The sequence below is a fragment of the Panthera leo genome, chromosome A3 (genome assembly GCF_018350215.1).
Source record: "Panthera leo isolate Ple1 chromosome A3, P.leo_Ple1_pat1.1, whole genome shotgun sequence".
Classification (NCBI taxonomy): Eukaryota; Metazoa; Chordata; class Mammalia; order Carnivora; family Felidae; genus Panthera; species Panthera leo.
The window spans coordinates 28,109,237-28,178,484 of NC_056681.1; the positions used below are offsets into that span (position 1 = coordinate 28,109,237).

General features: G+C 46.8%; 1 protein-coding gene across 3 annotated transcripts; it reads left to right on the forward strand.

The window, feature by feature from the left end:
• Positions 1 to 11,905: 11,905 nt before the first annotated feature.
• Positions 11,906 to 58,543, forward strand: PSMF1 (proteasome inhibitor subunit 1). Of its 3 annotated transcripts, none has more exons than XR_006200506.1 (8): positions 11,906 to 12,078; positions 16,227 to 16,370; positions 22,712 to 22,864; positions 24,264 to 24,346; positions 35,561 to 35,746; positions 56,231 to 56,284; positions 56,824 to 56,923; positions 57,427 to 57,511. XR_006200506.1 is itself a non-coding variant. In XM_042931372.1 (8 exons), the coding sequence occupies exons 1-8, from the start codon at positions 11,974 to 11,976 to the stop codon at positions 58,165 to 58,167; spliced, it is 936 nt and encodes a 311-aa protein (XP_042787306.1). In that variant the 5' UTR covers positions 11,912 to 11,973; the 3' UTR covers positions 58,168 to 58,543. The 3 variants fall into 3 exon arrangements, 2 of the variants coding, with proteins under 2 accessions (XP_042787306.1, XP_042787307.1); XM_042931372.1 differs by lacking the exon at positions 56,824 to 56,923 and adding an exon at positions 58,116 to 58,543 and having other exon boundaries at positions 11,912 to 12,078; positions 57,427 to 57,585; XM_042931373.1 differs by lacking the exons at positions 11,906 to 12,078; positions 56,824 to 56,923 and adding exons at positions 16,029 to 16,119; positions 58,116 to 58,543 and having other exon boundaries at positions 57,427 to 57,585.
• Positions 58,544 to 69,248: the final 10,705 nt, after the last annotated feature.

Here is a 69,248-nt window from a genome sequence, read left to right on the forward strand (position 1 = left end):
GAGGCAGAGAGAGAGGGAGAGAGAATCCCAAGCAGGCTCTGTATTGCCAGCCCAGAGCCAGACACGGGGCTCGAACTCACGATACAGTGAGATCATGACCTGAGCCGAAACCACGAGTTGGACACTCAACCGACTAAGCCACCCAAGTGCCCCTAGAATTTTTTTTATTAAGAGATCATTCACATTAGAAGATATTCACATAATTCACGTAAAATTCACCGTTTTTAATGTACAGTTCAGGGGTTTGGGCAACTACTGAGAGACACCGATTCTGGAACATCTTTATCACCCTAAGGAAAACCCTTCACCAAGAGTGAACCTTCATGTAAGCTATGGCCTTCAGGTGATATTGTTGTGTCATGTAGGCATACATCCCACCCTGGTGTGGGGTACGATAGTGGAGCAGGCTGTGTTTATATGGGGGCCTGGGGTATATGGGAATGGGAAATCTCTGTAACCTTCTGCTTTGAACCTAAAAATGCTCTAAAAAATAAAGTCTATTTTATTACCATACCCATTAACAGTCACGACCTATTGCCCCTCTTCCCAGCCTCTGGAAACCACTGACCTACTTTCTGTTTCTAAGGAGTTGACTACTCTGTACATTTCATATAAATAGAATACAAATATATGACCTTTTCACTCTGGCTGTTTCAAGCAACATAATATTTTCAAGGTTCCTCCGTGTGATCTAACACATTAGTACTTCATTCTTTTTTTTTTTTTTAACTTTTCAACATTTTTATTCATATTTGAGAGACAGAGCAAAAGCAGAGGAAGGGCAGAGAGAGAGAGGGAGACCCAGAATCGGAAGCAGGCTCCAGGCGCTGAGCTGTCAGCACAGAGCCCGACGTGGGGCTCGAACCCACAAACCGTGAGATCATGACCTGAGCCGAAGTCAGATGCTTAACTGACAGAGCCACCCAGGCAACCCTATAGTTCATTCATTTTTGGTGGCTGAATAACATTCTCTTTATGGGTATAACACATTTTGTTTATCCATTTATCGGTAGATATTTGGGTTGTTTCCACTTCGGGGTTGTTATGAATAATACCGTTATGAATAATACTGTATATTCATATACAAGTTGTAGTGTGAATATGTCTTCAGTTCCTTTGAGTAAATACCTAGGATTGAAATTCATGGATTATATGGTATCTCTACATTTAACTTTCTGGAGAATTGCCAAATCATTCTTTAGAGGGGCGACATCCTTTTACATTTCTACCAGCACTGTATGAGAGTTTCAATTTCTCCACATTCTTGCCAACAATTGTTATTGTCTGCTTTTTTGTTTGACCCATCCTAGTGGGTGTGAAGTGCTCTCTCATTACGGTTTTGATTTGCACTGCCCTAATGACTAATGGATGTTGAGCATCTTTTCATGTGCTTATTGGCCATTTGTATATGTTCTGTGGAAAAATGTCTATGCCAAGTCTTTTGCCCATTTTTCTAAAGTTTATTTATTTATTTTGAGAGAGAGAGACAGAGAGAGAGAGAGAGAGAGAGAGAGAGAATGAGCAGGGGAGGGGCAGAGAGGTGGGGGGGTGGGACAGAGGATCCAAAGCAGGCTCTATACTGACAGTGGAGAGCCCAATGTGGGGCTCAAACTCATGAACTGTGAGATCATGACCTGAGTCAAAGTTGGATGCTTAACTGGCTGAGCCATCCAGGCACCCTGTCCTTTGCCCAGCCATCCAGGCACCCTGTCCTTTGCCCATTTTTATTTTATTTTATTTTATTTTATTTTAATTTTATTTATTTATTTATTTATTTATTTATTTATTTATTTATTTATTTTTAACGTTTATTTATTTTTGAGATAGAGAGAGAGACAGAGCATGAATGGGGGAGGAGCAGAGAGAGAGGGAGACACAGAATCGGAAGCAGGCTCCAGGCTCCGAGCCATCAGCCCAGAGCCGGACGCGGGGCTCGAACTCACGGACCGCGAGATCGCGAGATCGTGACCTGAGCTGAAGTCGGACGCTCAACCGACTGAGCCACCCAGGCGCCCCTTTGCCCATTTTTAAATGGAGATGTTTGAGTTTGTTTGTTTGTTTGTTTGTTGGGTTATAAAACTCCAGTATAGGTTCTGGATACTATAACCATATCAGATAAATGGTTTGTGAATATTGCCTCCCATTTTTGTGAGTGGTCTTTTCACTTTCTTGGTAGTGTTCTTTGAATTACAGAATTTTTTTGGTTTGGCTGCTTGTGCTTTTGGTGTCACATCTAAGAAATCAACTTACTCCTAAATATTTTTCTAAGACCTTTATAAGTGCTGGCTCTTAGAGTTAAGCCTTTGATTGGTTTTTAGTTAATTTCTGTATATGGATCAAGATAGTGACCCATCTCGGTTCTACGTGGATGCTCCCTTCCACGTGGATATCCTCTTGTCTGGGTACCATTTGTTGAAAAAACTATTTTTTCCCCTGTTGAGTTATCTTGGCATCTTTGTCAAAAATCAATTGCCCATAAATATATGAATTTATTTCTGGACTCTCAATTCTCCTGCAGTGATCTATGTGCCTATCTTCATACCAGTACCACACAGATTTTATTGCTGTAGCATTGTAATACATTTTGAAACAGGGAAGGGTGGATCCTCCAATATTGTCCTTTTCAAGATTATTTCCACTATTCTGGGTCCCTTGCATTTCCATATCATTTCAGGATCATTTTATCAATATCTTCAAAATCAACAGCTAAGGGGCACCTGGGTGGCTCAGTTGGTTAAGCCTCTGACTTCAGCTCAGGTCATGATCTCGTGGTTTATGGGTTTATGGGTTCGAGCCCCATGTCGGGCTCTGTGCTGATAGCTCAGAGCCTGGAGCCTGCTTTGGATTCTGTGTCTCCCTCTCTTTCTTCCCCTCCCCCCTCACGCTCTGTCTCTCCTTCAAAAATAAATAAACATCAAAAAAAATCAACAGCTAAGATTTTGATAAGGATTGCAATCAATCTGTAGATCAATTGGGGGAGTAGTGACAATATTATATTTTCTAATATATGAACATAGGATGTCTTTCCATTTAATTTCAATCTTTAATTTCTTTCAGTGATGTCTTTCATCTTCAGCATGCAAGTATTTCTTTTTTAAAAAAATTTTTTAACATTTACTTATTTTTTAGAGATAGAGCATGAGCAGGGGAGGGGCAAAGAGAGAGGGAGACACAGAATCCGAAGCAGGATCCAGGCTCCAAGGCATCAGCACAGAGCCTGATGCGGGGCTCAAACTCACGAACCACAAGAGCATGACCTGAGCTGAAGTCAGACACTTAACCGACTGAGCCACCCAGGTGCCCCTAAACGTGCAAGTATTTCTTAAAGCACAGTTTTGCTAGCAACAAAATACCTCGAGTTTTGTTTATCTTCTCTTTCAATTTTTTTAAATGGATTTCTTTCTGAATAAGGATATATGATTTAAAAAAATGTTTTTAATGTTTATTTATTTTTGAGAGAGAGAGAGCTCGTGCACTTGAGCACACATGCAGGGGAGGGGCAGAGAGAGAGGGAGACACAGAATCCAAAATGGCTCCAGGCTCTGAGCTGTCAGCACAGAGCCCGGTGGGGGGGGGGGGGACTTGAACTCACTAGTTATGAGATCAAGATCTGAGCTGAAGCCATACGCTTAACGGACTGAGCCACCCAGGCGCCCCTCTTCTCTTTCAATTTTTAAGGATAGTTTTGCTGGATGTCGAATGCTTGATTGACAGTCTTTTTCTTTTAGTGTTTTCAATATCTTGTCTTGAAAGGAACAGCTTTGAATCCAAGTGACAGCCCTGCCTTAGTTTAAAGCTACGTTCTCTTTTCTGCTTATTATGGATCTTTGATAAAAAATACAATTGCTGAGAAGTTTGTTTTGCTTGCTGTTTGCTATGAGCATTGTGAGACCTTTCCTGATTGTAACCTGCTGTGTAGTAGAATGGGCTGTAAAACTTCCTAAATGTAGTCTCATATGTAATGGAATAAGTAATTGTATACAAACTAACCGGCATTTCTCGCTTCTGTAAACCTGCTTGCTTAGCACATTCCTCACCTACCCCCTTCCCCCTTTCTTCCTCCCGCCACAAGTAAAAACCTCCCCTGTGCTATTTGTCTCTGTCTATAAAAATGCTATACCAACCCTGATCGTGGCCTCTTGCGTCACCGGCGACGAGTGCGCAGAGAACCAGGTTCGAACCTGCAATAAACGACCCTTGCCGCTTGGCTTTGACTTACGACTCTGGTGGTCTTTTGTGGGAGGTTTTAGAACTTCAGGCATTACAGTCTCACTGCCTTCTGACTTCAGTGGTTCCTAAGGAGAAATCAGCTGTGAGCTTGTTGAGTATCCCTTGTAGAGAATCACTGAAGAGAATCACTTCTCTCTAGCTGTTTTCAAGATTCTTGCTTTGTCTTTGACATTCAGCAGTCTGATGATGACGTGTCTAGGTGTGGATCTCTGAGTTGATCCTACTTAGACAGTTCCCACTGATTGTTTTTCTCCTGTGTAGGGACCATGGTTCCTTATTTTGTTATGCCCAGAATTCGTGATCCCCAAAGACCACCAGGGAGCCGAGTCCGATGCAAAAGCAAAGAGCCTTTATTTGAGCTAGCTCGAGCTCAATCCCCTACCTGCACCGACGCAGCGGTGAGATATGGGAGAGAAGAGCGAGTTTCAAAAGCACAAAGGTTTTATAGGGGTCTAGGGGCAGTTGGTGAGGTAATGGCTGTGGCCTCAGCCAATTGGCTGGGGAAGGGTCGGAGTCCTGTTATGCAGGCAGGTCGCCGGGCGTGTTTTGATCGGGAAGTTTGAATGGGTGAGTGGGAGGTTACTCAAGGGGTGGAGGCGTGGTTTGAGGTTTCTGCGATTTTTCCGGAAAGGGGCATGTTGGGGACAGAGTCACTCAAGGTGGAGGACACAGAACAAGATGGAGTCGGCTGGCGTGGGTCCGCCCTTTCAATTTCTTTTCACGTCTCATAATTTTTTGGTGAAAAATGGGACACTTTCCGTACTATCACGTGGTGACTCTGCAAGTCAGGTTCTCTCTATCCCCACAGTTTGTCGTTGTGACTATTTGTTGCTACTATTTGTTTTAGTGACTTTTCTGAATTAATTCTCTGAAGTCTGTATTCTTTTGCAGGCGGGACTGAAATAAATCTGTTCAGTTACCTTAGTGGTCATCAATGGTTAAGCAGAGATTTCCTTAAGTGCCTGGAATGGGTAAGTCTCCCAGTCTTTGTTAGGGGCAGTCTGTGCTTGTGGGGGCATGCTCCTAGCCCTCCGGCCAAGCCCTGAATAACTCTGCCTTGGCCTTCACTTCCTGCTTGTGCAGGGCCTGGAGGGTAGCCAGAGGTGAGAGTTTAGGACCTTCCCAGATATTGCCTATGCATCTGCACAGCCCTGGATGCACGCATCGTACACATACACACGGCCTTCCAGATTCCCAGGAATATGTCAGATTTTCACAGCCCTCTGTGGACAGTCCATTCTCCAGTTTGTCCTTTTGGTTAGCCCACTGAAGCCTATTGTTTTCTGTCAAATGTTATTTACCACCTCAGGCTGCCCCAAAGTTAAACAATTGCCTCTGAATGGTTTTGACAAATGGCCCCAGGGGAAAAACTTCTTGCACTGGGTGAGCTCCTGGTCAGGTCAAATAAAGATAGCCTTGCAAGTGAGGTTTTCCAGGGAACCACCCGACAGGCCAAATAATGACAGTTCCCTGGGAATGAGGCTTTGAAGGAGCTACAACCCTATTTGTCACCTCTGGTGGCAAATCCAGGCTGCTGGATTCTAAGTCTGCCATGGAATTGGTGAGGGGCTGGGGGGTGGGAAGGGGATAACTCAAGTTAAAATGCCACAAAGGTCACTATTCTGAACAAGGTTAAGCCCTGTTCCTTAAATAAATGCTCCCTCGATTGATGCAAGCTTTTGATTAATTCCAAGAATTCTGAAAACATTGATTCTGACCATTTTTGCCCATTTTGTCATTGCTTTTAGAGAAGAAAGAATTTTCCGGGTGCCTGAGTGGCTCAGTTGGTTAAGCATCCAACTTCAGCTCGGGTCATGACCTCACGGTTCATGGGTTCGAGCCCCACGTTGGGCTTTCTGCTGACAGCTCAGAGCCTGGAACCCACTTCCGATTCTGGGTCTTCCTCTCTCTCTGCCCCTCCCCAGCTCGCACTCTGTCTCTCTCCGTCCCTTAAAAATAAATAAGCATTAACAACAAAAAAATTTTTTTTAATGAAAACATTTTTTTCAAAAGAAAAGAATTTTCAGAAGTCTGACACTACCATTTTTACTTTTCTAAACCTTTTGCAGATATCACCTAATATATTTTTGGCCACAACTACAAGGCAGGTGTTGTTACTATCATTACTATTATCTTACAGATGAGGAATCTGAGGCACAGAGGGGTGACGTGACTTGCTCAAGGTCACAGAGCCAAAAAACTGGAGAAGCCAGGATTCTTACGTAGAGATGAACTCCAGGGCTGGCATGCCCTCTAGGCTCTTTGGTCTCCCCAGGCTTGAAAAAGGAGCACTGGAATCAGAGAGTCTGAATCCAAGTCCCAGCTTTGCTGTTATCCCATTGTGTGACCCTGGGTGCACCAGTGCCTTGCCCTCTGCCTCAGTTTCCCCATATATAAAATTAAGCAGTTGGCTGTTATCTCCTATTCCTGCTCAAGATTTTGAATTTGTTCAGAACCTGGAGTGCCCACCAGACACTCCCCCATGAAGTTGTGACCCTTGGATGGGGGCCAGGGGTCTGCCCCCCCCCCCCCCCCCCCCCCCCCGCTATAGAGACTGTTCCCTGCACCAGAGTTCATCCCTGGTGGGTCAGCTGTCACACACAGCTCTGGCCCAGCCCAGTTGCCTGGAGGCTTTAGGTGACTCCAGAGTAGGCTTTGTCTGCTGGGGCTGTCACTGATGATAGGACCCCTTATCAGCTGTATTGTGGAGCTAGGTCGCTAATTCTCCTTCTGGCTCCTAGGCTGAGCCTCCCAAGGCCAAGGAGGGCCAGGCTTGGAAGGGGTGGCCCTTGCCTCACCCCACTATTCCCCTTCTTCTCCTCCCACCTCAACCACCATCCCCACCAAAGCCTGCAGGAACCACACTCTGAGTTTCAGGCCACAGGATAAAGAGCTTTTTTTAAAAAGATTTTTTTTTTTTTGTCCAAGTCTTTTCCTAATATTTGGTTTCAGGTGACCCTTCTGACCTCAACTCTCACTTCTCCCTTCCCTTCCAAAGCTCTGGACACACACATGGTAGGCACACCCCTACCTCAGGGCCTTTGCACCCGCTGTTCCACCTGTCTGGGACTTCCACCTGGCTCTCGTCCTCACCTCCTTCAGGTCTTGGCTCAAATGGCCCTTGTCAGTGAGACCTTCCATATCCTCCCTAGGTAAAACATGCCTGCCTCACTCCTACCACCCCTTTCTCCTCCTCATTTCACTTGTTTCCTTAGGACAGACAATTTTGTTATATAAGCCAATAAATTGCTTTCTTTGCCCAAACCGGTTTGAGTTGGGTTTTCCTTCCTTTGCATACCAAGCATCCTAAGCATTGCATCCCCTAGGGAGACTTAACGGCAAAACCCTCTGAAGCCAGGGGCCCCTCCCTTAGCTCCCCCAAAGGACTTAACACAGAGCTGGGTGCATGGGAGGCCCTGACCCAAAGAAGGACAACCTGCCTTGAACTGCAGTGCCATAGGGATTCTCCAAGATGACGGCTGTGTGCAGGACGACAGCTAGGCCGTGGGCAAAGGGAAAATATTGATTCAGATGAGCTGGCCTGGGCCTCATCCTTCCCATTCTCGCCAACCTGGGTTTGACCCAGCAATTGGGAAACATCTTTTTTCCTTTTCTTTTTTTTTTTCCCTTTGTTCAAGTCCGGCCAGGGCCGGCCCTTTCTACCAGGCTTGTGAGCAAGGTTGAAACTATGGTGGTTCTGGACAGGCTGAGGTTTGCGTGCTGGAGGCTGGCCTTCAGCCCTGCCGCGTCCCTGGCAGTCAGTCTCCCCGACTGCCATACCCGCGACACCTGCTCACCAGGCCACTGACCACAGTTGTTCTGGCCTGGCCGGCTGGGCAGCCACGGAGCGCCCCACAGAGCAGAGGGACCAGGAGACGGCATTCAGAAGTCGGCTGACCCAACCCACCTGGGGAGATGGGCTGATGAGGCCAGAGAGGGGAGGAGACCTGCCTAAGGTCACACAGGCATTCGACAGAATCACTGGGCTTGTGAGACCAGACCGACCTGGGTCTTAACCCAGTTTAGGCTCCCTGGGCAAGCGCCACCACCTTTGTGAGCCTTGGTCTCTCATCGGAGGTTATAATGGTCTCTCCCTCTCCTGTATCGAGTTGTGGGGCGGATGACAGGAAGAGACACACAACATGGGGCCTGGTCCACACCGGGTGGGGGGCCCTCATCTACACACTTGACTCCACCAGCTTGTGTCGTCTTCGCAACAACCCTGGGAGGCCAGACAGTTAGTGACCCCATTTTGCAGATGAGGACACTGATCCCAGGAGAGCTGAGAAGCCCTGGACTTGCCAGGATGAGAATCTGGGCCTGGAATCTCTGGGCCAACATGGGCCGTAGAGAAAAGAACACCCTTCCGCTGTCTGATTCTGGCCCTGTTCATTGTCTTTGAGCTATTCTGTACCTCTTTGGTAAGTAACTGATAGGTGTGCAAACTCCATCTTTTACAATCCCCCCACCCCCACCCCACCACCCCCGCTTTTGTGGAGAAACTAGCTTTGTCTCCGTTTTTTCCAGGTGAATTTGTGCCTTTTTCTCTTTCTCTTCGAACCGGTCATAACATCTGTCAGATTCCCCCATTTAACAAGGCAAATAAAATCTTTAACACGTATTCGCGTCTAGCTTTGTAAGAGAATCATGATTTAACCTTTTTGTATGAGAATCATGATTTTGCCGTGCTCTGAAAAATGACCCCTTAACAGGGTCGTAGAAATCAATGCCAGATCCTTCTGGCAGCGGTCCTGTAACTCAGCCTCCCCATCGCCCCTTGCTTACCTCCAGTGCTCAGGACTCAGCAATTCTATGTGTATTTTCTAGATGATCTTCATACGGGATGCCACGTATCACCGTTCAGTTTACACACGAGGAAACGAGGGTTTAGAGGCTGAGCAACTTAGCCCAGGTGACACAGCTAAAGCCAGCACTCTCTTCCTCTGAAGCTGTGCGTGGATGTGTGTGTCCTGCCTCCTTGACTAGGTTGTGAATCCGGCTACAAGTGGAGTCCAAAGAATGCATTTGGAAATGGCTTAGTGGGGGAAGGGGGGTCCAGGTGGTGCTGTGGTTAACGAGCAGGTTCCAGAGGCCCCGGTAGGTTGCTCAACCTCAACGGAGTGAAGCTACATTGTTAACAGTTGGTGGTGTCTTTGACCCCTCCAAATCCTGAAGAATGATCCAGGCCTATGGAGTGGCCCGCCCATTTCCACCCCTTCTCATATCTACCCGCCGAGAAACGTGCCCAAAGTCAAACCACTTGTAAGTGATAGAAAAGCCTTGAACTTCAGAAGGCTCACGTTGCAACGCTGCAGTCTTCAACACCTGGACATAAACCCAAGTTTGTGCTTCTCAGCCGTGTGACCCTGGGCCAGTTATTTAACCCCTGTGAGCTCCTCAACCTCTCACGAAGTCGTTCAGAAAATGGAACCCGGAGAACGTAAGCCCAGTGCCAGACACATGGTAAATCCTCCGTAAATAGCAGCTGCTTTCCAAGGCCCCATTAGCTCGAATAAGGAGCCACTGCTTGGGAGCCCCTGCCATGTGCCAGGCGCTGTGGGAGGCACTTGAGCGACATCATCTCCAGGAATCTTCTTGACAACCCTGCCGGACACACCATTATAATCCTTATTTAACAATTTGATAAGTCACCTGCCCCAAGTTGCACAGACACTAAGCGCTGGACAGAGACGTAAACCCAGGTTGCCTGCCTCCAAGCCCTAGACGCTTTTCCACTCTAAGCATGTGTTCATTTTTGAAATGTTTATTCGTTTTTGAGAGAGAGCGCGACGCACGACTGAGTCCAAGCATGGGAGAGGCAGGGAGAGAGAGAGGGAGACCCCGAATCCAAAGCAGGCTCCAGGCTCTGAGCTGTCAGCATGGGGCCTGACGCGGGGCTCGAACTCACGGACCATGTGATCATGACCTGAGCTGAAGTCAGATGCTTAACTGACTGAGCCACCCAGGCGCCCCTTGTTCATTCATTCAATAATTCAACAAGTATTTATCGGGAACCTACAATATATACCAGGCACTGTTGTAGTAGCTAGAGGGGCAGCAATGAACCGAACAGACACAATCCCAGTGCTCACGAAGCTGATGTCCTAGTTAGGGGAGCAACGGGCAAAACTTCTGGCTTTTCAAGGTGAGGCTGGTCACCCATGCCACCTGCCAGGCCAGGTGGGGCAAGTGTCTGATGCAATTTTGGGGCCAGGGCTAGACTTGGCTGAGGTGGGGGGCAGGGGAAAGGATCAGGACTAAGTCATTGAAAAGATGGGTATACGAAGATGTCTGCTGAGGGAAGCGGAGGATTCTGGAAGGAGAATGGTCTCAGAAGGGGCAGAGCAGACCCTCTGGGACCACTGGGACTGGAGTTTCATGAGGACTGTCTCCCCTTGGGGTCAACAACACACAGAGTTACAAGCAGGTATTTCCATGGGTGATGATTCTGACTGCACTGAGGACACAGCCTGCTGTGGGGTCCCCAGTCTAGGGCTCCCCTGAACCTTCCAGTACAGGACAAGGGAGATATGCACCTCACCCTGCACGGCTGCCCTGGGTGGGCACTTGGGTGGGCCCGGGCGCCCTCTTGTGGCATCTCTTGTCTCTGCAGGGACCCCTTGCGTCCCTGCGTTTGGAGGGGCTTCCCATGCTTAGACCATTTCTCTGTCCCCAGCCTATACCTTTTTCCCTATTCCCAGCCTTACCAGCCTCCAGCCAAAGTCTGAAAAACTCAGTCATGGCTCTCTCACCTTTTCCTGCTTAGATATCAGAACCCAGAACTTGGGTGCCTGCAAGCCCCTTCGATCCTATCCTGGGACACAGCCACGTGGTGATGTATAGACATACCATCTGGTTCAAATCCTGACTGCATCACTTGGAAGCTGTTGTACAACCAGTGTGTGCCATAGCTTTCTCACTTTAAAAATGAGATTAATGGGGCGCCTGGGTGGCTCAGTCGGTTGGGCGTCCGACTTTGGCTCAGGGCATGATCTCGCGGTTCGTGAGTTCGAGCCCCGCATCGAGTTCTGCGCTGACAGCTTGGAGCCTGGAGCCTGCTTCGGATTCTGTGTCTCCCTCTCCCTCTGCCCCTTCCCCGCTCATGCTCTGTCTCTCAAAAATGAATAAACGTTAAAAATTTTTTTAAAATGAGATTAAATAAGACAATACTGGACAATTTGTCTGTTAAAGCCTCACTCCTATCCCCATCCTGCCTGCCATTTTTCAGAATGACTTGCCAGCAGGATTCTGGGTTAGATTCAGCCAATGGGAGGCAGCAGAAGCACCTTATTGCTTCTCCAGTAGCAGCGGATTCAGTTTCAATTCAGTTTTGCAGCCACCTTTGCAGATTTTTCTCTGAATACTGCCTCAGGACAAGAGGCAGCGGTGCTCTCCTGCACTTCCTGCAACTTCCAGACTCTCTGAAAGCTGGAGGCAACTTTCCCTAATCTTTACATTCCAACCCATCCAGCGGGTTCCAATACTGAATATTATTAATCTGGGAGGGCTTCTTGGAGGAGGTGAGGGTGTTGGAATGATGCTAGGCCACAAAAGCAGGCTTCCAGTGTTGAAAAATTTGGGCCCTGCCCTTCAGCTCACCTCTTCACAGTTTCCAGGGAGACAGTTTCCAGGGAGCTTGGAATCCTCATATTGATGTCACTTGGTAACCAGGAGCTGGTGGCTGCAGCCTTCTCTCAAGTTCTTTCCATCATCCTGGGCCCTCATCTCTGGCATGGGCTCTGCATGGCCCAGGTAGCGGGGGCCCAGCTGGGGAAGCACCTTCTCCCTGCTTCCCTTCTCAGCCAATCACAGGCCTCACAGGGACCACTGAGACTCTTGTTGATGGCAGTAAGTCCACAGAAAGTGCCAGATGGACCAGGGGCGGGGCACCCTCAACCTCCAGACCCAGAGGATCCTCCCGTTTGTTCTCATCCATGGAGTACCCTGGGGTTCAGCGTGGATGGAACATAGTCCTGGCCCGAAGGGCTCCCAGCCTAGTGCAAGAGACAGAGCGTACCTCATTGTTGCAACACGCAGATGTTAGCATCTGTTACATGCTGCCGGCTGGGCCGCAGACTAGCAAAGTCATGGCTCATCCTTGCGTGGGGAGGATAGCAGATGCCGTGGTATCCAACTCACTCCTTAGCAGTCACCTCTAAGCACCAAAGGCTACTTCCTCTAAACTCTGCAGTTCTCTACCTGAAGGCTTTTCATGCCCCCAGAAGCAGCCCTCAACCGCAGGGAGTGAGTGAAAAAAAATCAACTTAATTCTCTCACCCTCCGTTGGGACAAGTCTAGGATGTGTGTCTCCCAGAGTGGCTGGACGGGACGGAGCTCAGGTGCCCAGAGGTAAAGGGCTCCAACACCTAACACCTCCTGGCCACTTCCCAGTCTCTTGTCCCCACCCTTTTGCTGCTATTTCCTGGAAGCAGCTCCCAAATAAGCCATTCAAATCCCTGTCTCAGGTTGGCTTCTGAGGGAACCCAGACTGGCACAGGGAGGATGATTTATTACAGGGAAACAAAGTTCTGCAAAACTCGCGTTATACCTAATTGTATGCAAAGCAGTGGCCGACCCAAGGGATGGGTAGGGGAGCTGTCTGCCCGGGTACAAGCAATGAGGGGGGCTGTTGTCTGTAAAAAAGTTAAAAGAAGTAATTTAGCTGACCAAACGCCCATCTGCTTTTTATTATCACTATAAACCGGCCATTATAATAAGCTTCAATGATAAAATTCTCCTCCCCCGTGAGACTGATGGCTCTTGCTGTCCCATGTCCCCTCCTTGGCACCCCACTGATGCCAACTGCACTGAGGACAGAGAAATTGATTGTGGGCAGAGGAGATGGGGGAAGGCCTCATGCAGGAGGCAGCATCGATGCCCTAAACACACAGCACTACCTGCATTTCACACCTCCACGCTTTGCATATGCTATTCCCTTTTACTGGGACGCCTTTTGTGCCTCAGTTCTCTCCCAATCGTCCATTATGATGCAGTGCAGTTGGGTATCTCCTCCTCCAAGAAGCCCTCCCTGACCCCCAGCCTGAATTAGATTGCCTCCTCTGGGCTTGCACAGACCTCCAAGTGCCCCTATGTCATGGCAGTCTTCACACTGGGTTACCTTTGTGAGTTTCTTGTTTGTTTTTTTTTTTTAATCACCAGACCGTGGGCTCCAAAGTGTCAGGAACTACAGCCTGTTCATCTGGGGCCTGGCTCACAGTTGACACTTAGGAATGGGTCTGCCCCTGGGGCACCTCTGTTCAGTCCGCGGTCTGTACCCCCATCCATGGCAACACAGCCTATGGAGGTTTAGTGAACGAATGAATGGGTGCATGGGTGGAATTTTCAATAACCGGGGAAGACATTTATTTATTTTTTTTTTTATTTAAAAAAAATTTTTTTAACGTTTATTTATTTTTGAGACAGAGAGAGACACAGCATGAACGGGGGAGGGGCAGAGAGAGAGGGAGACACAGAATCGGAAGCAGGCTCCAGGCTCTGAGCCATCAGCCCAGAGCCCGACGCGGGGCTTGAACTCGCGGACCGCGAGATCGTGACCTGAGCTGAAGTCGGACGCTTAACCGACTGAGCCACCCAGGCGCCCCCCGGGGAAGACATTTAAAGCAGAAGAGACAGAGCAAGTAAAAGCAGGGAGGCTTGAAAAGTGCAGAGCTTCTCAGTGGAAGGGGTAAACGGTTTTAGGCCGCAGGCAGCATAGCTCAGGAGTCCATCAGCTTTAGCACCACCCACGGTGCGGTCAACATACCTGCAATCTACCTCAGACACTTAGCTGGAATCTCTGCCGATGGGGTTCGAGAATCTGGGTGTCCCTGAGAAATCCTGGGAACAAAAACATGTGGAGTGGCATGGGGCCAGCTAACAAAGTGAGGGGTGAACTGCAAAAAGGTGAGACCGGCCCGATTAAGTTGAGCCCACACCAGTAATTCATTCACGTAGCATTCATTCATGCATTCATTCATTCAATTCGTGTGTATTGAGCCAGGAAGGCACTCAGATATACCTGTGCACAAGACAGATATGATCTCTGCTCCCTTTTCACGGTCTAGTGGGAGCAGAGTCATGAAATTAACAAGCAAGCAAATAAATACCTGATATAAGGTCAGGTTATGATTAACGCTTTGCAGGAAAGAAAGCAGGGTAAGGAAGGGATTAAAGAACAGAAGACATGGGGTGCCTGGGTGGTTCAGTCTGTGAAGTGTCTGACTCTAGATTTTGGCTCAGGTCATGATCTCATGGTTCGTGGGATTGAGCCCTGCGTGGGGCCCGGCACGGACAATGCGCAGCCTGCTTGGGGTTCTCTGTCTCCCTCTCTCTCTGCCCCTCCCTCACTCGCACGCACACGTGCACCCTCCTGCTGTCTCTCTCAAAATAAATAAACAAACATAAAAAAAAAAATAGAAGAGGTTATCTTGGATGTAGTGTCAGGGAAGCCAGGGAAGTGAGAGAAAGAGTCACTTAAAATGAAGGAGCAAACCACGCAGATGTTTGAGGAAAGAACATTCCGGGCAGAGAGAGCAGCACATGCAAAGACCTGGAGAACAGAACGTGTGGGAGAGGAAACCTTGGTTAGGTAGCTACTGCAGTAGTCCAAGTATGGGATGCTAGATGATCAGATCGGGGTGGAGACCGTGGAGGCGGTAGGAAGTGGTCAGATTCAGAATACATTTTGAGGGTAAAGTTGACTAGCTTTGCATTTGAATCAGATGTGGGTGTGAGAGGATGGAAGTCAACGTTATTGCAGCCAAGGGTGCAGGGGATGAGAAGAGGGTTGGAGGGGATGATGTCAGAGAGAGGTAAGGGGTGTGGGGGGCGGGGCGCAGACCATATGCAGGTTTCCAGAGACCATAAGGAGGACATGACTCTCCCTGAGTGTGTTAGGAGCCCTGGGAGAGTTTTAAGCAGAGGAGGAATGTGACTTGGCGTGTGTCCTAACAGAATCTCCAGCTGCAGAGTGTAGAACAGACTTTGGGAGGCAAGAGATGAACTCGGGCAGTTCAGAGGTTGGTGCAGACATCCAAGTCAGAGGTGATGGTGGCTTGCTATAGGGTGCTGACTGGAATGGGAAAACTGAATTTACTTGAGCAAAAACAGTAAGCGGATTTCGAGAATCTTGTTGAAGAAATAGCAGGTGGCAAAAATCATAGAGGCGCAACTGCATCTTCTTGGAGGAAGCGGCTTCAATTCTCTGGGCTGGTTTTGTCATCTGCAAAACGGGGACGATAATGGAACACACCTCGCAGAGTTGTCGATAGGGTGATGTAGAGGTTTGGGCACAGGATCCAGCACACAATAAACATTTAATAAACTTTATCCTGGGAGCCAGACTGCTGGGTTCCGGTACCATCTCTGCCCCTCATTGTCTGGCTGAGTCATCTCGGGTCAAAATCACCCCTCTGTAAAACGGGGCTACCGTTAACGCTAACCGTATAGGGTTGGGTCGTGACGCTTAAATTAATGAATACACGTAAGGCATTTAGAATAATGGGGCACGGAGCAAGCATTGCATAAGTGCCAACTATTATTATTAATATATTTTAGTCATATTTCATAAACTCTTCCTCCACCAGCATATGCCCACCCTATTCTGAGGATGGGAAGTCTGTGGCTCAGAGCAAGGTAGCCTCTCCTCGAGGACCTAACCTAGGATCCCGCGTGTGTGGCGATCTCTCCAACTCCCTGGAAAAAGGAGATTCCTGTTTTAAAGGGCCCCGCCCCGCCCCGCCCCGCCCCGCCCCGCCTGCGAGCTGCGTGGCGGAACGTTTAAGCGCTGCGCTCGGGTTTCCAGTCGGCGCGCTGGCGCAACGGGTCAGGCGCTTGGAGCTACTTCCGGCGGCCGTGTTCGGCCTTCGGGCGTCTCCATTTTGGCCGCAGGTGGGGCTAGGCCTGGGCGGGCGGAGCAGCGGAGCGGAGCCCTCCGCGCTCTCAGGGCCGAGTCGGCTCACGGCACTCCCTCCCTTCCTTCCTCCCTCCGCCTGTAGAAACCCGGGGAGCGCATGGCGGGCTTGGAGGTACTGTTCGCGTCGGCGGCGCCGGCCATCACTTGCGCGCAGGACGCTCTCGTCTGTTTCCTGCACTGGGAGGTGGTGACGCACGGCTACTACGGCTTGGGAGTCGGCGACCAGGTACTCCAGAGAGGCAGCCTGGGGTCAGGGTGGTGGTGGTATGGTGGTGGATCCAAGGTCCGGAGTACTGGTCCAGAGCGCCTGGCCCTCCCCCCGCCGGAGTCCGGGCCTTGGGGCTCCTGGAACCTTCGGTATAGACAGCGGGTCGAGGAGGTCCTCTGCTATCCCACCCCAGCGCCCCTCAACACAGCTGGGACAACATGATTTTGGAACCCAAGGACCAGAAGCTCGCTTCAGCATAGCCTGGCAGTCTCCCAGGCCAGGATCGTGTGGACCTGACGCCGAGACAGGGGCGTAGCTCCCCTGAGCACTCCTCACCTGCCTGAACTCCGCCAAGCTCCTTCCCGCATAGCGGCGGGGGTGGGTGGGGGGGGGGTGCTGTTCCCAATATTGCACTCGAACCTCCACCAGATATCTGAGTCCGAGCACGTTTATGGGGGCCCAGAGAACATACACACCCTTATCGTTTTACTGAAGGGTCCCGTGCAGTCTGCTCACCGCTGTCATCCCCAGCTCAGGTTCTGGGAAACAGCCCCCCCACACAAGTACACACCTGCACCCTGCATGTGAGGGCCAGGTAAGGTTACCTCCTCAACAGCTGCCCTACAGGGTCAGCCCCTCCTGCTCGCAGGTCCTCTGACTGCCTCTCCGAGCTGGGGGCCTTGCCCTCACACCCAAAGAGCCCCGGGATTGCTGGGCCCAAGCTCCTGCATAATTCTTTGCTGGAGCCTTTGTTCATCTTCTCTGCCCCTGCTTTGTGGCTTTCACCCTCCACATCAGCTTCCTGGTGAGAACTGGGCTTGGCCCCCTTCCTGCCCCTTCAGTTCTCTTCTACTTCGGCAGAGAAAATATCCTCCCAGCCTCACTCCCCTCATACACGTAGGATTCCAAGCCTGCCCCTTCCTGTCACCATTCTTCTCACCCTCGGAACCTGCATCAGCTCTGGGGAGCGGGGCACCTCACCCTTTGCATCTCTTAGGGTGAGATTTTTAACCTTCTTCTCATTTTTCACTGCTTCAGTTCTCAAACTCCCTAATCCTGAGTGTCTCAGGTATACACTTAGCATCTCGGGTTTTCCTGTCCTGACACAGAGCTTCAGGGATCCCTCCTTAAATGCAGTTTGCACATCCTGAGCACCGAGAGGCAGGCACTCCCTTCCACTCCCTGCTGCCCCATTCCACCGTCCTGAGCAGTGAGCCAGACCGCTGCCCCATCTCACACTTCACCGGGAGTCAGATTAGAAGTACAAGAACTGTCATGGATGTCTGGCTTTTCTTATCCTCCTAGACTTCAAGTATCCCACGGGGACCCCAGATACACACTTAGCAGCTCCATCCCTGCCCCCTTCCAGGCTCACACATACTTCGTCCCTCATGTGGCATCTAGGACTGGAGATACGGCTGGAAAAGAAGGGGCAGCCTCACACACACACACACACACACACACACACACACTTGGAAGCAGAAACCATGTTTTCCTCCCAGATAGTTCAGTTTTGGGCTTTTCGGTCCATCTTGCACTTCACTTCCCTTGCCTTTCAGCATTCAGGCCTTGGGACCGGGTAGAGATGGCGCCCCGAAGTGTCAGTCTCCCCGCTTCTGGTGCATAGCGGCCCCAAGAGAAGCTGTTGCCTCACTTGCCTCACGTCACCTTTCTGATCTTGAATGGCTCTTCCACGTGCCCAGTCATGTCACCTCAGCGTGGCCTGGGAAGTCCAGGCAGCTGCTGTACAGGATGGTGCCGAATGCAGTGGGATTGGAGGGAGAGCAGAGGGGGAGGAACACTTATTTGGTCTGGTCCTGTCCTTGGGGCTCCTCTGTGGGCCTTCTGTTTCCCTGACCCCTTGCCCTGTCCTTCAGCTCTAACACTTCTGCCCTACTCTCTGCCCCTCCTCATGGACCTCACCTGGTTTACCTCCCAGCTAGCTATTTCTGGGCTGACAGTCAGAATCTGTCCCCCCAGAACAGGAACTTGTTACAGAGGGCCTGAAATGGCCCTTCTCCCCATTTCACAGGGACGTATCAACAGCAGATCTGCTCCCAGCATCGTCCCTTCACACACCCGTCCACAGCTCTGAGTTGCTTTGACAGCTTAGGGACACCAGTTCCTATAGGTCATTGCCTCCTTCAGCATCATCCCCTTGCCGAATTTTCAGGTGAACTGTGTAGAAAGAATGTGATCTCATTCTAATACTGGTTTAAAGAACAGAAAAGGTCCTTCACTGATTCCTAAAGGTCCATCTAATTCCACTGTGTTCATGGTGCCACGTGTTGAGTTCATACAGGCCAGAAAAAGCTGCCAGCCCCAGATGTCTTACGGGAGGCCAGGGAGGGTGGGGATGAAGGTTGTGAGAGGCACTGCCCACTGTCCATGTGTCCCCCTCCCCAGTGCTAAGTCGTGCGTGCCCTCTGGGGATGGGTGTTTGTATTGCACACTGGTGTGTCTGCTTCTGTGCCCTTTCTCACAAGTAATGCTAAAGCTCACATTGCACTTCCCCTTCTCTAACCGCTGCTGAGTCAGCGTCCCCTGGAGCAGAAGGCCTGTAGAGAGGCATCTTTCCTATCAGTTTATTTAAAAGAGGGTTTAATTGTCAGCCTTGAAACCAGCAGACTCAGCTGAGACCAACAGTGTTTGCCATGCCTGGAGGATGTTCATGTTGCCTCTCCAGCCACCTCCTGCTCCCCACCCTTCTAAGGGTGATAAGAGAGAGGAAGGTCCCAAAAGTATGTGCCTGATCATATAGCATATTGACAGTTAAATACAAAGTTGTTGCTTTTCTCTTTGGTTTTATCTCCTCTTGTTCAGGGAAATTGCATATGTAAAACTTGGTTAGAGGAGCAGTGAGGCCATTGGCTTCAATAAAAATTGACTGAATTTGGAGCACTTCCTCGAAGTGAGTGCCGCTCCTCCTAAGAGCTTTACAGAGGTGTCAGGTGGGTCAGGTAGCAAGGGGTTAGAGATGGCCATAGGTAGAGGTCAGAGAATCTTGTTTCCTGTTGGAGGAATCTAAAGATTTTGACAAAAGAGAGAAAATGCCCAAGATGATGTTTGGGTTTCTTTGGGTGGATTTTAGCCCAGAGACCCTGGGATGAACTCATGGTCACTGAAGAATGCTTAGGATTTTGCCTAAGTGGACAACTATCTTTACTTTTTAGGGGCCAGTGTGGTGGACCTGGCTGGGAAAAATCTCCAGCCATAGACCAAGCAACCAGGAGCACTGAAGCCCAAACCCAGCTGTGCACCTGACTTACCGTGACCTTGGGCCCTTCCCAGCCCCTCTCAGCCCTTGAATTTTTCACCTGAGGGTGTTAAACTGTATAACCATATACTTTGGCTACTTTCCAGCTGCAGCTTTCTGGGGGGCCCGATACTGATGTCAGTGCCTAGAAGACAGTTGAATGCCGTGTTTGGCCTGATTATCACCAGGGCCAGTCCCTCTTGGTCCCACCTGTTTTTCCCATTATCAGGGCAGCCCTTGGGCTGGTACCATCAGTTACCCGGCAGTGAGAGACATAGGAGAGTGAGCCTCATGAATTATCTATACTCCGAGGAAGAATTCTGGTGTGTTAAACGCTGTATGTGGTGGATATAAACATAAATTCAGAGGCCTCTGACAGAACAAAAACGAGGCATGTTGTCAAATTCTTGGCTTCCAAAGTAAACCTTAAATCCACGGCACTAGACCTATTAACAGGAAATCTACCCGGTTGGATGTGGGGGATTGTTTCTCTTCATCACTTAGTGGACTGTTTTGATTGGTTTCACTTGCGGTTTTTGTCACTCTCGTTTCTTTGCTTCAGGCCTGTGAGTTTCCTTGTCATCCAGCCAGCTTTTAAACCATGCCAGTTGCAACATCTTAAATTGTATTGGGGACCACTTCCCCCTTTGGATTCCTGAGCACTAAGGGTGACCAAAGAGGAGAGGCCCACAATTCTCTGCCTTTGACCTCCCATCGTCCTTGGTGTGTGTAAGGGCTGCGGTGCCCATTTTTGTGTTTTGCTGTTTTTCATCTTTGGTCCAGCTTCTCCCAACATACTCTCCTGAGTACAGAGCTTCCCAGTCAGTCCACTTGCTTGTGTTTAGCCACATAAGTAGGTATCCGTGAAAAAAGTATATAGAGTGTTTTTGTGTGTTTTAAAAATTTTTTACATGAGTGATACCTAGCTATAAATCACATTTTTTCTTAATTTTAAGAAAAGTTTAAGTTGTATTTTTGATCAATATCTGTATGATGCTACAATTTGATCTAGTCTGTTTCTTATAACTCCTATGTAGTATTCCACTGTGAGCATATCTTTTCATTTCACCTCCACTTTGGTGCTCATGACAAGGTTGTGACGAAGATCCCTTGTCATGACCCCTGTGCTTTTGTGCACAGGGTTTCTTCCAGGAAGAGAGGTTTGGGGTCATAGGGTGTCAGCTTACCTAATCGCACCAAATACTGCCAGATTGCTTTCCAGAGGGGTTGTAGGAATGTAAAGGGCCACCAGTGGTGTCTGAAGGTTCACATTCTCCCCACACCCACATGAACACCTGGCAAATAAATAAATAAATAAATAAATAGAAAAATGGATAATACCCGTCTGATGGTTGTAACCTGGAGTCTCATTATTTCCACCTGTCCTTCTCTGGATGCTAGTCAAGTTTTTAACAGCCCTTTATGTACTGTTATCTGCCGTTATCTTTTGCTTGTTCATATCTTTTGTCAAGTTTTCAAGTGGGTTCCTAATTTTTATTGTTCATTTTCCAGGCATTCCCTTAACGTGCTAGTTACTAATCCTTTTTCATTTGTAGCCATGGCAGAGTGGCTGCCTGTTAGTGTTGCAGTGTCTGTTGTTGAGCAGAAGCTTTAAATTTGGAACAGTCTCAAAGACAGTACTTTTTCTCATTTATGGATCTCAAGAAATCTTTCCCCACCTGTAAATCACTCTATTACTGTAGAAATAGTTTAGGGGTGCCTGAGTGGCTCAGTTTGGTTAAGTGTCTGGCTTTTGATTTTGGCTCAGGTCCTGATTTCACAGTTTCTGAGATTGAGCCCCAGGTCAGGCTCTGCACTGACGGTATGGAGCCTGCTTGGGATTCTCTGTCTCTCAGCCCCTTCCCACTGCTCACCATGTGCATATGAGTGAACACTCTCTTTCTCTCGAAATAAACTTAAGAAAAAAGAAAGCTTGGGGACACCTGGGTGGTTCAGTAGGTTAGGCATCCAACTCATGATTTCAGCTCAGGTCAAGATCTCACAACTCATAAGCTCGAGCCCCATGTTGGGCTCTGTGCTGACAGCGCAGGGCCTACTGGGGGTTCTCTGTCTCCCTCTCTCTGTCTGCCCCTCCCCTGCTTGTGCTGTCTTTGTCTCAAAAATAAATAAACTTGAAAAAAAAGAAAAACTTGATCTTTAAAAAAATAGTGTAGAAACTGCTTCTCAAACTTTAATGTGTAAAAGGAAAGTCCTAGAGTTATTTAAATAGAAAAAGAAGACATCATAACTCACAGTGATGCATTTTTACACACACCAGCTTGGCAAAAATTTTTAAATTGGACAGTGACGGGGTTGCTGACCATGTGGAATACAAGAACTCCTATGTTGTTGGTGGAAGTGTAAATCAGTACCTCTTTGGAAAACAGTTTGGCTTTATGTCATGAATTAAAAGTTCTTTCCTCGTACGCACTCTATGGAAGTTCACTACGTGCGTGCCAGGACGTGTGTACACAGATGTTCATAGCAGCCTCATTTATAACAGCCAACCTGTACACAGTCCAAATATGCATCCCCACCGAATGCGTACCTTGCGGCGTGTTCATGCAGCACCACACTGTATGTAGCTGTGAACTTCACGGCAGCGGGGTGCTGTATAATGGATCGTATGTGGTTAAACACTCTGACACAGATGAATCTCAACAGTATCAAACCACCACAGTAGCCTGGACGAGAGTGCACTAGAATCTTTATTTTTAGGTAACGTTTTGGTGCTCCTGTTACAGATGGTCCAGGTTCTGAGCTTTGAAAACTGCTGCCTTAGAATTTCGTAGTATCCCTTCAGGAGATTGGCCTGATTCTTGGGGAGGGAGGTGGAGAGGACATTATTAGTAAACCCGAGGCTACGGATTCTGGACAGGTTCCAGTACTGTGTCACAAAGGCAGGCAGCTACAAGGCAGAAAGCTCTAGAGCAGGAGTCCAGAGATAGATCCCAGACCTCTGACTTGGGCCTTTTGTTTCTGTTGACCTCCATGTCCTTAATCTGTGAAATGAGGGAGTGGGATTAGATTATCTGTGAAGTCCTTCCTCGCTCTGTGCTCTGAGGTCGTCATCTTCCTCCTCTCAACCCTGGTGTCTTCTCAGCCGGGTCCCAATGATAAGAAATCAGAACTGCTCCCAGCTGAATGGAACAGCAATAAAGACCTGTATGTCCTCCGGTATGAGTCTAAGGATGGGTCCAGAAAGCTCCTTGTGAAGGCTGTCACCGTGGAGAACAGCGTGATCATCAATGTGCTGGTGAGTCTCGGGGACATGTTGGTATCTGCTGGTGGGAGCACACGTTGTGATCACCTTTGTGTAGCTCATTTAGCAGTACAGATCAAAGGCCTTAAATGTTTGTGAGGCCTTTATCCAAGGGATCCTACTTTTGGAACTGAGGCGAGGCAAGAATCCTCAATATAAAAAAGCTTTCTGTTCAAAGATATTCACCTTCCGGTTTTATCAAGGGAGGGACTTTTCCATCACTGGGGAATGATTATGTAAATTAGGATAAATCCTTTCACTGACAACAGAGGAGGAAAAATGCTTATTGTAGGCCCGGAGGACTACTTTTCTTTGGATAAGCCTAGCTCTCTGCTATCCTGGAGCCCTTACGTTTCTTATTTCCAGGGATGGAAAAAACTTCCCCTCCACTGTGGGCCACCTCACCCGCACCCTCCTCTCTGCCTTTAGCCCCTGCTAACTCCCTCCCGTTTTTCACTTCCTCAAAAAGTGCAGTCCTGACTACCTACTCTCAACCTGCCAGAAAAATCTAAATTATGCCTCTCTACTTCATCATTTTATTTCCTTGCCTGGTACCTACCACAGTTTGTAATTAGGTATTTAGTGTTTGAATTCTGCCACTGGACTGTGCACCACAGGGACAGCGAACTCTTGTTAAGTATGTCCTGGTTGTCTCTGCGTGCTCATAGAAAAGTACCATGCAGTCTACATACGTTCCCATGTAAAGATATACTTTATTTGTTTTAACTACGAGGTAGTGTCTAATAACCATAACGTATTTATCCCTTTCTGTTTTGATGAACATTTAGATCTTGTATCAGACAGAGTTCTTAGTAAAAAATAACAAAATTGCCTTAGGTTAGTTTAAACAGATTGGGTTTATTACAAGAGGTGAAATAGCTCACTGAATTATTGGAAAGGCTAGAGAAACAGGTTCAAGGCTGGGCTTTCAAGACAGTCCCTCAAAACCAGGCCGTAGAAACCACTGCTGCTGCTGCCGCCCCAGGCATTAGGTGCCGGCTGATGCTACAGGCCCTCGGCACCTTCTCGTGAGCCACTGGTGTCTCTGTGCCTCCCCTCTTTAGCAAGATGTCTGCCCCTGGCTTTTCCACATTGCTGCCTCCAAGTCAGAGACGTGCATCCATTTGGTACCTCAATTACATGCCTGTGCCCAAGCTACAAAAGAGCCTGGGAAGTAGGTTTATTGGGCTCTGCCTAGAAAGGCAATATTCCTAAATCAGAGAAGCCCCCTCTGCATTGGAGGTATTTCGCGTATTACAGACATTCCTGGTATGTTTCTTTGCTCATGTATATTTCCTTAAACTGAGTATTTAATTGTTGTTCTCCACCCACCCACCCACCCATTAGCCCAGAAATCTTCCCAATCTTTCGTTTTCTGTTTTCATTTTTCTAGGAATGTGGCTCACAGCAGGTATCAGATTTGACACTGAACTTGGATGATTATGTCGATTCAGAACACCTGGGTGACTTCCACAGGTACTTCTAAGTGATGGCTTTTCCCTGGGAAAAAGAGGAGAGAAACAATGGAATAGGGCAGAGAAGTCGAGAGAGTCAAGAAAGGTTAATAGAATGGTCTTTGTCTCCTGGGCACAGTCACTTCTCAGTTCTCTTTTCTGTTTTTAATTTATTTTAAGAGAAGATTCACATGGGAAGTGCCACGTGAAGTAAAGTGATGTAATCAAGCGTCCACAAGTGCTACAGTGGCCTCAGGGGAGTGGGTCAGTCAGAAGAGGCTCCTGGAGAAAAGGTGTACCTGATTGGATCTCCGCTTCCAACTTTGTTTTCTTTTGAATGGACTTTATTTTTTAGCGCAGTTTTAGGCTCACAGTGAACGAGCGCAAAGAGTTGCCATGAACACCTTCCCCTCCAACCACCCCCACACGGCCTCCTTCACCGTCAGCGTCCTGCACCAAAGTGCTCCATTTGTTATAGTGGAAGAACCTCCATCAATACACATCCTCACCCGGACTCCATAGTTGACCTGCAGGTTCACTACGGGGAATGTTGGAGTATGTTTGCTTCTCTAAGAAACTGCCGTGCTGTCTTCCATGGTGGCAGTACCATTTCGCATTCCCACCAGCAACGTATGAGAATCCCTGTTGCTCCACAGCCTTGTAAGCGTTTGGTGGTGTCGGTTTTGCAGATTTGGCCATTCTGATAAGTGTATGGTGGTACCTTGTTGTAATTTACAGTTCCCAAGTGACACATGATGCCGAGCATCTTTCCATATGCTTTCTTGCCATCTGCACATCTTCTTTGGTGAGGTGTTCATTTGGGTCTTTGGCCCATTTTTTTCATTGGTCTGTTCTCTTACTGTTGAGTTGTAGGAGTGCTTTGTATATTTGGGGTACAGTCTTTTATCATATGTGAGTTTTGCAAATATCTTCTCCCGGTCTGGCTTATTTTCTCATTCTCCTAACGTTTTATTTTGAAATTTGCTACCCCACAGAAAGGATGGTTTGTAAAAATATTACAGTGAACGCTCGCATACCTGTCATCTCTGTTGACCAGTTTTTAACGTGTTGCCACATTTGCTTAGTTTTGCTGTGTGCTGTTCTGTCCTTGAACCACCTGAGAATTATTTCCACACTTTATGAACCTTCACCCCTAAGCTCAAGCAGTATCTCCGTATTCATCAAGGGCACCTCCTATATAACCTTAACATAGTTATCACGCTCAGGAAATGAAACGTAGATAGTCCTTTTTTTTTTTTTTTTTTTTTTTTTTTTTAATTTTTTTTTCAACGTTTTTTATTTATTTTTGGGACAGAGAGAGACAGAGCATGAACGGGGGAGGGGCAGAGAGAGAGGGAGACACAGAATCGGAAACAGGCTCCAGGCTCCGAGCCATCAGCCCAGAGCCTGACGCGGGGCTCGAACTCACGGACCGCGAGATCGTGACCTGGCTGAAGTCGGACGCTTAACCGACTGCGCCACCCAGGCGCCCCTAGATAGTCCTTTAATACACAGTCTGTTGATATTTCTGCGGTCATCCTGGTGGTATCCTTTTTAACTAGTCTTTTGGCTCTTTGGGGTTTTTTCTTACCCAACCAAACATCACATATTGCATTTATTTTCCTGGCTCTTTAATTACTTTTAATCCAGAACAGTTTCCTAGATGTTTATTTTCCATGGTTTTGGTATTTTTGAAAAAGACTTGAGGTCAGTTGTTGTGTAGGAGGTTCAGATTGTTTCCTCGTGATCAGGTTTATTAGCTTATTTCCTCCTCATTTGATTCCGGTTGAACATTTTTGCCAAGAGCACCACATAGGTGAGGCTGTGCTCTCAGGGTGTTTGCATCAGGCATAGACATCTGTCTTGTTGACTTGGTTCATTTTGATGACTTGGTTAGGACAGTGTCTGCCAGCTCTTTCTATAGTGAAGGCATCTGTTTTCCTTTGTGTTTCATAAGCGATCTGCGGGATTGTGCTAGCAGACCATACTGTTCTGCCTCCTAACGGTCTTTTACCCGGTAGTTTTGGCATCTGTGGATGATTCTCGCCTGAGTCAGTTACTACAGTGATGTTTGTAAGGCAGTAATTTTCTACTCTAATCATTCTAACTACATTTATCAGCATTTTTTATAAAAAAGAGTTTTCTATTCTCCCTGTCCCCTTTATTTTTATTTCTTTTAAATACCAGTGTAGACAATGGATTCTTTTTTATTCTAAGTTATGGTCCATTTCTATCATGCTTTGGATGCTTCAGTTGTTCCAGAGTTGGCCAGTGGGAACCCTTTCAAGCTGCCTCTTTGTCCTTTTGACATGTCCCCATCATTCTTAGAGCGTTTCACACTTTCTGGCACAATAAAATATTCCCGCCTTCCCTTGTAATTTCCTTGCCCCTGCCTTGTAATCAGCCAGTTTTCTAGGGAGCCATGATGTCTGTTAGTGGGGAATCATATTTAACAACCAAAATCTGGGCCCTGAATGTGCTCATTAATACAAGGATACTATTGCTTCCATGCCCTGTAGATGAATAGAGCTTGAAAGCTTTTTCCTTAAAGTCTTTTCTTAAATTTTAAACTGATGCTTTCATTTTTAATCTAACACCAAGGGATTCTTAACTCTCTTATTCCGTATTTGTATCCTTCTGTGGCGTGGACCCTGATTTCCAACAGCATCAGCATATTTACTCATTTGTTTGATCCTGAAGTACACACAGTTTCTGAACTGCGACGTCAGTGCCAACGAAGAACAAATCAACCCAGTAAAGTTCCAAGTATAATTTCTTTCCAATTCTTTTGTTCTTCAACTGTGTCCCACTGAGGATGTTATAGTCAGAGTATTGTGTTCAAAATGTACTTAGATTAATGCTGCTTTCTCCATAGGTGTAATGACATTGTCTGTTACATAGTCAGGCCCAATTATTTCCACTTTATTCCATTTTAGGGACTTTGTTGCCATCCTCATCAGCCTCCTTGATTAGAGGAAGCCCGGCATCACCGTAAATTCAGTCACCAGAACTGCCTAGAAACCCTGTTGTGGGGTTTTTTTTAGTGTTTGTTTATTTTTGAGACACACACACACACACACACACACACACACACACACACATTGACCAGGGGAGGGGCAGAGAGACAGAGGGAGACACAGAATCAGAAGCAGGGCTCCAGGCCCTGAGCTGTCAGCATAGAGCCCGACACGAGCTGTCACGAACTGTGAGGTCATGACCTGAGCCGAAGTCGGACGCTTAACCAAGCCACCCAGGCATTCCTGTGTTGTATTTTATTATATCTAACCCCCTCCACTCCTCTCAGACTTCCAAATCACCTGCCTCCATCATTGTCTCTGCCCCCTTCCATGTGGCCTTTACGTGAGGAGATGCCTACTTCTGTTCCTGCTTACCACCTTTCAGTCGATTTCCCACCCAGTAGTCGGACCAGCCTTTTAAAACAGATAATAAGATTGTGGCTAAAACGCTTGCTTGAAATCCTTCAGTGGTACCATTTCACTCATGTTAGGATGGCTACTGTCAAAAAAAAAAAAAAAAAAAAACACAAGTGTTGGCCAGGATGTGGAGCAGTTGGAATGCTTGTGCACCATTGGTGGAAACATAAAATGGTGCAGCCACTATGGAAAACAGTGTTGTGGTTCCTCACAAAATTAAGTTACCATGGGGTCCAGCAATTCAACTTCTGGGTATAACCGGTAACATTGAAAGCAGGGTCCAGAATAGATATTTGCACACACATGTTCATAGAAGCATTTATCATACCAGCAGAAGTTGGAAGCCATGTAGGTATCCGTGAATACCTAGAACAGATGCGGGGGTAAACAAAATGTAGTGTATACATACAATGTGGTCGGTGACTACATTTGTGCAGCTTTAAGAAGGAAGGAGAAGCTGACACATGCTGCAACGTGGAATAACCTCGAGGGCCTTACGCGGAGCAAAATAAGCCACCCACAAGCAGACAGACACTTAGTATGATTCCGCTTAGATGAGGTGCCTATAGTAGTCAAATTCATAGAGACAGAAAGTCAAATCGTGGCTGCCAGGGGCTAGGAACGTGGAGAATGGGGAGTTACTGTTTAATGGGGACAGAGTTTCAGTTTTGCAAGATTTCTGAAGACGGACAGTGGAAGCGATGGCACAGTAACGTGAATACACCACTGAACTGTATGCTTAAAGATGGTTACGAGGGTAAATTTTGTATGTATTTTCTCGCAGTTAAAAATTCTTGTTAATCTGAAAGATACCTGAAACCCTTCAGCGAATGTCGGTTGCTCTTAGAATAAAGAACAAACGCCTTGAGGAGGCCTAAAGCATAACCCCGTCCTGGACCACTTCGCCCCTAGTTCCTGTGTCTCGGCCTCCGTGCCCTGCTTCCTCTCCCTTCTGCAGAGCTCTTCCCTGTGCCTAGAATACTCTCCCCAGCTCCCCATGCAGCCAACTCCTGTTCTCCCTTCAGTTCCCATTGAAGAGTTCTTCAGAGAAACCTCTCCTGCTCCCCACCACGTTTGAGCTTTCGAAACACCCTTTTCAGCATTTACGAAGTGGGTGTTCTATGATCAGGGTCGGTCGCTCTCCCCCACCGGCTGTGATCCCCTTGAGGGCAGGGCCCGGGTCTGTTTCGCGTATAGTGGACTGTGGCATGGAAGAGAGAGGCGAGGCCAGCCCAGAGCTGCTGTTGTGGGCGCTGCCCGCTCCGTGACTCCCACGCTCCTAAAGTGGGTAAGGGAAGGACTGGGAGTCTTTCTCTTGATTCTTCGTTCTGGAATTCTATTGTGGGAGAAGGTGGAAGAACCCAGGTACCGTATGAGGCTGCTCATGCTCATTGCAGCTTTTAGCCCTGAGCGGTGCTGAGAGAAAAAGTGACCGTGTCTCCATTTCTTTTTTGTGAATACGTTTTTGGTGTTGGGGCTTTGTGTTGGGGGAGTATTTTGTTTTTTGTTTACTGTGAAATGAGGGACCAACAGTACTACCTCGCGGCGTTGTGAGAACAAAACAAGATGTCGGCACAGAGTGTTCGGTGCTGGGTGCAGCAGCTCTTAGACATGCAAAGGGGAAAAATCTGATCACCGGGAATCATCTCCATGGAAACTGAGGCTCTGTGAGCTGGCGTGTGGATCTGCCTCTTAATCATAAGGCTCTCTCCCTCTCTGCTCTGTCTTATTGCCGGCGACACTGAAGTGCCTGCTTCTAGTCACCTTCCCCCACCGGGCCCTCCTCTTTCGGTCTTCATGGCATGTCTTGTCCACTCTGGGTGGGGACTTGTGCCCCTTGGTGAGCAATCTCGGATTTGCTAAGGGGTCCGAACCTGTTCCTTACTGCCAAGCCTCTTCTCTTTCCAGTCCTTCAGGATGACAGGCCACAGGCTGTCTTTTGCTGCTACCAAAATGGCAGTGCTACTGAGGCTTAGAAATTGTGCAGAACTTCTTCAGTACTTGGCAGTTTTTAAATCAGACCTGAGCTCTATAGGTAAACACACACCCTCCAGAGGGAGATCGTAGGCCTTCCGGCCGGCCGTATCACACACAACCTCATCTGATTGAAAGGAAAGGGGACTTAGATTTATCCCTTCCACCCAGCTTGCTCAGGGAAGCAGCAAGGTCCCCATAATTCTAGGTTCTGAGCAAAACCCTGATCTTTATAGGGATGTAGAGACCACAGGCCCATAGATCTCCCAAGGCCTTGTAGGTGTTAGACTTTTGAACCACGGAACTCTTTTTCAAGCACAGTGTTCTTTAGGATTGACATATTAAACTAGTTAAAGTAAAATTGCTCCGATGGAAAGGGTAGGGGCAGGAAATGAAGATCCCTGGGTCCCATCCACTTGGCTTTCTCTCTTGTTCTCCTTGGGCCCCCTTCTGTGCAAGAGAAAACTCGAAATTGCTGGTCTAGTTTAATATTCTCTGTTCTTCTTATGGTTATAAATATTAAACCTTTTATTTTGAGATAATTATAGTCTTCTTGTAAGAAATAATACAGACATTTTTTCGTATCCTTTATACGTTTTACCTCAGTGATAACATTGTACAAAACCTTACTGGATACTACAGCCAGGATGTTGACATTGATATAATGATACAAAGCCTTTCTATCACCGTAATGATCCCTTTTGATGCCCTTATGTGGCCACCCCACTCCCTTCCCATCCCTAACTCCCTGGCAACCGCCATTTATTCTCCGTTTCTAAAATTTTCTCATTTTCAAAAATGTCCTATACATGGAATCATACAGTATGCAAGCTTATGGGATTGGCTGTTCTCAGCGTAGTGCTCTTGTCATCCCTCTGAGTTGTTGCATGCATTGATAGTGTGTTCCTGTGTAAAGCTGAGTGGCACTTCGCCGCATGGGCGTGCAACAGTTTGTGTAACTATTCACTCCTTGAAGGATATCTCATTGTTTCCATTGTTGCACCGTTACAAATGAAGGTACTCAGGATGTTCCCGTGCAGGCTTCTGTGTGGACGTGATTCTCCCTTCTCTGTGATAAATGCTCAAGAGCACGATAGTAGTTGCATGTTTAGTTTTTTAAGAAACTGCCAAATGATTTTCTACGGTGTCTGTACCATTTTATGTGTCCACTGCCGGTGTGTGAGTAACATGGTTTCCCCGCACCTTCACCAGCATCTGGTGTGGTCACTCTTTCATTTTAGTTATTCTGACACGTAGTGATATCTCATCGTGGTTTTACTTTATATTAACCTAATGGTTAACAATGAGCGTCTTTTCGTGTGTATCTGCCGTCCGTGTGTCTTCTTTGGCAAAATGTCTGTTCGTGTCTTTTGCCCATTTTGTTTGGATTGGTTGGGTGGGTTTTTTTGTTTTGATTTTTTTTTAACTGTTGCTCATTTGAGAGTTTTTATATTTTTTAGATGCAAGTCCTTTCTGAGATGGTAGCTTATAAATGTTTTCTACCAGCCTGTAGTTTGTTTCTTCATTCTCTTAATAGGGCCTTTCACAAAGCGGACCTTTTTAATTTTGCTAATATTTATTTTATCAATTTTATGGGTTATGCTTTTGGTGTCAAGAACACTTTGCAAACTACCTCTAGCTCCCCAAGATTTTCTATGGTTTTTTTTTTTTAATGATTTTATAACAAGCAACATCTTTTATTTGTTTTTTAATTTTTTTTCATGTTTTATTTATTTATTTATTTTTTGAGAGACAGAGGGAGGCAGATCGTGAGTCAGGGAGAAGCAGAGAGAGAGAGGGAGACACAGAATCCGAAGCAGGCTCCAGGCTCTGAGCTGTCAGCACAGAGCCCGACGCGGGCCTCGAACTCCCAAACCATGAGATCATGACCTGAGCCGAAGTCGGACGCTCAACCGACTGAGCCACCCAGGCATCCCTCCTATGTTTTTTTCTAAACGTTTTATAGTTTCATGTTTTAGAATTAAGTCTGCGGTCGGTTTTAAGTTAATTTCTGTATCAGGTATGAAGTTCAGACAGGGGCTCATTGTCTTGCCTGTGGGTGTCCAGTTACTCCAGCACCATTTGTTCTTCCTTCACTGGATTTGCTTTTACAGCTTTTTCGAGAAGCGATCGTCTCTGTTTATGTGGGTCTATTTGGGGGTTTTCTATTTTTTCCCATTGATCTTTGTGTGTGTCCCTCTGCCAGTATCAAACAGTTTGGATTAATGTGGCTACATAGTAGACCTTAACATTGAGTAGAAATGATTTCTGTCACCGACTTTTTCTTGTCAAGATAGTCTTAGCTATTCTGGGGTCTGTGCCTTTCTGTACAGACTTTAGAATAAGCTTGTTTATGTCTATAGAAACCTTGCTGGGATTTTGATAGGGGTGGCATTAAACCTATAATGAGGAAAATCGACATTTTTACCATGAACATGGTGTATCTCCATTTATTAGGTCCTACTTGATTTCTTTCATCATCATTTTGTAATTTTCAGCAGATAGATCTTATTAAACATGCTTTTGCTATTTCTTCTCTGCAGGAGAGGAGTGATTGTAAATGGCGTTCTGCTCTTAGTTTGATTTTCAAATATTTATTATTGGTGTATAGAAATGCAGTTTATTTTTGTAGATCATTTATGTGCAGTCACCTTGGTGAACTCAGTGTTCTTGGAGTTTTTTTGAGGATTTCTTGGTAACGTCAAGATAGACTATCATGTCATGTGCAAATAGGGGCAGTTTTATTCTTTGCTTTATTCTGTGCTTTTTCTTTCCTTTTTCTTATTTATTTATTGCCTTATTGCAATATGTTATTTAAGAGTGGTGAGAGAGAACATCCTTGCCATATTCCCAGTCTCGGAGGCAAAGTGTTCAGTCTTTCATTATTATTATTATTATTATTTTTAATTCTACCTTTATTTACTAGATCTGTAATAAATACTTCTGAAAACTCATGTAGTTAATGTATATAAAGGACTTAGAACAGTACCTGCCACATAGTAAATGATCGGTAAATATTAGTTGTTACGTCATTATTACTCCACTCATATGACCAGCCTTCTTCCAAAACTCAGTATTTAAGGTCCAGAGAACATACTGCCTAGGGATATATACCTATAGGTGTATATCCATATAGGAATGGAATCCATATCTGCCTATTCAGTGGCTTCCCAGTAAAAGAGAAACTTAATTTGTAAGACTTTTTTTTTTTTTTTTTACCTCTATTCCCATTCCAGTAAGCCAAAAGGGGATAGAAAGCCATAGTGTAGCTTTTCTTCCCTCCTTCCCTAAGTCTCTCCCTCCCACTTAGCTTCAGAAATACCCTCCAATCAACTCAAGTCTAGTATGTTGTTAACTGTAGGTTTTCGTAGGTATTTAAAAAAAATTTTTTTAATGTTTATTTATTTTTGAGAGAGAGAGCGTGAGCAGGGAAGATGCAGAGAGAGAGACAAAATGTGAGGGTGGGGGGGGCAGAGAGAGAGAGAGGGAGACACAGAAACCAATGCAGGCTCCCGGCTCGGAGCTGTCAGCACAGTGGGGCTTAAACTCACGAACCATGACATGAAGACCTGAGCCAAAGTCGGATGTTTAACCGACTGAGCCACCCAGGCGCCCCGTAGGTATTTTTTATGAAGCTCAAGAAGTTCCTCTCTTTTCCTAGTTTGTTGAAAGTTTTTATCATGAGTGGCTTTACATGTTGGATTTTGTCCGATGCATTTTCTGCTTCAATTGATAGGATCGTGCGATTTGTCTTAGCTTACTGATATGGTAGGGATTCGTGAATACTGAACCATCCTTGCATACCAACAGTAAATCCTTGGCATATGATTCTTTTTATATATTTGTAATTCAACTTGTTAGTGTTTTCTTGAGCATTTGTGCATCCCAGTTCATGGGAAACACAGGTCTGTAGTTTTTGTTTTTTGTACTGTCTTTGGTTTTGACATGAGGCAACACTGGCCTCATAAAATGAGTTGGGAAATATTTCTTCATCTTATGTTTTCTGGAAATAACTGTAAATTGGTGTTAATTCTTCTTTAAACGTTTGGTGGCGTTCTCTACTGAAATCATCTGGGTCTGGAGATTTGTTTTGGGTGCTTAAGTATGAATTTTGTTACTAGAATAGAACTATTTAGATTATCTATTTTATTTTGGTGGAGTGGTTGGATTGTGGTTTTTGAAGACTTGGTCTGCTCTGAGTTGTCGAAGTAAGTTGTTTTTAGTTCTCTTATGACCCTTTCAGTGGCAACAGATGTGTTTTAATAGCCCATGTCGCTCTCGATATTGGTGATTTGTGTCTTCTTTCTTTTTGTGTTTGCCAATTTTGCTAGAAGTTTGTCAATTTTATTCATTCTTTGGATGAACTAGTTTTTTTATTGATTTTTCTCTATCATTTTCCTGTTTTCTCTTTCATTGATTTTTATTCTTTATTACTTCCTTACTTTGGCTTGCTTCAGGCTTAATTTGCCCTTTTTCTGTGTTCTTGAGGTCAGAATTCTGATTATCGATTTCTTTCCTCTTTTCCAGTGTTAAGTTTTTAGTGCTAAGAAGTTTTTTTTTTTAATTTTTTGTTAATGTTTATTTACTTTTTGAGAGAGACACACACACACACACAGACACACACACAGATCGTGAGCAGGGGAGGGGCAGAGAGAGAGGGAGACACAGAATCTGAAGCAGGCTCCAGGCTCCAAGCTGGGGCTCAAATTCACAAACCGCGAGCTCATGACCTGAGCCGAAGTTGGATGCTTAACCGACTGAGCCACCCAGGCGCCCCCTTTTTTTTTTTTTTAAGTTTATTTTTTTATTTTGAGAGAGAGCAAGAACACACGTGAGCAGAAGAGGGTCAGAGAGAGAGGGGAAGAGAGAAAATCCCTAGCAGCCTCTATGCTGTCAGTGTGGAGCCCAACATGAGGGGCTCGATCTCACGAACCCTGAGTTCATGACCAGAGCAAAATCAAGAGTAGGACACTTAACCAGTTGAGCCACCCAACTGCCCCTAATAGGTTGTATTTTTATTTTTATTAAGTGCTTTATAGTTTTTTTTTCATGTCTTCCTCTTTGATCTGTGGATTATCTAGAATCATATTGCTTAATTTCCATGTATTACAGGTTTCTTTGCGTTTTGATGTTTAGTGTGAATCTGTATGGTCAAAGAACATACTCTTTATGACTTTAGTTTTTTAAAGTTTGTAAGATTTGTTTTTTGATCCAGGATATGGCTCATTTTAAAACATCGAATTTTTAGAAACTCTGGAGCACTGCCCACTTGTCACTACCTCTGTCTGCCTCAGCACCTCAGCTACAACTTACAATTCTTGTCTATCACAGGCAGAGAAAAGAGACCCAGAGCAGTCTTCCAAGAACCCCTGAGTTAATGACAGGACTGGACCTTGAGCCCTCAGAGCCCTCCCTACCTGGACCAGGAGCCTGGTTCATACTCCCCGAGGAGGCTTGGTCGTCCGTGACCCTTCCCATGACACATGATGAACACACAATGAGGCTGAGGGTGGGGTTGGGCAGGTAAAGAGGAGTAGCCAGTCCAGGCCCTGCGCCCTTACACCCTCACCTTTCTAATGGGGTGGTAAACGAGGAGGGGCAACTCAGATGCCTGAGAAGCTTAGGCCCAAACCTCGGAAACAACACCGGGCTGTTGCCCCCCTCACACAGGTCCGCCGGGCGGCCCATTCCCCCCCTTATAAACAGTCCAAGCGCAAAGCTAAGAGCCGTCGGGGCCGCCATTGCCGCCGACGTCGCCGCTGCCAGAATAGTGTGTGTGGGGTTGCCGGCCAGGTGCAAGCAGCTGATAGCTCGTCTCCTTCCTGCAGGACCTACAAGAACAGCGAGGAACTTCGGTCTCGCATCGTGTCTGGGATCATCACACCTATCCATGAGCACTGGGACAAGGCTAGTGTGAGCAGTCCCCACCGGGAGTTTCCCCCTGCCACTGCCAGAGAGGTGGACCCCCTTCGGATTCAGCCACAGCACCCACACACGAGCCGGCAGCCTCCCTGGTAAGTACAGAGCCCCCATCGGGCAGCGCGTGCTTCTGCAGGGCTCTGGCCATTAACCCTCCTGCCACCTGACTCCCTCTCTGCCCTCCATGCATCTTCAACAAATTGTCAGAGTCTTGGTGGATGGAGAAAGAAAGTGGAGACGTCAATGGAGCGGTGACTTCTTGTACTGCTCCTAGTCACCCTAACTCCTCAGGTTCTCCAGGCTGCAGTGACCTGGGCCAGGCGTTTCAGGGAATGTAGGGATGCAGAAGTACTTGCCCAGAGGGGATGTAAGCCCAGTGTCTTGCTTGTTTCATTTCATCCATTGTAGTTGCCTAAACCTCTTTGACAACTTCAGAAGTTTTCCAAAATGGCATGGGGTATGAGCATGTCACATCCAAGATCTCAGCAGGTTAGGGTGGCAGCATTTAGGACAGACTTGTTGGGCACCTGGGTGACTCGGTTAAGTGTCCAACTTCAGCTCAGGTCATGATCTCACGGTTCATGGGTTTGGGCCCCTTGTCAGACTCTGTGCTGACAGCTCGAAGCCTGGAGCCTGCTTTGGATTCTGTGTCTCCCTCTCTCTCTGCCCCTCCCCTGCTCACAGTCTGCCTCAAGATACCTCTCTCTCTCTCTCTCTCTCTCTCAAAAATAAATAAACTTAAAAAAAAAAAAAAAAAGGAGACTTGTGCTCTGAGGAAGGAGACAGGAACCAGGGGAGACCTTAGTCTCTTGGCTGAGACAGCACTTGCCAATTTAGAGTCCACAGTGTAGTAGTAATGGGGGGTTGGGGAGTTCACTGTGGAGCCCATAGTAAGCACTCAGTAAGTGTTAACTGCCATTGATATTTTATCCTATTTTGCAGTTCTATGTCTTTCATTAATTAAAAACTGGGAAAGTGAATCGTTAGGGTAAGTAACAATTGGCACATCCCTTAGGCACTCTTCGGAAATCCTGGGGAAGGGTGAATAATAAAAAGTAGTTGAAGGGTTTGGCAGCTTGTCTGATCTAACCTCCTTATTTTATAGATAGGAACAGAGATAAGATGGCCTGCCTAAGGTCACCAGCCACTAATAAAGAGGCAGGGCCAGGGCTACGGCTCAGATACCATCCCAGTGCAGTGCTCTGTCTGTGATGCTCCCAGAAAACAGTGACAAGATTTCAGAACAAGCCCTGGACAACAATCAAGGGCAGAGAGAGCAGGAATTTTTACAACTTAAGTAGGTAGTAATTCTCAGCTCTCTCAGACTCACTGCCCATTTCAAACAAATATTCTGTGAAATCTCCTTTACTTCTCTTGAACTGAAATTCATAGGTAAAAATGGCACCTGGGCAGCTCAGTTGGTTAAGCATCCGACTCTTACTCTTGGCTCAGGTCATGATCTCAACGGTTTGTGGGTTTGAGCTCCATGTTGAGCTCTGCCCTGACATCGTGGAGCCTGCTTGGGATTCTGTTTCTCCTCTCTGCCACTCCCCTGCTCGTTCTCTCTCTCTCTCTCTCTTTCCCTCTCTCTCCAAATAAATTAAAAAAAAAAAAAAAAAAGATTCTCGGGGCATGCGGTTAAGCATCCGACTCTTGCTTTCAGTTCAGGTCATGATCTCTTAGTTCGTGAGTTCAAGCCCTGCATCGGGCTCTGTGCTGACAGTGCAGAGCCTACTTGGGGTTCTCTCTCCCTCTCTCTCTGCCCCTTCCCTGCTCATGAGTGCTCGCTCTCTCGCTCTCTCTCTCTCTCTCTTTCAAAAATAAACTTAAAAAAAAGATTCTAAAATAAAAAAATTCATAGCTAATCTAACTGAATGCATACTTCAAAAGGAATCAGTATAAAGTTCTAACTGTAATATAAATGAGAAGCAAAAAGAAAGTAATTAATAATAAGGTAATGTATATTTGATCATGTAGATGCCTGAACACCATTACAGTGGAAAATGTCGTCAGACATTTGCACTTGTGTGTAGAGTTATCTTGAATTTGACAGTAACAGAAGCTGACATATACAGATGCGTTGTAGCAAAACTCAGACTGTATTGCTGTATTGCTATTACAAACTATTGCTGCTACATGATTTTTCTGAAATGCTGCACAGCTCTTAGGAGAATGGCAAACAGAATAGTAGATGGACAGTGTCTCCTATATAAAATGGTCTCAGACTCCGGTGATTTGTAACAAGACTTTCAAAAGTTGTGTGGGATGCAGGTGATTCTTACAATGTAGAATTCGTTATGTAGAATGCGCAGTCTGCCTTAAGTACCATAAGGCCCCTCCAACCACTACGGCAAACAGAAATTCTCCCAAGGCTTCCGCAACAGCACCTGGAGGCTCCCCCATTCTAACTGGGAGTCAGACCTCGAATTTACAATTGTGAAGATAAAATTTCCTAGCCTTGGAAGAACTGAAGGAATCCAAAATCACCATGTTGCAACTTCTCCTGAAATAATGTACGTAGGCACAAATGGTCAGTGTTTGCTAAAACCCTCAGTAAAAGGTTGATGGGGAACTTTACAATGAATAGATCAGGCTGGGGGCACCTGAGCCCGTAGATGAGTCTTAACACTAAAAGTGGGATAGCCAGACATGAAGTGTCTTCTAATGGGATGCGGTAGTAAGTGCATCGCAGCCTGTACCCGGATCCAACTCCCAGTTTAATTGAAGCATGATGGATAGAAGAACAAGTTAAACAGGCCAGACACATGAGGATACGTGTGTTGCAGCCCAAACTGGAACATGAAAATTTTTTACAAGATAAAAAATTGTCAAATAAATGAATAGCATGGAAAAGGGAGAGTGAGGCTGTTACTAAAAGAGTTATATTAACTAAATACAGTGTTGGACCTTGTTTGGATCTTGATTCAGACAAACTAATTCTGTGAGGCCCTGATACCAAAACCAAAGACCACAAGAAAACTACAAACCAGTATCCCTTTTGAATATAGATTTTAAAATCCACCACAAAATACCAGCAAAACAAATCTAGCAACATAAAAGGAGGATTATATACCGTGACCAAATGAAATTTATCCCAGAAATGGTTGGTTTAACATATGAAAATAAGTTCGTGTAATATACCATATTAATAGAACAAAGGCTAAAAACCACATGTTCATCTCAATAGACAGAAAAAAGCATTTGACAAAATCCAACAGCCTTTCATGATAAAAGCATTGAGCAATTGAAGGAGTTTCTTAACTCAATAAATGGCATCTGCAAAAAGCCCACGGCTAACATATTACTTAATGGAGAAAGATTGCATGCTTTTCCCCTAAGATTAGGAACAAGACAAGAATGTCTACTCTTGTTACTTTTATACCCTTGTTACTTTTATATAACATCATATTTGAGATTCTAGCCAGGACAGTCACTCGATAAAAAGAAAAAGTATCTAGATTAAAAAGGAAGAGGTGAAGCAAACTTTGTTTGCCAATGACATGAGATCTCATATATAGAAAATTCTAAGGAATTGTCTAAAAAACTTTTTTTTGAGAGAAAGTGTACAAGCGAGTGGGGGAGGGGCAGAGGGAGAGAGAGAATCCTAAGCAGTTTCCATGCCTAGCACAGAGCTCGCTCTCAGGACTGTGAGATCGTGACCTGAGCTGAAATCAAGAGTTGGATGCTTAACCGTCTGAGCCACCCAGGCACCCCTAAAAACACTTTTAAAATAAGCAAGTTCAGCAGTGTGACAGGATACACAGTCAAAAAACAAAATCAGTTGTATTTCTGTATATTAGCAATGAAAAATCTGAAAATTAAGGAAATCCCATTTATAATAGCCCCCCAAAGAAAAAATACTTAATAAATTTAACGGGGGTGCTTGGGTGGCTCCGTCATTTAAGCGTCCAACTTTGGCTCAGGTCATGATCTCATGGTCTGTGGGTTGGAGCCCCGCGTTGGGCTCTGTGCTGACAGCTCAGAACCTGGAGCCTGCTTTGGATTCTGTGTCTCCCTCTCTCTCTGCTCCTCCCCTGCTTGTGCTCTCTCTCTGTCTCAAAAACAAATGAATGAATGAATGAATGAATAAATAAATAAAATAAGATAAAATATAAAATAAAAAATAAAATTAGCTGCCAAGTGCTTTCCCCCTTAGAAACAAGGCAGAGAGACCCTGTCTCACCACTCTTACTCAGCATAGTACTGAAAGTTTTGCCACCACATTAAGAATTAAAAGGGATGCAGATAAGACGGGAAGAAATAAAACAGTTTATATTTGCAGATGACATGATAGTCTACATGGAAAAATCCTACAGAATCTACCTAATCATAATCATAATAATAGTGTTCAGCAACGATACCAGCTCAGGGCTCAGAATGAATGTGAGCTGGTAATTCCAATTGGATCACAGATTTAAATGTGAAGCTTAATACTACAACACTTTTAGAAGAACGCACAGGAGAAAATCTTTAGGATCTGGGGCTTGTTGAAGAGTTCTTAGGGCACTAAAAGCATAGTCTGTAACAGAAAGAAATCGACAAATTGGACTTCATCAACATTAAAAACTTTTGCTCTGGGAAAGACCCTGTTAATGAGAACGTAAACTACAGGCTGGGGGAAAATGTTTGCAAACCACACATGTGACAGAGCAGTCCTATCTCTAAGGATCCAGAACACTCAAGACTCGACAGGTTAAAAAACCGTCCAATTAGAAAATGGGACGAGGATATGAAAACATACCACACTGAGAAGGATAAACAGATAGATGGCAGATAGCACATGAAAAGGTGTTCGCCATCATTAGCCACTAGGGAAATGCAAATTAAACAACATGATCCTTCACACCTAGAATAGCTAAAATTAGAAATAGCAGTGATACCAAATGCTGGCGAGGGTGCAGAGAAACTGAATCTCTTCTGCATTGCTGGTGGGAATGTAAAATGGTACGGCCACTCGAGAACATTGTTTGGCAGTTTCTTTAAGAACTAAACAAACACTAGTAAGATCTAGGAATCGCATTCCTGGGTGTTTATCTTAGAGGACCAAAAATTATGCCCACACAAAAGCCTGTACGCAGATGTTCATAGCAGCTTTGTTTGTAATAGCCAAAAACAGAAACAGCCCAAATGTCCCTCCGTTGGTGAGTGGTTAAGCACCCTGTGGCACTGCTCGTGGAATACTATCTGCAATATAAAGGAGCGAACTGTTGATGCACAAAATATTTAGGATGGAGCTCAGGGGCATTGTGCTGGGTGAAAAAAAAAATTCCAAAAGGTCACACACTGTATGATTCCATTTATAGAACATTTTCGAAATGATAGTATTCTAGACATTCTAAACAGATTAGTGGTTGCCAGAGATTAGGAATGGGGGCTGAGGCAGGCTGTTGGGTATGATTAGAAAGGCAGGGGAGGTAGCATGAGGGAGCTTTGTGGTGGTATAACTTGGAGAAAACTGGGTGAAGGTACCCAGGATTCCTCCGCACTATTTTTCCAACTTCCTGTGACTCTTTAATTATTTAAAGATAAAAGGTATTTAAAAATTTACAGCGTGCCTAGGTGGCTCCGTCAGTTAAGCATCTGACTTTGGCTCAGGTCATGATCTTGCAGCTCGCGTGTTCGAGCCCTGCGTTGGGCTCTGTGCTGACAGCTCAGAGCCTGGAGCTGGCTTCGGATTCTCCGTCTCTCTGCCCCTCCCCTGCTTACGTTCTGTCTGTCTTTCTGTCTCTTTCAAAAACTAAACATTTAAAAGAAATTTGTAAAATTTTTACCTTTAGGGGTGCCTGGGTGGCTTAGTCAGTTAAGCATCTGATTTTGGCTCAGGTCATGATTTCATGGTTCGTGGGTTCGAGCCCTGCGTCGGACTCTGTGCTGACAGCTCAGAGCCTAGAGCTTGCCCCAGATTCTGTGTCTCCCTCTCTCTGCCCCTCCCCTGCTCATGCTCTGTCTCAAATAAGTAAATGTTTTAAAAAATGTTTTTAATTAAGAAGTATTTAAAACTTTAGATGCTGAGGGGCCACTTAGGTTCTTCAATTCCGGTATTTCTTGAGCTCACTAGGTGGGAAGCTCTAGATCTAGCCCCAGGTGCTTCACGAAGACCAGTGATGCCATCTGCGCCTGCTGTCATCACAGGGAGGGACAGGGTGCTAGGGAGCACATAGGTAGAGGAGCCGGAACCACTCTTGGTGTTCAGGGAAGGCTTCCCCTAAGGCAGGTTCCTAAAGAATGAGGAGGGTAGGAAGGTGTTCCAGCATGAAGGCTTGTCCTGTGCAGAGCCCTGGAAGGTTCGGAAGTGATTAGAGTCAGGTGCGATGGGGGTGGAGGTGACAGGGCAGAAGGCTGACCCTCATTGTTCCTGCATACCACTCTTAGCGCCTGCCACTTTTTCCACCCCCCCACCCACCCCCCATGTCAAGGAGAGAGTATTAAATGGCAGGCAGGAGCAGAGGCCTTGGAGGTGGGTCTAACTCTGCTTCTGCTTTCCCCACTACACCCTTCGGTTTCAGTGTACGTAATCAGTTTGTACAAATTCAGTGTAGTCAGCGCACACTGAGTATGGAGGAAAACCCATCGCCTTGCCCTCCCTCCATTAGGTCTTTCTCAAGCAAACCTGTCTCCCAGGACTAGCACACTGAACTGGGTGAGATGGTTGGAGAGGAGGTGGAGTGTTTAGGGAGGCTTTTTGCCGGCCACGCACCCCCCTCTGCCTCCGCTCCTCACCAGCCCCCTTCCTCTATCAGCACAGATGTCTGTAATGACACCGATTCCTTCGTTGAGCCCCCGTCGACTCCAGGTTGCCGGGCAACCAGCACTCACACTTTCACCTTTTTGTTTTTCCCTCAGATGCTGGATTTGGGGGTGGGGCCTTAGGGCAGGAAGGCCTGAAAGAGCCCCGGAGCCTCCCATCTGGCTGCTGCGGGGTGTTAATTAGCCCATCAGTGAACAGCGCAGCTCCTGCTCTGAGCAGGAAATGGCAGCCTCTGCCCCCTTCCCACAGGACACAGTCCTGTGTCTCACTGCTTGCCTTCCACACCCCCATCTAAGTCTGTCCCATCCCTGGAAACTTCTAAACCAAACCAAAATAGGGTGTCTGTCCTAGCGTGGAAGGAGATTTGAGTGTGTGGGGACGTGTAGCTAGCGCTTGTCAAAGGATGCTGAGTCTGCCAGTTTGGTGCTGGCTGCTTCTAGGCCAGGGATGTACGTGGCGAGGACATTCCCTTGTGATGGAGACTCAATAGCAGAAAGTAGGGTCTGTCCTACTCCTGACATCTCTAGGGAAGAGTTACTGAAAACAGCCCATCTGTAAGGGAAGGGTTGTGTGTGTGTGTGTGTGCGTGTGTGTGTGTATCTAAGCCTAACTTTTGTTGTTGTTGTCTTACAATTCTAACCCATTTCCCTTTGCCCCATCTGTCCTCAGTCAGACCGTATGCCCCAGATCCTACTCGCTGTTTTGAAAAACCAGTTTTTCCTATGCTTATCTGGCTTCACTAAAAATAAATCCTCAGATCTAAAGCTCTTGTCTTTCAAAATTCATTTTCAGTCCCAGTCTGTGTCTTTGCATATTTTTAATGTTTCTGATATTTTGTGTCGTGCATTTCCTTTTTAAAGTTTCATAATCTGTTTACTAAAGTGCCAAACATCTCTTTTTTAGTATCTGATATTTTATTTTGCTGATATGCTGTAGTCTTGCCTAACCTCCATGGAGTATTTTAAGCATGTTCAGTTTTTCATCTTAAATAGTAAAGTTCTGTGCATCTGCATAGAGTTTTTTCCTTTTACTTCATTGAGTTATATTTTCAATGCTGGCAGAGCTCAACATTTTTTAGTCTCAGAAACCCTCTTGAACTCTGAATTATTGAGAAAGAATTATTAAATTCTGAATTATTAAAGAGTTCTTATTTATCAATCAATATTTACCATATTAGAAATTACAACTGAAATTTTACAAATACATATTTATTCATTCACTTAAAAAATAACAATGGACGCCTAGGTGGCTCAGTCAGTTGAGCATCCAACTTCGGCTTGGGTCATGATCTCATGGGTTCGAGCCCCACGTCGGGCTCTGTGCTGACTGACATCTCAGAGCCTGGAGCCTGCTTTGGATTCTGTGTCACTATCTCTCTCTCTCTCTTAAATATAAAAAATTAAAAAGTTTTTAAAAAACAATAATAAACCCATTGTATATTAACACAAATAACACATTTTTACAAAAATACTATTTTCCCCCAAACACAGAAATTGCACGAGAAGAATGATTTGTTTCACTTTGCTGCAGACCTGTTTATCATTAGGTATGGAAGATAACTAGGTTCTCACTTCTGCTTCTGCATTTAGTCTGCAGGCGGTAATGTTTTTGTTGAGCCTTACCCTAATAGTTATAAGAAAAGAGAAGACTGGCTTAATAATGTTTTCAAATAATTGTGGATATTCTTATTTGCATTACACCAAAACTGGACAAGTGATAGTTTCTTGAAGGGTTAATTGTAGTGTGGAATCTGAATACCTAACAGCGAAGGTACATTCTTGTACATTATTACTTAAAAATCCACTGGTCTGTCATGTCCTTTGGGTGGATCTTTTACCCATGTATGATATTGGAAGATCATGTATCGATCATTTGGAAAATATTGGTTCACTGAGTTAATGCAGATCCGCTAAATGCTGACTCATTATCCAGTAGCAAAAAAGTCCCATTCATCAATATTACTATTCTCATCACCATCAGGACTGGGAAGCCGTCAAGCTACTGATGAGTACAAATTTTCAAATCGTTAATTTTCACCCAAAAGCTTCAGTTTTATCATTGGCAACAGTGTCAGTTGTTTGTCTTGTAGTAACAGGCCCGCATTGTTTTGAGAAAATGTCTACTATGTAGCCCAAGTCTGAATAATCATGGTTTGTCTGTCAGTCATTCTTTCAAGTTAAAATGGTTTTCCATGAAAAAATGGCTAGTTGAGCTAGCAACTTAACTGTGAAAGTATTGGTAAGTGCCATTGTACTTCTTTATGCAGAAGTGCTCTATGCCTGTTTCCCATTTCGTCACAAAGAATACCAAGAAGAGGTGTATTCAAAGATGGGAATTTTAGAACACTGGGTAATTTTTTACTGCTTCATCAAGGACATTCTAAAGTGACACGAGAGTTATGCAGCAAGTGACTGGTGAGGGAGGGTACACCCGACTGCTAGTTTAGTGTCCCTGCTTTGATTCATGCTAAGGAATCAGTGATTTCTCTCACCGCTGCTTTTGTACCATCAGTGCAAATGTCAACACGGTGAAGAAAGCAAATAGCTTCTAAGATGAAATAGCTTTGATCTCATGGACCCCCTGAAATGAAAGAGTTTCAGGGACCCCTAGAGTTCTCTGGAGAACATTTTGAATCCTTTCTTTTTCTTTTTTTAAAATGTTTACAAGCCCTTTTAGATATTCCCTTTTGTTGAAGAGTCTTTCAGATCTCTTACCCATTTTTATATTCGGTTGTCTTATCTTTTTATGATTTGTAGGCATTGTTTGTATATTCTGGATTTAAGTCCTTGGTCAGATACATGTATTGCAAATATTTTCCCTCTGTGGTTTGCCTTTGCACTCTATCAGCGGTGTTTTTTAAATTAAAATATTCTTAATTTTTATGTAATCTAGCTTATCAGTGCTTTCCCTTTATGTTTGGTGTTCTTTTTGACGTTTGAGAAATCTTTGCCCTACCCCACAGTCATGGAAGATTTCTCAGATATTTTTTCTAGGAGCTCTGTTGTTTTACCTTTTATATTTAGATCTATAACCCATTTGAAATTAATTTTATGTGTGGTACAAGATAGATTGATGTCTTACTATATTGAATCCAGTTGGTACAGCACCATATTCCAAAACGATTTATCCTCTACCTATGTCACAGTAATAATTAAATTTTCAATTTCTACTCGTCATGAAACTATTTCCTTTTTTTGTGTGTGTGTGTGTACATATTTAGTTTGAGAGAGAGAGAGCACAAGCAGGAGAGGGGCAGAGAAAGAGGGAGAGAGAATCCCAATGCAGGGCTCAAACTTACCCACTATGAGATGATGACCTGAGCTGAAATCAAGAGTCAGGTGCTTAATCGACTGAGCCACCCAGGCGGCGCCCCTGTTATTCCGTATTCTTAAAATTGTCTTTCCTCTTAGAGGCAAATAATCTTGATCTCTTTGTCTTTCTCATGTATGGCAAAGCTAGTTCAATAATAATTATTCAGTCACTGCTTGTTGAGTGCCAATTATCGTAAGCCACAAGCTAGGCGTTTCATCCATATGCGCGTATTTTATTCTCTCAACCCCATGAGATGGGCAAGGGCTCTCCTCATTTTACAAGTAAGGAGACTGAGGTTCGTGTATAAGTAATTTGATCACAACCAGTAAAAAGCAGTTGTGATATAATAATAGAATATTGGATACCACCTCTTGAACTTTTTATTATGTACCAGGTGTTACACTCTTGTAAACATCCTCGTGTGATACCTACAACAACCTCGAGAAATACTGTTGTCGTACTTTACAGGAGAGAAAGCTAAGGTGTGGGGATTTCACGACCTACCCCAAGTCACACAGCCATTAGATGGTGAAGCCAGAATTTGAACGTGGGTCTAACTCTAAAGCCTTTGCTTTTGCCTTCTTACGATTTCTCGTTCCCAAGTAAGTCGTTTAAGTGTTGCTTATGTGTCAGGCACTGTACTGGACACTGGGAATACATGATGAGGTGTGGACCCAGCCTTGAAGGAGTTCACAGTTGATCCCCCACTGATTGCCCTGTTCATTCCAGATCATAAGTCCTTTAAAAACAATGACAAGTATTTTCTGAGGTCTGCTAAAGCACAGAGAAGGGTGATTATTCTGAATAATATTCTGAAGGATTGAGTGGTACAAGATAGAAGGAAAGGCTTCACAGAGATAATGCCTGATGAGCTAAATTCTATAGGACTAATAAAAATTCTGTGATATTGAAAGTAATTGGCATGTATGGCTGAGGGGACAGTGGGTTTAAATGAGGCTCTGAAATCATCTCATGCGTGTGTATGTTGGGGCAAGGGAGGGAGTGAGGGCATTATATTTGTACTGGCATGTGAAAGGAGAGTAGGTGAATGTGAGGACCACATCACAAGGGGCCCCATGTGCTAAGGAGCTAGATTTGATCCTGGGTAATGGGAACCATCAAAACATTTGGGACAGAAAGCAGTCTGGTTGGGACCCCATGAACCACTGACTTTTTTCTGTGGAGGAATCCCGGTTAGGTTCTGACAACTAACGTGGTTAATATTTAGCAAGTCTTTACTGTGTGCCAAGCAGTTACATTAAGTGTAAAATATAATCTCTTAATCCTCCTAATGAGAATGAGATAGATGCTTCTATTCCCATTTTATAGAAAAGAAAACTGAGGCACAGAGAGGTTAATTAACTTAGCCAAACCAACATAGCTCATAAACATTGGAGCAAGATTCAGCCTTTAGTATTTCCTCCTTTTTTTTTTTTTAATTTTTTTTAATGTTTATTCATTATTGAGAGATAGAGACTGAGCATGAGCAGGGGAGTGGCAGAGAGAGGGGGAAACACAGAATCCGAAGCAGGCCGAGCTGTGAGCACAGAGCCCGACGCAGGGCTCGAACTCACAGACCGTGAGATCATGACCCGAGCCGAAGTTGGATGCCCGACTGACTGAGCCACCCAGGCACGCCTAGTATTTCCTCCTTGTAACACATGTATCAGCAATCGTTTCAAAAGAAATGATCGTTTTGGATTGTTCCGAGAATAAAGAGAAAGTGGTGTGGTTGGAACTCAGTAAACTTGGGGGTGGAGAATAGAGAGATCGGTGATGACACTGTGGGGGTGAGCAAAGGCCAGGGCATGCGGAGTCTTGGGGGCAAGATCAAAAGCAGTAGGGATCCCTGGGAGGGACTTCATACTGTTTATGTTTTATTTTTGAATCACTCTGGCTCCTTTGTGGAGAATGGAGTATGAAGGTCCAAGAGCAGAAACAGGAAGATGGCGCCAGGAGCTGACATGGGCACCCAGGGAACAAACAACGGTGGTGGGGGGGTGAATGGTGGCAGAGACGAGGCAGATGATCTGGGGTATGTTTGGAAGTATACCTGATAGGACTTGCTGATGGGTTGGTTTAATGAAGGAGAGACAGATCCAGGATGATGCAAGGCTTTTGTGTTTCTTAGCCTAAGTCATCCCTAACTTGGGGCTACCATAGCTAACACCTCAGTGAACATACTTTGAAACTTAGAGCACATCTCTGAATGTTTCCTTAGCATCTGTCGCTGGAAGTAGAACCAAACAATTGTATTCGTTGGCATTCCCACGGTATTTTGATGCTGTGTCCCTATCCTTGCCATGTTGCTGGAGTTGGTCTCCTTTTTCTTTTAAAATGTTTAGAAAAGCATCACCCCCGTAACATTTGTGAGCTAACTGAACCCAAATTTAGTTCCTTGTTTTTGTAGGACTTGAGCTCCCCATTCCTCATTGGCTGTGGGCTGAGGGCCTCTCAGCCCCTTAAGATTCCCTACGTCTCTTCTCACACGGCCCCCTCCGTCTTCAAAGCCAGCGATAGTATGTCAAGTCCTTCTCATGTTTTGACTCTCCCCTTCCACCTTCTCTTCTGCTGCCAGCTAGAGAAAGTTTTCTGCTTTTTAGGGCCCATGTAAGTAGATTAGCCCATTCATATAATCTCCCCTTTTTGAAGTCAACTGTGCAGTATTACCTAAAACAATCGCAGGAGTGATTTGTCATCATATCACAGGTTCTGGGGATTAGACAGTGTGGAATATTGAGAGGGGGCCATTTCTAGAAATGTTACCTACCATAGCCTACCGTCTGGCTTCCCAAATGCAAAATACATTTCCCCTCCCCTCCCCATCACCTTCGGGGTAACGTGTACCCATGACTACATCAGCTGAGTGTAAAATCTTACCTGAATTTCATCAGCTTGCAGAACTCCAATCTCACCTTCTGAATCCTCCAAGTCAGGTGCAGTTGAGGCTTCTGAGCACAACTCCTGTCTGTTGATCAGAGAAGCAGGTTGTCCCCATCATACAGTGGTAGGACAGGCAGAGGGTAACATTTACCGATTTCTTTCTTTTTTTTTAAGTTTATTATTTTTTGAGAGCGCGCATGCAGGAGTGGGGGAGGGGCAGAGAGAGAGGGAAAGAGAGAATCCCAAGCAGGCTCCGCGCTGTTAGTGAACCGTGAGCTCACGACCTGAACGGAAATCAAGAGTAGAATGCTTAACCAAGTGAGCCCCCGGGCGCCCCCCCAGTTAACTGATTTCTGACAGAAAAAAAACATGTGCACAAAAGTCACCAATTACATCATCATTTATAGTTACACCTACCAGAAGCAATACCAATACATACCATAGAAGGTCAAGTAAATGTTAAAAATTTGCTTCACTTGAGTGATTATTACTTGGTCATTAAAAATGTCAATAGCAAAGACAGACAACTTGGGAAATACAGGACATAAGTGGAGGAAAACAGTGGGATCTAAAATGATAGCATTATAATTTTATAAAAGCATGCTTATGAAAATAGACTAGAAAAGACTAGCAAAAAGAATCATGTTAGATTATGGTGATATCTTTCTTACAATTTTTAAATTTATGCATATCTGTTTCTTTTTTTCTTCTAAAAATATTTGTCTTCCTAGCCCAAATGCGATACTTCCCACCCATCCTCCATTCCCAGTTCACCTTTGAACTCACAGGATATCCTCAGCAGGGGGAAAAGAGAAGGTTTAGTGCTCTGCTTGCTCAGAGCACTGTAACTGCTGCCATACGTGTATATGCACGCACACTCTTGTCTACTGTCCTCAGCATCTCCATGTCCCCAGTCCTAAATTTCTACGCTTAGCAGAACAGAGTAAATAATCCTAGGCTACCAGAATTTTCCAGCTGAACTTGTACCCTGGCAGTCTTAGTCATTGGTGTTCCCCAGACTAGCAAAGTCCAGTCACGTTTCACTCAGCTTGTGAAACATACAGAATCTCAAGTCCCACTCGTGATCTTCTGGATTAAAACCTGCCCTTTTCTTGCACTGCTGGTGGGAATGCAAGCTGGTGCAGCCACTCCAGAAAACAACGTGGAGGTTCCTCAAAAAATTAAAAATAGAACTGCTCTACGACCCAGTAATAGCACTACTAGGAATTCATCCAAAAGGTACAGGAGTGCTGATTCATAGGGGCACATGTACCCCAGTGTTTATAGCAGCACTTTCAACAATAGCCAAATTATGGAAAGAGCCTAAATGCCCACCCACTGATGAATGATAAAGATGTGTTTATATATACAATGGAATACTACTTGACAATGAGAAAGAATGAAATCTTGCCATTTGCAACAACGTGGATGGAACTGGCGAGTATTATGCTGAGTGAAAGAAGTCAGTCAGAGAAAGACAGATATCATATGTTTTCACTCATATGTGGAATTTAAGAAACTTAACAGAAGACCATGGGGGAAGGGAAGGGAAAAGAATAGTTTCAAACAGAGAGGGAGGCAAACCATAAGACGCTCTTAAATACAGAGAACAAACTGAGGGTTGATGGGGGAGCACGAGAGAGGGGAAAATGGGTGATGGGCATTGAGGAGGGCACTTGCTGGGATGAACATTGGGTGTTGTATGTCAGTGATGAATCACGGGAATCTACTCCCGAAACCAAGAGTACACTGTATATGCTGTATGTTAGCTAACTTGACAATAAAGTATATTTAAAAAAAAAAAAAAAAAGAAAAGAAAACTGCCCTTAGCCAGATCCCCCACTGATGCATCTGCACATTACAGTTTGAGTAGAACTGGGTGGTCCAAACAATGCTTGGCAGCACATACGTGGTACAGCACTGGACAGCACTGCAAAGGCTTTGAAAACAACTGACATTGAAACCAGAACTTGGATCCTGAAGCCAGCTATGTTGATTGCCTGCTAAAACAGAAATATCAGGATTCTTCAGAGCCTCCAGGATACAATTCTAAATTACTGGGCATACAAAGAACCAAGAAAACTTCAACTCACACAACTCACAAAAAGGTAACAGGTGCCAGCACCGAGGTGACACAGATGTTGGGATTATCTGACAAAGACAGAAAGCAGCTATTATAAAAATACTGCAAGAAGTGAGGGCAGACTGTCCTGAACTGAATAGAGCAGCAGGTCTCAGCAAAGAAATAGCAGGTATGAAGAAGAACCAAATGGAAATTTTAGAATTGAAAAGTAAAATAATCAAAATAAGCTCACTGGATGAAGGCATATCAGAATGGAAATAACAGAAGAAAGAATAAACTTGAAGACCGAGCAGTAGAAATTATCTTGTCTGAACACAGATTGAAAAATAAAGCTTCAGGGATTTGTGGGACAGTTATAAAAGGTCTAACATAGGGGCAATCAGAGTCTTAAAAGAGGAGAAAGAGGACAGTACAGAAAAATTATCCCAAGAAAATAAGGGCTGAAAACTCCCCAGATTTGGCAAAAGACATTTTGGGCAAAAAACCCACAAATTGAAAAAGCTCAGCAAACCCTAAATGGATAAACCCAAGAAAGTCCATGTGCAGACATATAATCTAGCTGCCAAGAACTAAAAATGAAGAAAAAAAAAATCATGAAAGCAGCTAGGGAAAAACAGTGACTGGCCTATAGAAGAATAAGAACGTGAACAATTGTGGATTTCTCATTAGAAATCATGGAGACCAGGAAGAGGTAGACAGATGTTCTCAAAGTATGGAGAAAAAAGAATTGTCAACCCAGAATTCTGTATCCAGCAAATATTTCACTTTATTTCTGAAGGATATTAAGAGCTCTTAGTGAAAGGAAACTAAGAATTCACAGTCAACAGCTCTTCTCAAAAGGAATTGCTAAAGGAAGTTCTTCAGACAGAAGGGAAATGAGACCAGATGGAAACTTGGAACGTCAGGAATGCAGGAAGAGCAATAGAAATGGTAAATGTCTAGGTAAATAGAACTGTTCTCTTGAATTCTCTAAAATGTGTTTTACAGTTGAAAGCAAAAATTACACATTTCACTTTATGTCAGTATAATAGGGAGCAACTGTAACATAGAGGAGAATGAATGGACCTGTATATGCCTTCTACGGTCTCTGCCTCCTACTTGAAATGGTAAAATACTGTTTCAAAGTAGACTGAAGAGGTTCAGTCTGTATATTTGATCCCTCAAGCAACCACTTGGAAAAGACTCTGAGATCGAGTAAAAAACACTAAAATTGAATAAAAAGAGGAAACAGAGGAATGAAAAACAGAGGGAACATTTGGAAAACGAATAATAAATGGTAGTAGCTATAAATCTAAACCTATCACATAAAATCACACTAAATGTAAATGGTCTCAACACATCAGTTTGAGCATGGATGGGTTTTGATGTTGGGCAGACCCAGGATGAATACTGTATTGGCCACTTACTACCTATGTGGCTTTGTTTAAGAAACCTTGCTTCTGAGCCTGTTTCCTCATCTGTAAAATAAGAATAAAAATCATACGTACTCAGAGGGCTGCTGCAAAGGTGAAATATGATAATGTATATAAGGCGCTCAGTGCATCCAGCTGTTAAAAAAGGAGAGATACATATTTGCTCTCTATGCATAGTATTTTTGGAAGGACATACAAGAAGCTGGTATCTTAGTTGTCTGTAGGAAGACCTGGTAGGCTGGGGAACAAGGGTGAAAGGGAGAATTTTTGCTTTTGTGGGCCCACAATCTTTTATGTACAATTCTGATATCAAAGGAGCTCTGAGGGGCACCTGGGTGGCTCAGTCCGTTGAGCGTCCAGCTCTTGATTTCGGCTCAGATCATGATCCCAGGGATCGAGTGGGATTGAGTCCCATGTTGGACTCTGCGCTGAGCATGGACCTTGAGATATATTCTCTCTCCCTCTCCCTCTCCCTCTCCCTCTCCCTCTCCCTCTCCCTCTCCCTCTCCCTCTCCCTCTCCCTCTCCCTCTCTTTCCCCTCTCTCTCCCTCTCTCTCCGTCCTTCCCTCCCTCCCCCTCCCTCCCTCTCCCTTCCTCTCCCCCTTTCTCTCCCCCTTCCTCTCCCTTCCTCTCCCCCCCTCCCCCTTCCTCTCCCATAAGATTGGTGCCAAACCCTGTCCTGAAGTGGCATGAAGCTCCTCATACATTCATTTATCCCACTTACATATGAATAGGCATTCGTTTTGCAGAAACATTAGGGTATTTGTTACAGCCCGGGTGCTGCTTGGGAGTGTTACACAATGTAAGTTAGGTACACCCATCTGACCTTTCTAAACCTGAAGAATTCTGAATTCCAGAACACATCTAGCCTAAGATTATGGACCTGTGGGTCTTTTATCAGTCTTGAATTTTGAAACGGGTAGATGCATTACCTGTTGAGAAGATTACATTTTCAAAATTAGTTTTTTTTAAACTAAATTAGTACAGGGCAGGCTCTTGGTAAATAGCAGTGGTGGCTGTTACCCACTTCTTCCAGGCCTTGCCTGGCAGCATGTCTGTCTGAGCCTGCTGCGGCTGTGTCATTGTCAACAGCAGGCCCTGTGAGTGTTACTTCTTAGACTTCAGTCTTCTAAATTTCTTTTTTTTTTTTTTTTAATTTTTTTTTTTTTTTTTACGTTTATTTATTTTTGAGACAGAGAGAGACAGAGCATGAACAGGGGAGGGGCAAAGAGAGAGGGAGACACAGAATCGGAAGCAGGCTCCAGAGCCCGACGCAGGGCTCGAACTCACGGACCGCGAGATCGTGACCTGAGCCGAAGTCGGACGCTCAACCGACTGAGCCACCCAGGCGCCCCTAGACTTCAGTCTTCTTAAAAGACTCAGGTGCAGAGGTTTGTGACAGACCCCTGCCAACCACCTAGATCATCCTCCACCCAGAGCACAGGGCCCGTCTTCTGACCTCCAGTCCCGAGGCCTTTCCACATCACCAGACCGTGTAGCTGTTAGAGTGGTGTCAGCGGGATTTGTGTGCCCAAGAGAGGAGTGGGTGTCGTTTTTATCTAAGAGGAGAGGGGAGCACAGAAGGAGGAAATCGTGTGTGTTTGGGATCACCTTCAAATCCCTTAGGGGGGCCCCCGTTGGAGCCAGGATCATATGGTCATGTGGAGCTGATTACCAGTTGAAGGAGGGGCTTGATTTCAGAGACCTTATACAAAAGTCAGCTTTATTTTAATCCCTGTAGCCTCATTCAACATATTCTGGACTGAGACTTTTTTTTTTTTTTTTTTTTTTTTTTTGAGGCATTCCCCTCAAAAGAACGGTCAAGAAGAAATTATAGCCAGGGGGACTTGCTGGACTGAGACTAATTTTTTTTTTTTTTTTTTTTTTTTAATGTTTAAGAGAGAGAAAGAGTGCAAGCAGAGGAGGGGCAGAGAGAGGGGGAGAGAACATCTTAAGCAGGCTCCACGCCTAGCATGGAGCCCAACATACGGCTCAATCCCACAACTCTGGGATCATGACCTCAGCTGAAATCAAGAGTCAGTCACTTAACCAACTGAGCCACCCAGGGGACCCAGGACTGAGACTATTTTAAAATGGGTTCTGAGCATGTGCATAATAAATTCACAGAAGTGTGCGTGCATGTGTTGCGGCAAGATTGTGGTAAGTGTTGAGTCAAGAGATAGGCTGTGACAATTTCAAGTACACAAATGGTTGCCACGGGCCTGGCAGCTGCCTTTTCCAGTTTCTCTTCTCTGTTCCTTCTCCCTGCCCCGTCCCGTGCTCTGTGGCCCAGGAGAGAAAAGGAGAAAAGGCTATGTGTTTCAGGAGCTATAAGGTGCTGTTCTCCTAGGCATTTTTATGGCCATTAGAAGCCCCTTCTGTTTGCTGACCTGTAGTGGACCATTTCATGGAGATACACTCGGTGCTCTCCAGCACTCCTGTCCATCCACAGTGTGGCATGATGTTAACAGAAGCCACCAGCAAATTTGAACTAGGACTTGGGAACAGTCATCTACATCAGGAAAAATTCCTTCCCTTGGAAACCTAGCCACATCCACCTAAATCACAGTATCCTTTCCAGCATAATAGGTAGAACTGACTGAAGAAGCATCTCCTTTTGGATTTTTTCCCAGTTCTTTAATTAATGGCTTCTTACCTGTAAGTGTATATTAGCTGCTATTTACAAGGCTCGCCTGAGGTCTGGCAGGAACCCCCACCCCCTCCAGAACTGCAAGGTTTGTATTGCTTGCTAGGTCTCCAAGCAGGTTCCAAAGCACACTTTTGCAAATTTTAAGTATTTTTGTTTTATAGGAAGAAACCAGAAAAGCATAAAGAAAATCATCCCAGGAGTAACTGTCACTCTGTGCTCCTTTCAATTTTTATTTAGACATACACGCCCCCGCACACATTTTTCACAGTTGATTCCCTGGGCTATTCCTAGGCTATCTCTTTTTCCCCCCCACAGTTAGCACTAGAGCATAAGCATTTTTTCACATCATTTTATTTTATTTTATTTTATTTTATTTTATTTTATTTTATTTTATTTATTTTATTGTAAACGTTTTATTTTAAACGTTTGTTTATTTTTGAGGGAGAGAGAGCAGAGAGAGAGGGGGACAGAGGATCCAAAGCGGGCTCTGCGCTGACAGCTGCAAGCCTGATGAGGGGCTCAAACCCATAAACCGTGAGATATGACCTGAGCTGAAGTCAGACACTTAACCGACTGAGCCACCCAAGGCTCCCCTTTTCATATCATTTTGAAACCTCTGAGAACATTGTCTCCACAACTGCATTTAGGGATCCACCATAAAGTGCCTAACTGGTCCCTACTTAAGCCAATTCCAATTACCTTGATTAAAGTCTTTATGGTGATATTTTAATTTGAATTATGTATTGTTTAAGATAAATGCCTAGATAAAGAACTATTGGATCAAAGAGTATAAAGATACCTTAAGACTTGTGAAAGACACAGGTGTTTTGTATATATTAGACAGTACAGAATTGCTTTCCAGAAAGGATGCTCTCATTTATGCTCCTAGGTCATGCATTCCCAGTGAGAACAAAAGTGGGTTCTTGGTGTAGAGGTGAAAAAAATCTTAGAGGTTACAGTGGTTTGTGGCCCTCCAGTGGGCAGCGCATGAACAGATACACGGTGTCTGTGGGATCGAAATGTCGTGGAGAGGCCATACTGTTCTGGCTGAGTGTGGACACCCATCTTATTTCATCCCTGGAAGCTTTTAAGTCTTAGTCTTGGAGTTTGGGTTTTGTTTTTACGATATTTTCTAATCTGAAAGTTCTTGGTTCGTGATACAAAGTTTAGAAACTTGAGAAAAGTGTAAATAAAATAAAATTTATCTTGAGGTTACTAACCACTGTCAGTATGTCTATTTTCTGCAGTATCGAGGTCTCCTTGTTTTTAGCTTTGTGTTCAACTCTTTTCAATATTGCCCTTGTAATATATTAGTCTGTGCCAAAGACCACTTTGAAATATCCCTCGTGTTATGGTCTCGTGCGGGGATTTCCCCTGTCCTCCATACCTGGGAGTGCATTTGTGCCCCCACGGGCATTGGGTTCAAGCCCCCGGGAGCCCAGGCGCCCGGCTGCTATGGGACTTGTGGTAATTGTCCCTTGTTTGTTTCAGGTGTGATCCCCTGGGCCCGTTTGCTGTCGGGGGAGAGGATCTGGACCCCTTTGGGTGAGTCCTGCCAGGGAGGGGGCAGCAACACAACTTACTCTTGTGACTTTTCAGGCTCAGCTCACCTTCTAATCTTAGAGCTTTTCGTCAGCCTTGCTTTGGGGTGAAGGAGGCTGCTGGGGCTGAGCGGCTGAGAAGTCACCGCCGCTGTTCCGCTCTGCCGTGCCTGCAGCAGTGAGGGAGAGCTCTGCTGGCGGGGTGGGGGAGGCGCCGAGCAAGCCAGCAGACAACTCCCCTGTCATTAGCTGACCCCGCTGGCCCTGGCGGAGGACAGCAGCCTCCCTTGGATGGAAGGGTTTCTCAGGTGCAGGCTGAAGAGCACATGGTGGGCGACAGACTGAAGGGCAGCTCAGGGCTCCTCAGCAGTCACCTCACTTGCTCAGGGGAGTCTCTGATCCCCAGTAGACTGTGTGTGTGGTTTCTGTCGTGCACCCAACAAAGTCACTACAGCCTAGCCAGGCCCTGTCTTCTCTGAATGCTTCCGGGTAGATTTCAACCTGTGCTGCAAAGCGACCCCAACTTGAGCACCTCATTTTTAGACAGTGGGAAATCGCATGAGCCTGAAGTTAAGCTTGAACAGTGGCCGCAAAGTTTGGGGAACATCAGCTCACACATCCTGCTTTGAGCACAGGAGGTCAGGTGCGTGGAACTCCTTGAGGGACAGATGCTATCAGGAGCCAGATTTGGGCAGTCCACGTGCAGTCCTAGATCACCCTGAGGCGCTCTCAGGAAACTGCAAGAAAGCCATCATCCGGAATTGTCCCAATGCCATTACTAGTCCTTAGACCTAAAATAGTGCCCTACAGAACCTTATGATGGTTCTCCGTTGACCTTGGCAAGTTCTGGCACCTGTTCTTGATCAAGTTGTCCCCCTTGGATGTAGAACATGGCAGGGATCTCAGTTTTGTGGGTTTGGGCAGCCTGGAAAGCTGAAAGGGCAGGCCGTACATGCCGGGAAAGGTGTGCTCTTGGTGTTCCTATTCTTGCCCACTTCCTGCTGACTCCCGGGCAACCGTCCATCAGTGTCTGCTTGAGCTCTCCAGAGTACGTATCCCAGGCATTTTTAGTCCACTCACCTCCTTCGCCTCTTCTCCAGCAGCTCCTCGCCCCACCTGCTTACCCACCTTTTCTTCTTGCCTCAGGTGTCGGAGAGGTGGCATGATCGTGGATCCCCTGAGATCTGGCTTCCCGAGAGCACTCATTGACCCATCCTCGGGCCTCCCAAACCGTCTTCCTCCAGGCGCTGTGCCCCCAGGAGCACGCTTTGACCCCTTTGGACCCATTGGGACCAGCCCGTCTGGGTAGGTACTCACTCAGGCCCGCTGAGAAATAGGGCCTGATGGCAGCTCAGCTCAGCTCAGCGTTGCGGGAGCAAGCAGTCTGACTCTAGGTGCGGAGTCACCACTGGCTCCGTCATCCCCCACTGCCGAGGGAGTGGAGCCTCCTCCGGGCCCCATGCTTGAGGCCTCCCCAGAGCTCCCCAGCCCTCGGTGCTTCCCTTCCTCCAGCCCCCTCGGGGAGCACTCAGAGGAGGAGCTGCTCATACTCACTGAAGTTTAAGTCCGTGTCAGGACGCTGGATTCTAATAGCAACACTTAGGGGTACATATTACTGTGCATATTGCATAGATGCAGAAGTCAAGACCCTGGAAGATGAATTAACTTACCCAGGGTGGGAGAGTCAGGATCATGGCTGTAGAGCATGTGCATTTCAACCCCACAGAGCACCACGTTGTTCTGGAGGGCAGGCTCCCTCTGCTCAGGCCCCGTCTGCCTGTGCGCCCCTGACCCCGCCATCACTCCCAACTCACCAGCCCCTCTTTCCATTCCAGACCTAACCCAGACCATCTCCCCCCACCGGGCTACGATGATATGTACCTGTGAAGGCCTCAAGAATGTAACATCCCAGCCTTCCCTCCACTCTCCTGGAGCTGCCGCCGCTGGCCCCGTCAGCAGCCGTGTTCTTGCGGTCTGGGGGCGAGGGACTCTGCCCATGTGTTTGCAGGCTGGCTGGGATTGCCTCCCCACCCCCTGTCAGAGCCAAGACACCTGCTGCAGCTCTCCACCCAGCTGCATATAGGTCCCAAAGAGCAGTCTGTGTGTCTCTCTCACCACCAGCTCCCGCACACTTCTCAAGGGACACTTCGGCAACATATACCCTCGGCCCGATGCAGTCGCAGCTGCAGCACTATAAGAACAGAACGCATTTTGGATGTTATTATAAGAACCAAATGTCAATACAAAAATCATGTTGCCAGGCTCCCACTCTTCTTTTCTGCGCAGCTCCTTCCATTTCTGAGACTTTAGAGTTGAAATCTTTCTGGGGCCAAATGACTCTTTTCCTACCCAGGGCCTGTTCTTGCTTCTCAGGCACCTTCCCTTCATAAATTGCTTTTGCAGTGTGGCTACACAGACGAAAATGAGAGACTAGAAAGCCCCATAGGCCGCATAGGCCACAAGGAAGACTTTCACAGGGGCAGGCACATTGCAGAGAGACTGCGTCATGCGGAGAAGGGCAGAATCCTCCAGTTCTGCTTGCCCGCACAGACCTGAAGGCTGATCTCATTTTTGCCACTAACTTACCGAGTTGACCCTAAGCAGGGCTCTCCCTTCCCAGGGCTTTCCTGCTGCCCTAGGAGGTGCCCTTCCTACTCTACAACATTCTGATGCCTGCCTCTGTGTGTGGCCACCTCTCGGAACTGGGCAAAGGAAAAGAATGAATTTTTGACGCTTTGTGTGGTGCTTACCTACAGGGTAACTCCGTGTCCCTTGGGGCCCACGCAAGAAAAGCACAGGAGCACGGGCTCCATCTGAGTGTGGTATTGAACCCCCGTAGGAGCAGGGAGCCCAGCCTCTGGAAGCCAGTGGCTGGGGTGGATGGAGGAGCCAGTGAAGCAGGAAACAACCCAGGAGGGCCTTTCACCCCCAGGGAGCCCCAGCCTCCAGAAGCCTGTGTCCTCTGTCCAGGCCCACCTGACCTCTGGTGTTCTCCGGATTCTTTTCAGCCCGAGGCCTGACAGACACGGTCAGTGATGAGCCCCCCTGTGCTGGAGTGGAGAGAGCACCATAGAGCACCAGGCCCAGAGGCAAGAGATCAAGGCACTAGGCACTTTCCCTCCACAGCTAGCATTGCATCCATGGATGGGCCTTTCTGCTTCTCAGATCCTTGGGTTCTTTCTCCTAAATGAGGACACATTATTTATCTGTGGGCACAGGGTAGGCTACCAGAGCCTTCCTGAGGTGTCTGCTAATATGCTGTAGCCTGGAACTGCCTGAGAGGGGGTTAAGGGTACCCTCAACTGGGGCTTGGGTGGGGAGGCCAGCATGAGCAGGTGCCCTGGCCATATCTGGGAGACCCCATCTCAAGCACTGATTTAGTGAAGACCACCTTGAAGCCTTTAGCCTTCTTCCTTAAGGGCCTACAAATGGGTGGAGTATTTTTGTTTTCGAATTGGGTCATGCTGGCTACGGGAAGGACTTGGGGCAGTTTGGTCACATAAGCATCCTTCATTGTAAAAGGAAGCATTAAAGGAACATCACACTAGAAACCATCAGACGAGCAGGGAAGCAGATCACTTTTAGATCTGTGATTTAAGGAAAAGAGGATTCAGACAATAAATTTGGCACTTGGTTTTTCTAGTAGCACAGGTTGAAAGGATAGTCCTATACATAATTGTTTTCTGAAAACAGAAACTTCAGTGATTCTCATCTGCAGAATCAGCCATTTTTTGCGTGGGTCTCCTTGTATCAAGGACACTGAGGAACATCGTGTCTTAGTTCTGTGGGGGGAAGTGAATGGGGCCTTCAGGAACTTCCATGTCATGCTGTCAGTGTTTGTTGTAGTCTAGGCCACTTCCTCCTTCCAGCCAGGAGTAATCACCAGGCCGAGCGGGAACAGTTCCAGGGTATGCCTTGTGGAAAGGTGGGATCCTTAACAATAAATATCAGCACTTAATAACCTGTTCCTTTTTTTTAAATTTAAAAAAAAAAAAAAAACAGCTTTATTGAGATATACCCACATGTACCCATGAGGTTTACCTTTTTCTTTTTTTTAATCTTTATTTTTGAGAGAGAGAGAGACAGAGCATGAGCAGGGGAGGGGCAGGGAGTGAGGGAGACACAGAATCCGAAGCAGGCTCCAGGCTCTGAGCTGTCAGCACAGAAACGTGGGGCTCGAACCCGCGAACCGTGAGATCGTGACCTGAGCCGAAGTCGGCTGCTTAACCGACGGAGCCACCCGGGCGCCCCACAGTTTACCTTTTAAAAGTGTGCAATTCAGCGGTTTTTACTATATTCACAGTGTTGTGCATCCATCACCACATCTAACTCCTGAACATTTTCACCACCTCAAAAAAAAAAAAAAAAGGAACCCTGTACCTATTAACAGTCCCTCCCATTGCCCCACTCCTAGCCTCAGGCAACCACTAGTCTGTTTTCTCTCTAAAGATTTGCCTGTTCTGGACACTTCTCACAGGGACAGTCACACGGCACGTGGCCTTTTGTGTCTGCCTTCTTTTCACTGACATCTTCAAGGTTCCTCCATGTTGTAGCGTGTGTCACTGCTGCATTCCTTTTTCTGGCTGAAGAATGCCGCTGTGTGGACAGAAACCCCCATTCTCTTTTTTTCTTTCTTTTTTTTTTTAAGTATAGTTTATTGTCAAGTTCACACACATACAGTGCGTGAAGTGTGCTCTGGTTTGGGGGGTAGATTCCCGTGGTTCATCGCTCCCATACAACACCCAGCGCGTATCCCAACAAGTGCCCTCCTCACTGCCCATCACCCGTTTTCCCCCCTCCCCCCATCAACCCTCGGTTTGTGCTCTATCAAAGAGTCTCTTATGTATATCCCTCTTTCCGTATCCACTTCTCAGTTACCGGACAGGTGTTGGGTTGTTGCCACTTTTTGTGCTGCCGTGGACGTTTGTGTACAGGTCTTTGCGTAGACCTAGGGTTTCATTCCTCCTGGGTATATGCTGGATCGCATCATAATCGTGTAACTTTTTGAAGGACTGCTAGACTTTTCCAAACTGGCCACACCACTTTACGTTCCCACCAGCAGGGTGCGAAGCTTCTCGTTTTTCCACATCCTCGCCAGTGCCTGTCAGCCTTCCTGCATGTGGCCATCCTAGTAGGTGTGAGGTGTTTTTGGCTTATCTTTAAGAAAAAGAACTTGACCTGGGCTGAGCGAGAGAGACCAGAACCAGTCACCTCAGGGGAGCAGACGACGGCTTTGGTCATCGCCACCTTGGGGTGACCATGGCTGGTGAGCCACAAAGGGATTGGGTTTGAGTTGGGAAGCTCTGGTCAGGATGCGGTACAGGATGGGTCCGGCCTATAGGGGAGTTTCCAAGTCTGGTGCAGTTCATGGCACCACTCTTGCTTGGTTTGAAATTTCTGTGTTTGCCCGATGGCTTACAAGGAGAATAAAAGCTGGATTCCAAATCCTCATCTTCTGGTGGCAGGCCATAGACCACTTGTACTGTCTTTCGCAACCCCCACAGCCCCATCTTCTCTCCCTTGCCTTGTTTCCTTCCCAGTTCCTGGAGCTGGCTGTGATTCCCTTTGCTTCTGTCTACTCCGTGTCCTGTGTCTGCGTTGTTGGCCAGGGTACAGAGGAGTACCACAGCCACCCTTCCCCAGCTTGCTCGAGCCTCACGGTCTCCTGAGGCTCAAAGTACCTCCTTGCTCAAAGTACACAGTATGTCCTGGCCCCAACCCACACCTTTATCCAGATCTCCAGGGTCGGGCTTTTAAATCTGTTGGTCATGGGTTCCTCAGATTCATATGATCACGTAAGTTTGAGAACTCTCCAGGAGGGAAGACTAGATCCTTGCTACTCAAACCAGCTGCACCAGCAGCATCACGTGGGAACTTGCGAGAAATGCAGAGTCCCGGGCCCTACCCCAGACTTGGTAAATGAGGATCTGCATTTTAGCAAATTCACCGGGTGATTCACGTGCACATTAAACGTTTGAGACGCTCTTTGTACGCTCTTTGTGTCTTTTCCTTTTACCTGGCCGTCAGGTGCAAAGAATTCAGCCAGTCTTCTTGGTTCGTGACACACTATGACTAAGGCACGCAAGAATTCCCTCGTTTTGTTTGTCAGGTTTTACCCCCGATACCCACTCCGTTCCCTTGCTCCCATGGGTCACTCACATGTGTTTCACGTATGTTTCTAAAACTGCATGTACCCTTGTAAAATGGCATATATCTTCAAGTCATAATAACCACAATAAGGTAGTATCCTCATTCTCTAGGCCAGAAAAAGAGGGTTTGGAAAGGTCCAGTAAGCTTGGCTTCCTCAAAGCCAAGCAGGAGTCTAAGAATCAGGCTGGCATGGATGTGAGTCACAGACTTCCCTCTGCTGGTGCGTGGCTTTATCTGCAAAATGCACATTACCTGCACCTCCAGGACTGTTACAAGGTCCGACCAAATAGTGTGTCTTAACACACAGTTGGAGCTCAGGAGGCCATATGGATAGATAAGGCCTCATGAGGGCTCAAGGATGAGGCTGTCCTCCAGTGCACGCAACAAGCACTTATCTGGTGCCCATGGCGTGCTTGGCTTTTCCTAGCCACCACTCTAGCCACCCCCAAGGTAAACACTGTTAGCACTGGTTGAGGTGCTAGGCTTGCCCCTCTAGGGATGGCAGAACCATGATGGGAACCTGGGTCGGCCTGGTTCTAAAGCCAGTGCTCTTCTCGTAGAACTGCCTTCCCCAGATCCCCATGCCCTCTCCAGGGAAAGAGCATGGGTCTCTGTGCAAAACCCATTCCTGAAGCTGGAAAATCAAGTCAGGACTTGTATGAGAAAGGAACAATGCAGCACAATCCCGGGGATGTTCTAAGACTCCCAAGTCTGCAATGTGTATCTCGTGTTCCTGAGCACGTCCACCTACAGGCCACAGGGCCCAGAGCGCCCAGGTTAAGAGCGTCAGAAGTTACCCAACCCGACCCCCATTTCAGAGGAAGAAACAAGCCTGTGAAGCCCCTCTGTGAGCATGAGCTCCTAAGAGGCCTCACCAGGCCCCAGAGATGGGCTTGGAGTCTACACAGGGCTGTCACCTGGCCCCAAGTGATGCTCACCTCTACCTTCCAAGTTGAGTAGGATAGAAGCTACTCTCCTCATTAAGCAGCTGAAAAAGCAGGTCTGGAGCAGTTGAGTGACTTTCCCAAGGCCTCACAGACCACAGAAATCGTAGCGCCACTGAAAACTGCCCCAAACAGTCATGTTGGTCCCCGAGACAAAAGATGAATCTCCTTCCCTTTCACCCTCTCCCCTCAGCTGGTCTGAGCGATGGAGGGAGGTACGGTCCAGGTTCAGCACCCTGGTCAGCACCAACCTTCTCTGCCGCTGCCTTTGGGCCAGGGTAGCCCGCATCGTGTCTGCCACTCTCCAATCCAGGATGGCCCACTCTTGGGGCAGGCAGGCAGGCATCCCTAAGAGAAAAGGACCTGGACTTGGGTGTCCTGCCTCCAAGACACAGCCCCGCCCTGCCCCTCTTCTTCAGTTAGAATCACAGGACCGCAGTTTCATCCTGTAGGCTGCTTGGTTCCCAGGACATAAATTCAAGTGAGAAGCCTATGCCTATGAAGAAGAGAAAGACAAGCAGGGGCCCTGAGCCATGATGATCCTGGGCAAGTCCTACCCCCCTATGGCTTTCCCCACCTGTAATATGGGGCTGAAGGTGGAGCTGTCTCCCAGATCTTGTCCAGCTGTGAGATTCCATGATTCTAAGTGGGCCATGGGCCTGGCCGAGTTCAGTACTCCCCCACCTGCCCTCTGCCTCCTCCCCACAGAGCTCCCCAACACATTTAAACCACAGGCCTCAAAGTGGCAGCCCATGGCCCAGATCTGCCCCCACACAAGCTCTGGCCTGCATGTTATTAAACTTAATACAAGGCATGATGGCATATTACCAAATCTGAGTCTTGACTCTGCTGTGTACCAGCCTGTGTGACAGCGGACAAGTCACTTAACCTCAGCTTCCCCACCTGTAAAACGGAAGTAATGATAGCACCTACTCCGCAAGGTGTCGTGAGGTTTAAATGAGCTACTAGTTGTAAATACTTAGAAGAGCACCTGGCAGAGAGACCATCATGAGATGTCACTTACAAACGGAATGACCCATGTGTGTAACGTGTAACTGGTTCATTGACATGTACAGACACAAAGAGTTTTCTCTCATTCAGCGGACCTCTGTCAGTGCCCCCTTTCTCATCTGTGCGTCATGGCCCAAGCAAGAACTCATCCCTTTGATTCTCCAGCTTGGTCCAGTCCCAGCTAGAACTTTCCAACTCACATCCAGTTCCAGGAGGTCTCTGCTGACCTCTTTTGGACCTTTTCCTGCTCCTCTGTGGCAGGGCAAAGGAGAAGGAAAACAGCAAAGTATCTCTTCGCTGGCAGTGATGGGGATGGGGATGGGGTGGGGGAGGTACTCTTGCTCTGATCCACACTGGCTGGCTTGGGCGGGCTTTTTGATGCCGGGGTCCCCAGTAGACAGCAGGTGTAATTTTGTGGGGTGCCAGGAGCTTTGTCCTGGACCCTCAGAGAGAGTGGGGGCTTATCTAGTCCACCAGAGGCTCACAGCCCAGTTGCTTCTCGAGTTACCGTTCGGGCCGCACAGCCACCTGTGCCCCAGCAGCTCCAGCCTCCTCTCACTTCCGTGCACCAACACTTGGGGCCCCTCGAGCCACGGGGTCCTCCATGTGCCTAGAGTTTCAGGGCCTCAGAACACCAGGAGGGAAGGCAGCACTGCCCTTCATCCTCCCTGATCCCCAGCACCACTGTCCCTTCAAGCCAGCACAGGCCACGTCTGTGGCCTCCCACATCAGAAATTCTCCAGTCAGAAACAGACCTCATCCCCTTGTTCACAAATAGCCCAGAGTTCCAGGGGACGCATTTCGAGCCCTCTGAAGAGTACTCTCCTTAGGTTTTTCATCTATTCGGTGCAGTATCTCCAAACCCTAGCAGAGAATTGGGGCGCAAATCTGTTGAAAGACTGAACGAAGGATCCTTGGATGGCCAGCACTCAGGTGGTCTGCAGGCCTTGCCCTTCAAACCTCCAGCCAAGAGGCAGAGGTCTGTCCACTTTTGGAGGACGCAGCCATCTGAGTGACTGGGCAGGGGCAAGGGGCGGATATCTGGGCCCCGCAGTCGGCATCTTACCAGACACTTTCGTGGCCTCAGTTTTGGCCTGTGACAGAAATGTGACATTTCCCAGGCCGTGGGATAATCCCCATCGGCATCCTTTTACCCACAATTCCAGATGTCCAGCTGCTCGTGGAAAATCAGAAGCTCTGGCGAGCGTGAGCCCCTCCACCACAGGGCACTGGGCAGCCAGAGCTGAAGCAAGAACCCCTTTAATCCTGCCCTGGCTGTCCACAGCCACCTGCTTCCCTCGTGAACGTGACCTGCTGAACTCTGCAGGCATGTGCACTGGGCCCTGCGTTCATGTTTGATGGGAGAGGGTGGGGACTCTCAGGAGGAAGATCAGATGGCTAACAGGTGAGTTTGGAATTGTGACAACTCGCCTGTGGGCCCCTGACCCCCAGGAGTGGCTTCACTGAAAGGAGGTGTGGACACAGAGAAAGGAGTCAAAGAGGAGAACAGGGAGGTTGGAGGAAGAGAAGAGCTGGGAGTGGGAAGGACATGGCCCTTTCTGAATGCCCTTGACACTGAGTCAGTATTGGCCTCCAGGGAAGAGGTTGGCATGGCAGCCCCTCCTTCCCCTACCCTCCCTGCTCCCCCCGGGGCCCGCTCTGGCTTTCCTGCCAGAAGATCCTTCTACTCCTGAACCTCCCCTTAGGCCCAGGAGAGCAGCAGCCTCCACCTTGAGGTCATGTCCTCTGGCTACAGCCGGAGACCACAGTCCCACAGACTGGCCTCCCCAGTGCCAGTGTCGTCCCTATAATACATCTGCCATCAGAAGAGTCTTCCTGCCACACACATCTGACGGTTGGCAGTGAGCTCTCACCATGTCCCGGACCCCGTGCTATGCCCTATACCAGTGTGAACCCAGAGTCCTCTTAACGACCTTGTGAGTGGAGGACTGCGGTCATCCCCACGAAGACACACATGCCCGCCAGCGTGCCTCGTCTCAACACCCCAGCGTAGACCCTACAGACCCTCCCCCCACATCCCCCTCCCCGCTAAACCCTGGGCTTTCTATGCCACTGAGCCTCTGATCATGCTGTTCCCCTGCCCAGTATACCTTTCCTGCTCCCCGCATCAGATACCTGTCCTCATGTCAGACGCTGCCTCACTGTTTACGATTCCTACTAGTCATCCTCAAAAGGCTTCCAGGAAGGCCTTTCCTGACCCCCAACTCAGTCAGATACTTTCTCTGCACACTCACACGCATAGCCTGATGGGCACTGTCCTGTTGCCCCAGGCATTCTGTGACTAACTTAGGGGCAGGGGCTGTGTGTTCCTGCAGTGCCTTGCCCAGGGAAGAGTGCTGATTAGATGTGAGTGAATGAATGAATGAATGAATGGGTATAGCTAATAGTATTGAGTAATTATGGAGTGCCAGGCACCGGGCTAAGTACTTTACAGGTATCTCATTCACTGCTGACCATGCCTTCCCGGGGAAGGTGCTGTTATTAGCATCCCTGGTCTACAGAGGAAGAAACAGAGGCTCAGGGACATTAGGCATCTACCAGGCATCCAGGCAGTCAGACTCCAAAGCCAGTTCCCATTTGCTCTTACCTGATGGACCATCCTCAGTCGGCCCCCTCCAAGAGGGGCCCCCCTCTCAGACCTCTGAAATTTGAGTAGGGACAAAGCTCAGAAGTGCTTGGCCTCCTGGGAGAAGGAGGGCAGTAATCCTGCCACCTGGGGCACCATTCAGATATCCTGGGGTTTTCTCATTTGCTCGTGGATGACCTGACCCAGGAAGAGGAATGACCTGGGGAAGAGGATATTTGGGCCAAAGACCAGAAGATACAGAGGGCCAGGCTCTGGGGATTGGGACATTGGCTCTCCTTAAAGAATGGGGGTTGGAAGCTGGGGGAGTCTCTTGATTCAATCCTACCCAACTCTACTATGCTCCATCCCTAACGATACCCAACAACCTGACCAGTAACCTAACATACCTCCCCTAACAAGGAGCTCCCTACCACTCCAACCGGGACAAGGTCTCAGCAAGCATCTCCTTCCCTCAGGTGAAACTTAACCTCCTTGGGGACATCAAGGGGAGTCTACTCTCTCCCAGAGAAACCAACAGGCCCCGATGGAAGGCATCTCGGTTTTACCAGTGCCGCCAACACCCTACTTTTCTCCCAGACAGAACGCCAGCTCCTGGGGCTTCTTCATAACGCCTCCCTTCTTCCTCCCTCCTCCTGCCCCTCCAAAGCTCTCCGGACATAGGGTAACATGCTCTTAACTTTAGAATGCCCTCCGCTCGTGTTTCCTGATCTCCCGAGTCACCAGACAAGGCAGAGTGGAAAGGTTTCCAGTTTCATTCTGGAGGACCAGAGGGGTGGAGCGATTTGCCCATGGCCCATAGGGAAGGGGTGACTTCAGGACCTTGGCTCACCTGGTTCCCAGCCAGGACCACACAGTCCCCTCCCAAAATGCCAGGTGGAAACACCGTGTGGACATCTCTCCTCCTCCACCCAAGCAGGAGAGGGAGCAGGAAGGATAGAGATACCAGCATAACCTGGAGCGGGGGAACCTGACTGTGGCTATGAGGTTAGCTTCCTGGGAACGGCAAGGCCTGTGTGGCTTCTGGAGAAAGAGAAAACATTATCAATAATCCAGTGGTTGCTTTGGCTTGGAGCTGCTTCAAAAGAGTAGGTGTCCTTGGCTTCTGAGCGAGGTCAGACAAGAGAAAGGGGTGTGTGTGTGTGTGTGTGTGAGATGTCCCTGCCTAGGTATGTGCCCCTGTACGTGTGCATGTGTAAGTGTGGGTGTGTGCATGTAACGAGGAGGGCATTTTTAAACAGAATCCCAGAGAAGGTGATGCTTATTCTCAAGGAAGAGAGGTGGATAATGGTGGAACCTCCCAGCAGCAAGCACTTTCAGCCTGGGGAATCCCAGGGGTCAGTGAACAGTTGTGATGATAGACACGGGGGCTTCAGAGGTCCAGGCCCGGCCACTCAAGGTTCTTGAGTAAGAGAGAATCAGGCTGGTGTATCACAGGCTCCTAAATACCCAGCAAATGCCCCCCCCCCCCCAAGACTAGCTGGAACCTGTCTCCAACAAGGCTGGGGGGAAGAAGGGTCTTCCTCCATCAGAGAATCCCTCCCCCTCCCCCACATAAAGCAGTAAGTACCAAGGCCCTGAGAGCAGAAGGCAAACGGATTCCCAAGCTCCAACGTCAGGTCCCAGAGACAAAACACACTCCATACTTCCAGCCCTGGGATCTTCTGCATGACTGTCGCCCACCCCTAGAGGGGGGCTCCGGGAGGTGAGGCAGGGGCTAGGGGTCTCCAGGACCCTGCACTGTTCCTCCAACAGTGAACACCTACTTTGTGTCACGCACAGTTCTAGCCCAGGGCCTACAAAATGCCAGCCCTCGTGTTGCTTGCAAGGGGGGAAGAGAGATGGTAAGTAAGTGTAAAACATGGCCTGCTGAGTGGTGATTAGCTCTGGAGAAAAAGCAGGAAAGGAAGAAAGAGAATGAGGTTGAGGTGGGGGAAGGGTGCAATTAAAATTTTTTTTAATGTTTTTATTTATTTTTGAGACAGAGAGAGACAGAGCATGAGCAGGGGAGGGGCAGAGAGAGAGGGAGACACAGAATCCGAAGCAGGCTCCAGGCTCTGAGCTGTCAGCACAGAGCCTGGTGCGGGGCTCGAACTCAGACTGTGAGATCATGACCTGAGCTGAAGTCGGACACTTAACCGACTGAGCCACCCAGGCATCCCTGAAAGGGTGCAATTTTAAATCAGCATCAGCAAAGGACTCGCTGACAAAGGGGTATTTGAATAAAGCCCCTAAGGAGGCGAGCAAGTGGGCCTTGC

Coding starts and splice junctions, on each gene's coding strand:
- PSMF1 (XM_042931372.1), top strand. CDS start 11,974: ATGGCCCAGGTAGCGGGGGCCCAGCTGGGGAAGCACCTTCTCCCTGCT. Junction 22,865..24,263: donor GCGTGATCATCAATGTGCTG/GTGAGTCTCGGG, acceptor TCATTTTTCTAG/GAATGTGGCTCACAGCAGGT. Junction 24,347..35,560: donor CACCTGGGTGACTTCCACAG/GTACTTCTAAGT, acceptor TCCTTCCTGCAG/GACCTACAAGAACAGCGAGG.